At 35.9% G+C, this 72,089-nt stretch overlaps 1 long non-coding RNA gene, 1 other non-coding gene and 1 pseudogene across 3 annotated transcripts; all 3 read right to left on the bottom strand.

The window, feature by feature from the left end:
* Positions 1 to 11,062: 11,062 nt before the first annotated feature.
* On the bottom strand, positions 11,063 to 13,492 carry LOC129903442 (uncharacterized). Its single transcript, XR_008770273.1, has 3 exons — positions 13,318 to 13,492; positions 12,594 to 12,642; positions 11,063 to 11,310 (listed from the first exon to the last, which is right to left on the bottom strand). It is a non-coding gene; the product is annotated as an uncharacterized LOC129903442 (long non-coding RNA).
* A 3,353-nt stretch (positions 13,493 to 16,845) lies between these two features.
* Positions 16,846 to 16,944, bottom strand: LOC129904825 (U6 spliceosomal RNA). The gene has a single exon (XR_008770499.1). It is a non-coding gene; the product is annotated as a U6 spliceosomal RNA (small nuclear RNA).
* A 2,233-nt stretch (positions 16,945 to 19,177) lies between these two features.
* LOC129902729 (uncharacterized) lies at positions 19,178 to 27,062 on the bottom strand (annotated as a pseudogene). The gene is made up of 3 exons (XR_008770151.1): positions 26,699 to 27,062; positions 19,722 to 19,951; positions 19,178 to 19,476 (listed from the first exon to the last, which is right to left on the bottom strand). The product of XR_008770151.1 is annotated as an uncharacterized LOC129902729 (transcript).
* Between the last annotated feature and the right edge of the window lie 45,027 nt (positions 27,063 to 72,089).

The following is a 72,089-nucleotide window of genomic DNA, read 5'->3' on the forward strand; positions in this document are numbered from 1 at the left end:
GGGTGTGTCTCCAATCCTCCAGTTTAGCGTTAACTCCGCTACGAGTCTCATCGATTAGGACTATATCGTCCGCAAAAAGCATACACCATGGCACCTCACCTTGAATTTGTCGCGTCAATACATCCATCACCAAGGCAAATAAAAACGGACTAAGGGCTGATCCTTGATGTAACCCCATCACAACTGGGAAGTGCTCTGAGTCTCCTCCTACTGTCCTTACCCTGGTTTTGGCACCCTCATACATATCCTTGATCACTCTAATGTACGCCACAGGTACACCTTTAGCCTCCAAACATCTCCATAGTATTTCTCGTGGAACTTTATCGTAAGCCTTTTCTAGATCAATGAATACCATATGCAAGTCTCTCTTTCTCTCCCTATACTGCTCCACCAGTCTCCTCATAAGATGGATAGCTTCAGTAGTTGAGCGTCCCGGCATAAATCCAAACTGGTTCTCTGAAATAGACACGCCTCTCCTAACCCTCATCTCCACCACTCTTTCCCACACTTTCATAGTATGGCTTAGAAGCTTGATACCCCTATAGTTGTTGCAACTCTGTATATCCCCCTTGTTTTTGTATAGAGGGATTAGTACGCTCGACCTCCATTCTTTGGGCATCGTTGTTGTCCTAAAGATGATATTAAATAACCTAGTCAGCCACTCCAAACCTACCGAGCTTGTGCTCTTCCAAAATTCACCAGGGATCTCGTCAGGTCCGGTCGCTCTTCCCCAACGCATCCTACGCACAGCACCCTTAAGCTCTTTGACCGAAATACTCCTGCAACACTCACCAACGCGAAGCCTCCCAGTATGTTCCAAATCTCCCAACATAATCTCTTTGTCTCTTTCTTCGTTCAAGAGTTTATGGAAGTACGACTGCCATCTCTGTTTAATGAGGGTCTCTTCTACCAATACTTTTCCATGTTCGTCCTTAATGCACTTCACTTGATCCACATCGCGTGCCCTTCGCTCTTGCATCTTGGCTAGCTTGAACAATTTCCTATCCCCACCTTTTTCTTATAGTTCATCATAAAGGCGTTCAAAAGCTGCCGTTTTTGCCGTCAAAACCGCCGACTTCGCCTCCTTTCTCGCTATCTTATATAGTTCCCTATTCGTCCACTTCTCCACCTCGTCCTTGCTTTCTATCAGCTTCGCATACGCTATCTTCTTCGCTTCCACCTTCCCTTGCTCTTCTCCATTCCACCACCAGTCCCCTCGGTGCCGACCATGGCTACCTGTCGAGACTCCCAACACTTCCCTTGCTACAACTCTAATACAACTAGCCGTCCTATCCCACATAGTGTTCGCATCCCCACTACTATCTCAGGCCCCCATATCCTTCAATTTCTCCCCCATCTCCAGGGCGCTAGTCGTGGTCAAACTCCCCCATCTGATCCTAGGTCAGTCATCCCCGATCCTCTTCTTCCTCATCATCTTAATCCCTAAATCCATCACCAAGAGCTTATGTCGGTTCGTAAGGTTGTCGATCGGAATGACCTTACAGTCTTTGCACAGACCTTTATCATCCTTCCTAAGGAGTAAAAAGTCTATCTGGGTCTTATCCACCGCACTCCGGAAGGTTATCAAGTGATCCTCCTTTTTAGGGAAAGTCGAATTGGCTATCACCAACACAAAAACTCTTGCAAAATCCAACAATGAGACTCCTCCTCCATTTCTGACCCCGAAGCCGAAGCCTCCATGCACATCATCATACCCTCCCGAAGTAGACCCGATGTGCCCATTGAAATCCCCTCCCACGAAAAGCTTCTCAGTAGATGGTATGCCTCCCACTAACTCGTCCAAATCCTCCCAAAAATGCCTCTTATCCTCCTCGTTTAAGCCTGCTTGCGGCGCATAAGCGCTAATAAATGCTAAAATGGAAGGTAGTGTTTGAAATTTAAGTTAAGATTCAGATGCCCAAGAAATGGAGGGTAGTGTTTGAAGTTCCTTCCCTCTTCAGACAATAGTTTCAAAATTTTTGACTTTCTATCTTGTAAATTTACTATTCTAATTAAAACTCAAAACATGGAGAAAGCGGATTGAACAATGACAAAGTGAAAAAATTGCAATATCAAAAATAAGAATATAAGCAAAAAAGGAAAACTTAAAGATCAAAATTGGCATCTAAGCTGTCATGACCAAATTTAAGATGTATATTTAGCTACGATCTTATTTTGGTTATGTAACCATAACTATTGTTCATCTGAAAAATCCTTCGGATTTATTAGGCCATTTATTGTCTGATCGCTGCTAGGAAAAGTCCCAAAAAAATCAAAATTAAAATCAGTCTGCACTGCTGATGAAGAATTCTCACAATACTAAATGTTGGTGTTGCTTAAAATGTAGGCAAAAGTGTTGATGAGAATATGTTTGCAGCTATGTTCGTATCCAAATTTGACGTTGTAGGCTGCTCTATCGACGTGTCTTGTAAAAATGGATTGTAATGGATTCCTGGTTCCATTACTGTAATTTGGTTATAGTTATTCACATTAGAATTTGATTTTAGGACACTATTTGGAAACAACATCGATGAATTTTGATTATACAATTTGTTCAAGTAGGAAGAATTGAAGTTGTTAATATTTTTAAAGGTGGTAGGCATAGGTTGTGATGTTGTTGTTTGTGGGGTTGTTTCAAATAATATCACAAGTCAAACTTGAACTTTTTACATGTCAAACTTTCTCAGCAACTCATAAGAAAGTAGAAGCAGAAAGCTAGAAATACGATTTCATCTCTTACAAAGAGTCATTTACATGTGCAGGAATCGATCTCCTCCTAATGTTGACAAGAACACTTACTTGGGCAACGTCTAGACTTTGTATTCATTGTACAAATGCTCAGAGTTTTTAATATTTGATGTTATTGGTTTTCCAAACAGAACCACAACTTCATCCCACCAGTTCACAAACTCTCATCTGTCAGGTACTGTCTTGCCAAGACCCTTAGTAGAGTGCTTCCCGTTAGGAGGTTTGTCCATATACCACATGAAAGCCAAACAAAGACGTAATAAATACCATAACAAGGTTAAAAAAAAGGCAGAAGAAGAGAAATCGGACAACGCGCTGAATGAATGAAATAACATCAGTATGGTATGGTAATCCTACTGTATTTACTCACCTTGACTGCCTTTAGCTCATAAACCTCACCTAAAGCAACTTCACTGAGAAGCATAAATCCAAAAGGTTCTCGCGATCAGTGAAGCAATATTGTGCACTTTTACTTCTTCTTTCTTCAATATTTTTGCTCTTGAAATGCCACCTTACTTTTTTGCTTGAAAAGACTCAATTTCAGATTTGTAAAAGCCACACCAATTCTTTGTACACCATTCTCCTTTTAGCATTAGATTTTGAAGATCTAGTTGAGTCCTACAAGGAAAGCACAACTTTTATTTTATTGTTTTTCCTTATATGAGTCCTATTGTGCCGTCTTTTCTTTATTTTTGCGTTTTTGACTTATACAAGAATTTGTCCAGTTTTCTCAATTTTTCCACGTCTGCCTACTGCACCATCCAGCAAGTGAACCAGGTTCCCATAATTTGGTTCGTAGTTGTCATTATGAAAATCTTCTTGAAAGGTATCAACAGATTTCCCTTTTTTGATGATGACAAACCTTGTACCTTTTCTTTTGCACCTACACATATGTTAAATCCAACAAAAACACAAAAACCAACTTCCCCCTTTTGACATCTCAAAAAGAAGAGTAAGTGAATAAGGTATAGAATAATGTGAGTAGTTTAATTCAGAGCCATAAATGACAACACTATCACCTATTTGAGGAATCAAAGAATGCTCACAATTTGAGGATATTAGCCATCCAAACAATAGCAGAAATCAAAAGAGAACACAAAGCAACAGAGCCAAAACACACAATAAGATAGCACTACATTTAATACCATAAGGGCACCAACATAGTCCTTATAGAGCAAAAACAAACAAAAGAAAATTTTCACAATCTAACAAGGTTAGAGGCAGAGAACAGACTATGAAGGCTAGGATGGAGGAGTAGATGAAGAATGGGAGGTAGCAATAAGGAGAAACAACTTGTCCATACGAGCATTATTTTCCTATTGCTGCCTAATCAGTTGGTCCTTTAGAGCAACCACTTCGCTTTGAGGACTACCAAGATCATCCCTCAGAGTGTTCACTTCAGCTTGGAGATCATTGTTCTCATCTCGAATAGCATTGAGAGACGCCATCAGCTGGGCAACTAGACCAGCCACCCTTGGACTAGGTACAAGAGCAAGATTGGCAACTGGTAGGCAATCACACTCTATGAGAGTGGTTCTATCAATCATGTCCTTCTTGGTGGCCCTACGTCCTTCTCCCATAGGCACATTGAATGCTTGAAAGACAAAAGTGAGCAGATTCCCATAGGCCAACTGGTGAGGACCCGGTTTAGGATCAACCACCTTAGCCATGTGAGAAATCATGATAACAGGATAGTTTATGCGATTATCCATATCAAGAGCATTAGCCAATCCCATGTCCCTAAACATGGATTCATGCCTTCTCTCCCCACAAGGAACAATCGCCTTATTCACTAATTCAAACAACAACTTGTGAAAATGTGTCATTTCACCCTTCATGACTTTCCTAGGCCGGACAGTCACCCTTCCTTTTGTGAACTTGGATGTGAGTATACAATTTTCATCCTTAGTCCAAACATATTCAGTCAGCCCAACAGTAGGAATTTGCAAAATTTCTCCTAGTCGAAATGAATAAAAAACAATCTCAATTCCATGAACCTAAGAACTAACTAGATTATCCTCCAAGACCACCAAATTGGTATAGGACTCAACCACTTCAGACTCATAAACAACTAAAGCATTATCCACAAAAAGATGTCCCCATCCCTAGAAAGTTAAACGCCTAATCAACTGTTGAACCATAGGAAACTCCCTAACCTCCGGATCAATACTCCTTCCCCGAAGAATAGCTTTAGACCCAGAATACAACTCCTTTCCCATAGCAAGAAATTTTTCTAGATTTTTGTTAGGCTTGACCCTTGATGTGGTAGGTTCAAAGAGTTCATCAGAACTGGAGTCAAGGTCAATAGGAGGGGAGGAAGGATGTAAGGGAGACTTACCCCAAGTTCGTGGTCGTTTGCGACTTGATTTAGCAGCTTCCTCTACACCAATCTTCCTTTGGCTATGAGTGAACGGAATATGGGCCCCAACCCTTTTAACCGCAATATATTTCCTAGGCTTCTTGGGTGCATACCGGCAAAGTTGATTTAGTGGGACATCATCAGTCGAAGTAGAACGGGGTTGAGATTGGGCTGAGATAAAGACAGTAGGGAAATTGGTATTGTAGGATGGTTAGGGGACATATTGGAGGGTGCAATGGGGGAAAGATGGATAGATAAAAAGTTAGGGTTTTCTGGGATTAGTGGATATGGTAATGGAGTAAAGGGTTCAGTGGTGTTAGGGATAGATGAAGGGATATGGTTTTCAGAGAGAGGTAGTGATGGTGATGGGGTGAAGGGTTTCGTGGCGATATTTTGAAGGAAATAAGGTTGATGAGTTTGAAGAACAAAGGAGGATAGTGGCGTGGTTGTCAGTGATTTGGGGTAATCTTTTCCTTGAGCAAATGCCTCTGGTGATTCCCCCTGAGAGGATGTGGAGTCCTCATCATCGGAGTAATCGACGAGGGATGAGACGAGGGAATGTTCTGGGTGGATGGTCGATGGAGAAGGTGAAACTTTCATGGATGTTGGTAGGGCTTGGTAGTTGGAGAAGAAAGATGAGTGGGTGGGTGGTTTAATAGTGATGGGAACTGAGAAAGATGGGATTTATGAGTGATTTGATAGAAACTGACAAGTGATTAGAGGGTGAGGTGACGGTTAAGATCTCGAGAGTAGTGTATTGGTCAGTTATTGTACAGATAGGAGATATGAATTTCCCACCCATTTTGAATGCATAGTACAGGTAAAGGGACCAGGTTCAATTAGATATGTGAACATGTATTTATGTTGTGTCGCAGTAGTAAAGACCAGGAGGATGAGTGCATACTTGTTAAGTGGAGGACTTGGTTCTTATATGCAGTCAATTTTTTCCTCCGCTTTGTTGTAGGAAACTAAGGGTAATATCATCAGACCTGAGCTGTAGTGTTCTTCTTAAGATGAGTGTGTACTGATAAATGAGACCAAGAGCCAGTCTATTTTTCTCAAATTGGTCTCTTCCTAATGCTTTGGTAAAGATATCGACCACCTAATCTTCAGTTTTACAAAATGTCATCACTATGAGTCCCTTTTTAATATTGTCTTGAAGAAAGTGATGTCGTATATCAATGTCCTTAGTTCATTTTTGTTGAATCGGGTTCTTAGCCATGTTCATTGCACTGGTATTGTCACATCTTATTAGTATGTATCCTACAATGATTTCGAAGTCCAGGAGTTGTTGTTTTATCCATAAGAGTTGAGCACAACATGATGCAACAGCTACATACTCCGCTTTAGCAGTGGATAGTGCAACTGAATTTTATTTTCGTGTAGCCCATGACACAAAACATAGTCCAAGAAAATATGCCATACCTGATGTGCTTTTTCTATCTATAAGATAGCCTGCATAGTCTGCATCAGCAAATCCAACTAAATTGAAAGAGTCACCTGTAGGATACCAGAGAACCAGGTTCTGAGTTCCTTTAAGGTATCGTAGTATTCCTTTGACGACCTTCATGTGTGACTCTTTTGGAGATGACTAAAAACGTGCACATAGTCCAACATTAAACACTATGTCTGGTCTACTGGCTGTGAGGTATAGTAGGGAGCCAATTATGCATCTATATTTTATGTCACCGACTGGAGAACCAGTTTTATCCTTGTCAAGTTTGGTAGTGGTGGCAATAGGTGTATCATATACTTTGGCATCATGCATGTCAAATTTTTTTAGTAGTTCTTTGATGTACTTTTGTTGATGAATCAATGTTCCTAATGATGACTGATGGATTTGAAGTCCAAGAAAAAAGTTCAACTCTCCCATCATGCTCATTTCAAATTCACTACTCATAAGTTCTGTAAACTCAACACCCATACGTGCATCTGTTCCTCCAAAAATGATATCATCAACATATACTTGCATGATTAATACATGAGGGCTCTTTTTCTTGAGAAATAATATATTATCAATCTTGCCTCTTGTATAGCCATGTGTAAGAAGAAATGTGGACAACCTATCATACCATGCACATGGTGCCTGCTTGAGGCCATAAAGAGCTTTGTCCAATTTGTATACATGATTAGGATATTTATGGCTTTCAAAACCTGGTGGTTGACGAACATACCTTTTACTTGTAGATATCCGTTCAAGAAGGCACTCTTCACATCCATCTAATATAATTTGAACTTTATGTGTGATGCAAATGCAATCAACATTCTAATAGCTTCCATTCTAGCTACTAGAGAAAATGTCTCATCATAGTCAATCCCTTTCTCTTGATTGTAGCCTTGAACCACAAGCCTAGCCTTGTTTCTTGTGATAGTTCCTTGATCATCGAGTTTGTTCCTGAACACCCATCTTGTTCCTATCACTGTTCGATCTTGAGGTTTAGGAACCAGGTTCCACACCTTACTTCGTTCAAACTGATTTAACTTCTCCTGCATGGTAATGATCCAATCCGCATCTAGGAGTGCATCTTTAATGTTCTTAGATTCTATGACTGATAAATATGATAAAAAGGCACATAAGTTCCGTAGTTTGGATCTGGTTTGGATTCCTGAGTTAAGAGAAGTGAGCAGGTTCTGTAAGGAATGAGAGCTCTTGTGTTTCTAGTTGTTTGTCTGTCTGCTTTCTGCTAGGACTGAATAAGAAGGACCAGGTTCAGTAAAAACTCCATCCATAGCTGGAGAAGTATCTTCTGTAAGCTCATTTGATTCATGGTTTTGGTCTGGAGTTTCGCCACTATTATTTAAATGTTTAGTGTCTTCATAGTCAGCATCGTCAACATCTCTTAGTAGAATATCAGTCATTTCCATCTCATCACGATTACATTGCACATCTTTCTTGACTAAGCAATTAGCTTTGTCAAATATAACATGTGCACTTTCTTTAACACAATTAGTTCTTTTATTGAGAACTTTATAGGCTTTGCTTTGAGAGGAGTACCCGAGAAAAATTCCCTCATCACTTTTGACATCAAATTTTCCTAGAGCATCATTGTCATTGTTGTATACATAACATACACAGCCAAAGGCCCTGAGGTGCGCTAAGTTTGGTTTTCTACCTTATTTAATAATTCATAGGGTGTTTTATTGAGTATAGACCTAATCATACATCTATTAATCAAGTAACATGCAGTGTTTACAGTTTCTGCCTAGTACCCTTTAGGAAGACCACTAGCAATCAACATGATTCTTGCCATATCTTTCAAGGATCTATTTTTCTGTTCCACTACACTATTTTGTTGTGGTGTTCGAGGTTCAGAAAAATTGTGATCTATACCATTTTACGCACAGAACTCAAAAAAGTTGGAGTTTTTGAATTCTATTTCATTATCAGATCTGATGCTCATTAATTTATATTTTAATTTCTTTTGAACCAGTTTCACAAAAATTCAAATACATGATATGTCTCATCTTTTGAACTTAAGAACAGAGTTCATGTGAATCTAGTGTAATCATCAGCGACAACAAACACATATCTTTTACCTCCACGACTTTGAACTCTCATTGGTCCACATAAGTCCATGTGTAGCAATTCTAGGGGTTTCTTTGTGCTTATCATACCTTTTGATTTGAATGATGATCTTACATGTTTTCCTTGTGACACGCTCCACATACTTGATTTTCATTGAATCGTCCTGTTGGCAGTCCCCGTACCAGTTCTTTTGAGATCAGTTTATTTATTGTCGAAAAACTTGCATGCCCCAATCTCTTGTGCCTTAAAAATGAATTGTCATCAACTGCACTTAAGCTTTTTAGCATAGATGTTTCTGGGCCCATAATGTCAACTTTGTAAATATTTTTGTGCCTTTTTCCTATAAGAACTAGTTTCTTTGATTTTGCACTAGTCACTCTGCATGCAATAGATGTAAAGAGTACATTATTCCCTCTGTCGTACATTTATGATACGCTGAGAAGATTATGTTTTAATCCTTCAACATAGTACACATTGTCTATTGATTGAGAATGAGAAGGTCCAACTTTGCCAATTCCCATGATTTCATATTTCTTTCCATTTTCAAAAGCTACGCTTCCGCCATGGAAACCATTCAGTAAGAGAATGTTATCTTTATTTCCCGTCATGTGTCTTGTACAAGCATTATCAAAGTAACATTGCTTATGTCTTCCTTTTTTCTGCTCCTGCACAATTAATCAAAGATTAATTTTGGGCACCCAGATCCACTTGGGTCCTTAATTATGAGTGAAATGATGAATTAGTTTTTTCTTAGTCCATTTGGATTGTTGCTTATGTTTGTGAACCAGTTTCCTGATTCCTATTTCATAGAATTTCTTTTTCACATAGGTTAGATTATTTTTAATAGCTATGTTTCTCTTTTGACACATGTGCGTTTGGTGACTATTTTATCCACAATGAATACATGGTATATCATAACAATCTTTACCAGATTTTATAGGATTATTCTTGAAACCTATTCCATGTTTAGTTGAGGATTGACTTCTTTGGATATTATCAAGCATCATGGATGAATTAGTCCATCTTATATTGATCTCCAATTCCCTTTTAGTTTTCTCAAGTTCTTCAAGCAGTGCCTCATTCTTTTTAGTTAAAGATTGTAACTCGTTATTTAACCTTTTTATAGTTTTATTTAGAGCAAGGTATACATTGTTTTGTACATCTTTTCCTTTCCTAAAGGAGTTCATCCCATTAATTTTTTCTTGAAGATTATTGTTTAAGTCTTCTAGAGTCTCATTCTCCATTCTCAATGCTGAATATTCATCCAACATCTGTTTTTTTGTAGCATATGTTGCATGATATGCATCGATAAGGACACCAGATAGTGATTCTAGTTTCCTTTTGGAATAAAGATGAAAGTTTTCTTTGATTTGATGAAAGCTTACCTTGGTTTGCTTGTTGTCCTCTTCCCCTTCTTCTGAATCTGTTCCAGCCATCAGAGCCAAAATTGTGTCTTTTGACTGATAATGGTTCTCCTCATCATTTGAATCTACAATTTTCACTAGTGCTAGGAAGTCGTACTCCCTTTCTCTTTCCATTGCCAGTAATGACTGATTTTCAGATTTAGTCCTATCAGACTCTTCTCTAGAGGAATTTCTATTATTGCAAAAGCTTTCTTCATAGTCATGTCATCCTTTTGATTGGTCATTCTTTGCTTTTTAGGGATGTATTATCACTTCTTACTTCCTTGGTTCTTTCAGGGTTATTTTTTTTGTATTTCAAAGCCCACAATGGACATAATTTGATAAGGTGATTTGGACTTCCACACTTGTGACATAGTTGTTCTCTCAAGTCTTTGTTAGTGGCTCTCTGAGACTGTCTCCTCTGACTTGTTTGACTTTTTCTCAGCATTCTTTGAAACCTTTTCGTCATCAGTGCTATATTCTCCTCTTCAAAGTCTTCTTTCTTAGTGACTTTAAGAACCATGTTCTTCTTTTTTCTTTTGCCTCTATTTCTTTCTCTTGGTTTTTCTTTGTTTCATAGGTCAACAGACTTCCAATGAGTTTATCCATCATCATAGTGTCAAGATAGCGTGCCTCAGTAATTGCTTCTACTTTGCTTTCTCAAGATTCAGGAAGAATACTTAGGAGTTTCCTGATAGCTTTTTCAGTTGGAATTACTTCTCCCAAAGAATAAATTTCATTGATTATGGAAGTGAACCTGGTATGCATGTCTTGAATTGTTTCTCCATCTATCATTCTGAACAATTCATACTGTCGATTTAGATTATCGATCTTGAATTTCTTGACTTGATTGGTTCCCTCATGGGCAGTTTGCAAGGTGTCCCATATTGCCTTTGCATCCTAACTGTCACACCCCGATATCAATAGGGTGTGATGGGCACCCGACCCCGTGCTCGGAGCCGAGCGAACCCGCTAACTCATAGTACATACTCAATCTCTTTAAAATTTGCATCAAAAGAAATGAAAAAAACATAGCTACGCTTTCCGAACTTGCTATCAAAAATCTATCATCTCATGCGACATAATAACATATCGGCTGGTGACGCCGCTTACAAAGATGACACTCTATACCCACAACTCTGTCTGCAAAGTCTCTAACTTCGAATGAAACATCATAGCACATATACTCTGACTCGGCAGCACTCCAGGAACAAGTGGAGTTGCTAACCCTGCTGCAACATCTTCTATGGTAACTTCTACTTGTCTGGGTGTACCTGCGTGGCATGAAACGCAGCCCCCAAAGAAAAGGAGGTCAGTACGAGTAATGTACCGAGTATGTAAGGCATGAAAATCAGCATAATAAAGAACATAAGGTATGAACAACCATATCGTAGAATCATAGACATATAGTGAGATAAGAGAGTAACCTGTACATATGAGTGCCCTTTTAGGCCGGATGCCATGCATGCTTGTCTTATCATAAAAAAACATTTTTTGTTCATATTCATAGAAAATAGAAGTCATATCACCGAACAACGTCGGCGTGCCCACATATTTCCCGCGTCCGGGCATCCCGCGTCCAGGATGAAAATTACTCCAACTGATCAGGTGGGAATGCGTCTATAGCGCCACATATACACCTCCCCATATCCCCTATATACATATACATATACATATAGACAGCATGCACGAGAGCCCAATGAAAGTCGTGTATTTATCGGAGTGACGGAAGGTCGGTAACCTCCGATTGTATTATAGACTAACCATGGTCGCTTTGTCTCACCTTGAAGGAACAATTATTATAGGATGAGACTATCAACGAAAGATAATATTAAGAGAACGTAGAATAAGGTCACAATCTTATAAGGCGTCAAATCGTATACATATGCACATATGACCAATTTTCAAGACTCGTAGAATAATCGGAATGAGCTATGATTAACAAAACAAGATAAGAGTCATATCAAGTACCTTTCAAAAATTACCATGGATTATATCAACATAAAACTTTTGAAATCATATACACGTATTTAAGCACGAGAAAAATATCTTTTGGAAACTCAAAAAAATTGACCATCCTAGTGGCTCTACGAATAGGACTTCCTTGAAATTGTACAAAATGACATATACTTGTTTCATAAAAATCATGCCAAAAGAAAGTGTAGCTCTATATACTTATGTCAAAACATGCCAAGAGAAAGAAGAGTAAACATTACATACATGAAGCCGTTCTTATCATATCCATCATAGACATATTCTCATCCTCGACATCATCAATGTCGTTGTAAAACATATCCATCGTCATTGCCATAAAAGCTAGTAATATAGTAAACCGTTGTTTTGGAAAATCATAGACATTTTGGAAAACATTGATGGGTTATAGGAAAAAAAAATAGTCATTTCCTTGGGACCATTGACACCTAGCTTTTGAAAACAAAGAAAATATGGAAGCACTTATCAAACCATAACATCGGAATCATGCCTTGAAAGAAAAGGGTAAGCCTTACATACTTATACCAAAGACATGCCAAAAGAAGGAACGGTTAGCTTTACATACCTTGTCCGCTTCCTTAGTCACCCCACCTAACTCTTGGCCTTTCCAAAATCTATAACAAGATTAATAAATGCCAACATTAGCTATAGGTATCCAAGAACCTCATTCTAAACTAACATTTTGTCTACCGAAATTTCGACAGCACTTCTCCTGTAAATACACCATCCTCGAGAATCTAACTCGGCCAATTTACCAACAATCATACCAAATCAATATACTACTTTCTCCAAGACCTTCCAATTCCAATAAGAACAATAACAATCTAATCCCTTCTTTCAAATTCAATTACCACAACCCAATAATTTACACACTAACCACATCATACTAACAATATTAGCTTCCATATATGCAAGAACATTATAATAAATTTACAAACTTCTAAAACAAGTCTCCAACTACTACAACTTTATAAGGATCCTTAAGCTTTTCTTAGCAACATAGAATCCATAACAATAACTAAAATACTAAATAGAATCAATTCACCATAACTTGCCAAACCACCCCCATATTCGGCCACAACAACTATATGCATATTTTCATGAAGTTTCCATCCATTCCTATACCTTGCAACAACCACCACATACTACATAAAATTAATCTATTCTTTCCACACAACATCACATACACGGCCAACACCCACATACCTATTTTCATATACTTCATCCATTTCTTCACTCTACAACATATACCAACAATCCATAATAAATAGAGAAGATTGAAACTTTACCTTTTCCACTTAGTTCTTCAACTTGCTAGAATTGTGCCTTGCAAGAATGAATAGTCTTCTTGTTCCAAAAATCACTCTATGTTGATTAGGGCCTTCAACTTGCTTGGAATATTAGAAGAATTAATTTTGGAACAAGATTTCAAGGGATAAAATCCCTAGCTATGCCAATTTTCCTCTCTTATTTTTCCCCCCTCTTTTCTCCAAGTTTCTTGAAAGTTCTAGGAATGGAAAATAAGATGACTACTAAGTCATCTTTGGACTTATCTACTTCTTTTTCTCCCTTTTTTTTTCTTGAAGCTTCTAGAAAAATAAAAACCAAGATGACTAATAAGTCATCTTTTGGGCCTTTTTTTCTCTTCTTGAAGTTTCTAGCAACTAGATATATATATATAAATAGATAGTAAATGGGTAATGGGCCTTCCTAATTAATGAACTCAATTTCCAAAATTTGGGCCATTTTCTTGATTTGGGCCTCAACTCTTTTATCATTATTCCATTGTAGCCCAAACTTATGTATCTCACTTTTGTAATTCCCAAACTAATTTCCCAAAAATTCCACATAAATTTTTCCCTCGGCCTTCCTCCGTAATTTCACCTCAACGTTCTCTTTAACATTACACCGGTATTAAATAAAATAACTCATAACCTCTTTCCTTGCAAGTCAATTTTTTTTTGTTTTCCATATTTCCACCTCCAAAATTGCATAACCAACTTATGTATCAAACAAGACCAAAACGAAGCATTATCCTTCACTTGTTACAATTATCCCAAATGTCCAAATGTACAAAAATACGGGTTGTAACACTAACAAGTAGAGATTCTGTTGTATTCATCTGGACCTATTCCACAAATTAAAATTTTCTTAGCCCTAGCATTATTTTGAATTGCCTGTTTATCTTCCGTATTCCACTCCCTTTTGTTTTTTGGTACCTGCGTTGTCCCATCAATTCCAGTCTTCATAGGAATAGTAGGAGCCCATTTGGATTGGCTTAAAAAAGTAACTTTTATGTATGAAGTGCTTTTAGAAATTTGAAGTGCTGAAAGTTATTTTTATAAATAAGCAGTTGAGTGTTTGGATAAAAGTGCTTATGATGTGAATTTTAGGGTTAAAAGAATAAAAAAAGGTAGTTTGGAAATTTAGTTAAAATACAAGGGATATAAAAGTGATTTCCATGATCAAAGAAAATGACTTTAAGCACTTTGGAAAAAAAAAGTTAAGAATCCTAACTTTTCATTTTTGACTGACTTTAAGAACTTTATGGCTTAAAATCAGCATTAGGCAAACACGTCCAAAAGCTAAAAAGGGGCTTTAAATTGGTTTTGACCAACTTAAAGCCAATCCAAACGGGCTTTAGGTCTGTCAAGGATAACATTCCTTAGATCTGGACTATCTCCTATCAGGTGATCCATCATCTTGTTTTTCCACCATCTGTAATATTTTCCATTGAATAGTGGCAGCCTTGTTTGTGATTGTCCTTCTTGTGCAGTAGGTGGTGTAGCTATTGATCATTTTCAAGATTAGAATCTTTGAGTGAAAATACTTTTTCTGATACCAGTTGAATAAACCTAGACCACCTAACAATTTCAAGAACCAGGTTCTTGAATTAGTGATATGAAAGTAAAACTGTAAAAGACAAGGCACATAACTTATTGTGGAAAACTTTCTTGCTCAAGGGAAGAAAAATCACAATCTACACCTCGTAGGATTTTCCCCAAAACTTCACTAAGCTTCAAAGAGCAGTTTAGATTACAACTTAATAATCAATAAACTAACTCAAGTACCTAAACTCTAACGATTAACTATAATCGCAACTCAAACTCTTCAAGAAGTCAAACCCACTTCTTATTACAAGCCTCACTTTCTACCTTAGAAAATTATAACTTAATAATATTCCTAAGTAGAGTTCAAACACATAAAATAACTTTCAGAAAGAAAACCTAACTCTAGTTCTTCTTTCTTCAATATTTTTGCTCTTGAAACGCCACCTTGGTTTTTGCTTGAAAAGACTCTATTTCAGATTTGTAAAAGCCACACCAATCCTTTGTATGCCATTCTCCTTTATAGCATTGGGTTTTGAAGACCTAGTTGAGTCCTACAAGGAAAACACAACTTCTGTTTTATTTCTTTTTCTTATAAGTGTCATATTGTACCGTCTTTTCTTTATTTCTGCGTTTTTGACTTATACAAGGATTTGTGCAGTTTTCCAGTTTTTCCTCGTCTGCCTACTGCACCATCCAGTAAGTGAACCAGGTTCCCATAATCTGGTTCGCAGTTGTCATTATCAAAACCTTCTTGAAAGGTATCACTAGGTGGTCTAGGTTTCTTCATGGCCATACCATATCAGAAAAGTATATTATTCCCTTTCCAAACTACAAGGTAGGTAAAGACATTTCACATCAGATAGGTGTAACGCTTAGTAAATGCCTCGATATACAGATAAAAGACTAGCTAAGAATAAGCAAAATTTTTCTAATAGTATTTTGCCTTTACTAATTAGCTTTGAATTAAAATTTCACCATTCTCAATCCTCATTCATTGACCATTATGTCACATTCATAAGTGTACAATAACGAGACGACTCTCGTATGATGTATCTACAGCTACCCATAAAGAAATATTTGAAGTAGTTCTTAGACATGTTTGAGGAACATGTAAAATATGCCTCGTGAAATTAACCCCAAAGAGCTGACAAAATATTATCCTGAGGTTATACATGTTGCAGTGGATAAAAAGCAAAATTCAGTGTCCTTTAACCTTTACATTATACTATTGCTATAATTCTATCTTCTACAATTAATTTCATTATGTATGATTGTTGTTACAAAATCCTCCACCAACATTGTATGCCAACTCGGAGAGAGCTCGTATTATACCAGTATCTCTTTTGGTTCTTCGATCGTGTATATTTTCAAACATAATTCAATAAACAAAAAATTGTTGATTATGCTATTAGAACACAAAAAATTCATGTACCTATGGTACTGATTTTTGACATACAAAATTTAGATCAGCAATTCCAATGATAAGAAAAAGAGTAGCAATTGATAAAACACTCCGAGATCCACAAACATTAACAAACAGAATAGTCGATTGTCTTAACATCCTTCACATATTCAATTGGTGCTATAGTAACAATCTAAGTTGATCGGACTCTTTAAAATTGTTGTTGCACCAGTGTTGGCTGATCCAAATGCACTACTTTTAGAGGATTCGACATGCACCCTTCAACATTTTTGAAGCATAAGTAACAATTAAGCATATAAAAGAACCATTTCTTATTAAAACAACACTAGGACCTTCATTGAATTCCTTTTTTTTTTTTCGATTTTTGCCATAGTAAGGTTCCTCCTTCAACACTAGTTTCTTCAATGCAGAGAGAAAAAAAATCACGATGGAATGAACTTCAAGAACCGAGGGTCTTTCGGAAACAAACTATCTTCCTCCACGAGGCAGGAGTAAGGTCTACAGCCAAATTTAGATGTGAAAAAAAAATTGAACCATAAAAAAATCACAATGGAATATAATTCAAAGACCGAGGGTCTTTCGGAAATTAAAGAGACTCTCTTCTTCCACCATGGTAATCTTCTCTGTATCATTCCAATTTTATCGGATGTCCCTGAAGGGGCAAACTACAATGCTTCGCTGGGATTCTTATAGTGCTATAGACTTCTCTCTGTGCTCGATGTGCGAGAAACGTAAAACCAGAAGATATATTCCAATAAAATATATTTTGATCCCTAAAGTTTAAAAACTGAACATTTCTTCCTATTCTAAGAACGTTTATTTCGAAATCAACCCCTTATGTCTTCGTTCATAACTTCATATGGTAAAGTAAAGTTCCCTCCGCACTTTTGAATGTATCAAAAAAATTCTTGTATTAGTATTTGTTAACCCATAAAAGTTTAAGTTTTCCAAGAAGTATTTAATAAATTTTGGAGGTTCGAATCCCTCTCCATCCGCTAGGTCATAATTTCTCTCTAGCTTTATCTATAGATAAGAATGAATAGGATCGACTCGACTAATATGATAAATAGAATAGTAGTTTGTGTTATATTTTATTAGGACCATGTTTTCCTTTTGTTATATTCCACTCTCCTTGTATAGGTTGGGAAGGACCAGATGAATTACCTTAGGGAGCTAAGTCGAAGATTTTGATAGTCTCATAAGTGGTTGATAAATTGCAATTGTAGTTTTATTTAGGAAAGTCTCAAAGCAGTGAGACAACATATAAATAAAATAAAGGAAAAGTTACCTAATTACACTCCTTTATTTATCATATTTTTTATTACTCCCATTCATTTTAAAAAATTATAAAAATCTCTTATTTCCATCCGGATACATTAATTCAGTAATTCAGATACATTAATTATGATTCATAAATTATATTTATGCTCAATGTATCATGCTTTAAATGTTACCTGCCGATACATAAAATCCTAATTAATGTATTCCGATTACTGAATTAATGTATCCGAATTATCATATTTTTAAGAGATTTTTGTAAATTGAAAAAAGATAGAAAAAAATTGTAATTAACCTTTTACACTATATTATTTATGTAAGTTATACAATAAATAAAAAAGTGGATATATTTTTCGTGTAAAAGGTGGCTTCGATACACGTAATTTTTTTGATATTTGTGATTTCTCATCCAATGTTTGATACTTGTATTGAAATTTGATTAAATTAAAATCGTGTATTGCAGGGCTATTTTTTTATTTTTCAAAAGTTCAAACTTGAGATCTCTAATTAGGAATGAATGAATTTCAACTATCTTATCACAATTGGTAGAAATGTTAGTCTACTATTGATATGAATAGTTGAATTGTAGAAATGTTAGTCTACTATTGATATGAATAGTTGCTCGAATTTAACTTTTTTAAATATAAGTATCAGCAGCAAGACAACTGACATTACTTTTTTTGTCATAATATAACACTCACAACAAAATATAAAAAGGCACTAGAGAGATTAATTATATTTTATATGTACCTACTTCAATGAAAATAAAGAACTTATGAATTTTAAGAAGAATTTTTGGAGTAAAATCAACTAGAATATTTATGAGTTACCGTCACCACTAACACGAAATCTGAAATTTCAGTTAAATTTTTTGGATTCGTTTGAAATTTTCTCCAGATTTTCTTTTAAATATGTTTTTCATGTCAATCATTAAATAATATAAGTTAGTTAGACACACGTCAATCTCTCTACCTGATAAACCTCCTTTTGAGCCAAGGTCTAGTAATACAAGTGTTTTTACTCTATACGACACAGATAGTTTATCACTTGCTTTCTAATTTACTGTTATTAGTAACTTAAGTCATTTCTTAATACATTAGTGCAATTGTTTAGTGAGCAAAGATCATAAGAATAGATTCCAAGTCGAGTACATAAGTTAACTATTCGTTTAGACCTTGTTACAAATCCTTTACCACAATAAAAATAAATAAAAATGTTACATAGAAATTTTTTTTGTTCATACCGATGTTTACATCAAACTGCAACTGTTTATTCTGATTAAGTGATAAAATTGAAGTAAGAACACATATTAAACATAATTAAGTAAATAAAAGTACATCTTCTCTAACACTGCCATCCACTATTAAAGCTGTTAAAGCGGAAAAAAGAAGCCTCAGTAACAATGTTACTTCAACCTTATAAAAACAATAAACTTTACTTCATGGGAGTTTAATCAATTCAATCAATGGTGGAGCTTTACAAAGGAAAAACAATTCCAAGAAATAAAAGACATTCTTTACCTTAAACATTTCAAAATTCAAACCAAAACATAAAATTTCCTTGAGGCAAGAACTTGTTCAAACTGCAACCAAACTCAAGCCTCTCTTCTTTCCCTAATTTGATTTCCTCTATGACTAGAGGGATGACAAAATTGGGACATCTGGTAAAGTAGCTCCAGCATCTACTATGAACATGTTACCTGAAACATATTCTGAGGAATCGTCGATTAAATAACGCACTACTGAAGTCAAAGCAGGATTTGATGTTCCATGTGTTCTCAAAGGAATGGTTCTCAATTCAATGTTTTGAAGCCAGTTTTTTTTTTGTATAAGACCCTCTGTTATCTCAGATTTGAATAGTCCTGGTGATATTGAGTTCACTCTGATCTTGTATGCTCCCAATTCGAGGGCCATCATCTGTTAGTTACATTTAAAGAATACAAATGATAAATGAGATTGTAAATCAGAAATTGAACAAAACAATGCCTCTTATTAGTGTCCTATGTCCACATTTACCATGATTAGATCCACATTTCTGGCTCTATCATACGCGTTTGTGTGGCAACCACTCTTCGTTAGTGCAGCTGCTGCACTAACAAAGACACTACCTTGTCTTCATATATTTTCAATCCTAAGAGTATTGGAAACACAAGACACTATACCTTTGTAATGCTGTTGAGAGCTTCCTTTGAAGAGGCATAAGCAAGACACCCTGGTAATTGGCCACGATTAAGACCAGCGATAGAAGAGATATTAATAACAGATCCTCCTTGATTGGCAGCGCGCATATGTATACAAACGTATTTGGTCACCAGCCATGCCCTTCTTAGGTTCGTTTTAAAGGTATTCTCCCATTCCTCCTCTGATAAATCCAGTGGAGAATGCACACTGCCTATAACATACAACTCACAAATTAGATGTCACACAAAGCCAATTACTATAAGGTAAGAAAGCTCTTTCACATATTCTGAAACAGTAACACCTTCAATTGACAAGCTTGCACGAAGAATTTTAAAACTCGCATAACTAAAACATGTATAAGTTATGATGGAACCCATGTATTATTTTATGCAAGATAGAAAGTGGAATAACAAATACATTTAGGACTAATACATGAATAATTAATCCCTCCATAAATAATATATGCATAAAATAATACATAAATCACTCATAACTAATTTCTACATTACTAACACATGCATAACTCAAACCAGCTACCAAATATTAATCGTGGAGAATGTTCACATACACATTGGAATGTTAGGTACATCACCTTTTCATTTCCATTTTTCTACGTAGCTTTCACCTAAGCAATAATAGTAATGCCCACCAAAAGATACAAATTGGCTTATTTTTTATGTTATCTTTTGCTCGATTATGAGCCCGTTTGGATGGGCTTTAAGTTGGTCAAAACCAACTTAAAGTCCCTTTTTAGCTTTTAGACGTGTTTGCCTAACTTTAAGCCATAAAGTTCTTAAAGTCAGTCAAAAATGAAAAGTTAGAATTCCTAACTTTTTTTTCTAAGTGCTTAAAGTCATTTTCTTTGACCATGAAAATTACTTTTATATCCCTTATATTTTAACTAAATTCCCAAATTACCCTTTTTATTCTTTTAACCCTAAAATTCACATCATTTCCCTCATTTAAGCACTTTTATCCAAACACTCAACTGCTTATTTATAAAAATAACTTCCAGCACTTTAAAATTCTAAAAACACTTCATACATAAAAGTTATTTTTTTTAAGTCCATCCAAACGGGCTCTATATCTCATTTATGACCCATTTACATAATTTGTGGAAATATTTTAAACTCTTGCAATTCTTTTTTTAAAAGTTTTTTCCTTTTTCCAAGAAGTTTATGTATTCGAATGGATACCTGACATCGGTTGGAACAAAAAAAAGGAAATTATACTTCCACGAACTATTCCTTCAGGAAAAAAAATCCTAAATTTGTCCATATGATTCCTCGAGAATGACCTTAGAAAAATAACTTTTTCGCGAGTTTCATACTCAACAATTAGATATTTCATATTCCTATCACTAATACTTTGGATACGATAAAATACTGTTAAAATTGAAAAAAGAAGAAGCTGAAAGAAGGAATCTTTGTGTGTCTTATTCATAGTATGTACATTTACTTATATAGAAGTATACAACAACTGTAACAGAGACGAGGAAATGGATTACATTCGTCCTATTCAAATTTTGTACAAAATTTTATTCTATTTGCCCATAATTATATGGGCATAACCATATTTAATTGTATAAATTTAAATCCCAACTGTGGAAGATTAATATGTATTTATATGGATGGGATACTTCCACGTGTTCATCACAAAATTGAGAAGCTGAAGAGTTAAAAAACTCTTCAGCTTCCTTCTTCTTTCCTCATTTCTCTTTCACTATCTTCTTCTTTCCTCATTTGCTTCTTCTCTTCTTCTTCTCTGTTGCAGCTTTCTTCTCCAACATCCCTCCTCAAGTTGGAGGGGAGAGTCATGACCCCCAACTTGTGTAGAATCGCCCGGTGAGAAACCCCAAAAAGGGGCTTAGTGAAAAGATCGGCAAGTTGGTCTTTGGAGGGAATAAATGAGAGGGTAATCAAACCGGATTGAAATTATTGGCGCATAAAATAACAGTCTAACTCAACATGTTTGGTGCGCTCGTGGAAGACCGGATTGCGAGCTATATGGATGACAGCTTGACTATCTGAGTGGAGCGGAATTGGGAGTGAAATTGGAGCAGAAAGATCCTCAAGAAGGCGAACTAACCAAGTAAGTTTAGCAGTAACAGGACGCATGGACCTATATTCTGCTTCTGTGGAGGAAAAGAAGATCGAGATTTATTTCTTCGATTTCTAAGAGATCGGAGCTCTTCCGAAGGTAATGAAAAAGCCACTGACTGATTTACGAGAATCTTTACAAGATGCCCAGTCCGCATCGCAAAAGGCCAGCAAAGAAAATAATGGATTGGAAGATAGTAGTATGCCTTGACCCAGATCTGAGCTCAGGTATCATAAAACTCATAAGGCAGTCGAGAAATATGACAAATAGGGTCGTTGCATGTATTGACTCAGAGCAAGAACAACAAAAGATAGATCTACGCAAGTGTTGGTCAAATAATTCAACTTGCCTATCAAATAACGATAAAGAGTGGGGTTATCCAAGCGAGGACTATCATCTTCTCGAAGCTTGAAGGAGGGATCTAGTGGAGAATTAACTGCAGGCAGATGAGAGACATTGAATTCATGAAGCAGGTCCATGGTAAATTTGCGTTGATTTACAATAAAGCCATGGTCTTCTCGCAAAATTTCCATGCCAAGAAAGTGGTGAATTTCTCCAGGTTCTTAACTCTGAACTCTGTATTGAAAAAATATTTGATATTCTCGAGTTCATTCAAATCATTTGCTGTGAGGAGAATATCGTCGACATAGACTGCTAAGATGGAAATAAGTGTCCCATTATGTTTAAAAAAGAGAGATAATCGTTTAAAGAGGATGAATAGCCTTTGAAAGCTAAGGTTCCTGCAAGCCGAGCATACCACTGTAGGAAAGCTTGCTTTAAACCATATAAGGACATTTTCAGGAGACAGATATGATTAGGGCTAGGAGGTGTCAGTCCTGCAGGAAATTTCATAAAGACCTCTTCTTGGAGGTTACCATGCAAGAATGCATTGTTGACATCCAATTGTGAAACATACCACTTCTTCTTAGCTGCAATGGTAAGTAGGCACCGGATAGTGGTCATTTCCACAACAGGTGAAAAAGTCTCTCCATAATCTATACCTTCTCTTTGTATAGCCCCCCTCACGATTAGTCTAGCCTTTAGTCTTTTAATGCTATCATTGGAGAGATGCTTTATTTTGTATACCCATTTGCAAGGTAAAGCTCTTTTCCCTTTAGGCAACAAGACAACATCCCAGGTTCGATTAGTTTCCAAAGCCTGAATCTCTGAGTTCATGGCCTCTCTCCATGCTGGATGTTGAGAAGCCTGGCTATAATAGCTAGGCTCAGTAATATTAGAACGGGAATGAAATAGTTGCTGATTGTAGAGGGATAAGGAGGAGAAAGCATATCTTTTAGGCTTATAAGAGTGACCAAAATAAGCTTTTCATAGATCAGTGAACATCACACTATTGCAAATGTAATCTCTTAAATACCCAGGTTCATGAGATATTCTGCTAGACCTTCTTGGTAGATTTTTTATAGGAACAAGGGTAGAAGTATTTGGTGTAGTAGGGTCAAGGTGTGGTAATGTAGGTTGAGCTGTAGGGGTTGTTTATTGAGGAAGTGTGGATTTAGATTGTGGACTGTAATTAGAAATATTAAGTGGAGGTACTGAGGGTGTAGCTGGGTAAAAAAGATCATTAACAGGTGGAGCTGAGTGACTGTAGAAGGAGAAATCAAGATGATGATCTGAGGAAGAAAGGGAGTTCAAAAAGATAGGTGTGTGTGAGGTATCAGATGAGTTGAAAGGAAAATGTGATTCATGAAATCTGACATCCCTGGATACAAACACTTTCTTTGTATCAAAAGACAACAGTTTATAATCTTTCTGCTGTAAAGAATATCCTAGTAAAACACAAGCAGTAGCCTTTTCATCAAACTTGTTTCTTCCTTGTCCCAAGGTGGAAGCATAACACAAACACCCAAAATTCCTCAAATGATCATAGGTAGGTTTTTGTCTAAGTAGTACTTCATAAGGTGTCTGTCCCTTTAGAACACTAGATGGCAGTCTATTAATGATATGAGTAGTAGTTAAAACAGATTCTCCCCAGTAAGGCATAGACAATTTGGATTGAAACATCAACCCTCTAGCAATTTCTAAGAGGTGTCTATGTTTTCTCTCAACAGTTCCATTTTATTGAGGTGTAGCTACACAAGACAATTGATGTAAAATTCCTTGAGAAGCAAGAAATGTTGATTCTTGTGTCCTTTTCCCCAATTCTAAGGCATTGTCAGACCTGATCATTTTAACCCTTACATTGAATTATCTTTCTACCATAGATAGAAAACTCCTTAGTACAGGAAAAGCATTACTTTTAGTACTCAGTAAGAATGTCCATGTCCCTCTACTGTAATCATCTACTATGGTGAGAAAGAACCTGAAACCATTGTAAGTACTACACTTGTAAGGACCCCAAGTGTCTATATGAATGAGATCAAAAATGTGTGTGGATTTTATGTTGCTAGTAGGAAAAGGTTGTCTAGTTTATCTAGCTCTAGGACAGATGTCACAAATAAAATTAGAATTGGATTCATATGAAAGAAAACTTAAATGTTTCATTGCTGAAAATGGAAGGTGTCCCAACCTGACATGCCAAAGCTTTACATTAGGAGCAGCATTAACATGTACTGAATTAAAAACTAAAAATGATTGTGAGATGGGATCTGAAGATACATCATTTGAATTCAAAACATTTCTAGACTTGTCACTATTGGAATCCAATAAATAGAGTGCCTCTCTAACTTCACTGAAAACTTAAGGACTCCTCATTGAAAGGTCCTGCAAGAAACATCCAGTAGCAGTGAATAGGACATTATACTGAAACTGGACATAAAACTTATGAATTGAAAGTAAATTATACTTAAAATATGGCACAAGTAGTATATCAGTTATGACATGTCCTGGCAAAATGGAGATGCTGCCTATATGGGTCACACTTACCTTGAAAGAATTAGGTAAATTAATGTTCAAAGGCACAGGGAGAGGATTTAGAAATAAGAAGGAATTGGGATCAAAACACATGTGTTCTGAAGCTCCTGAATCAATTATCCAAGTATTTTATTTAAGATTAGTGAGTACAGAATTTGAGTATTTAAGAATGGTACCAACCACTGCATTTGCATTGATTCCTGCCTTTCTTGTTTGTGTCAATTTGCTTTGCTTGTATATTTACATCATTTCTGCAATTTGTTGCTTGCTAAACTGTTCCTCAAAACTTCAACCATTGATTTCAAAATCTGTCTTCCCAATGTCTTCATCTGCTTGTTGAGTCAAACTTGCATTTGCCTTAATCTGAGGCTGATAGTTCCTGGAGTTAGTGAACTCAAAATCTGCAGAGAATCCATCAGTCTGTAGCAATCATCATGCACATGCCTTGTTTTCCCACAATAAGTGCATGATAGATTTGGATCATATTTTTTCTTACCCTTAAACTTGTTCTGTGGCTTGTCATATCTCTGGTTCTGGTTTGTATTAGTATACCTCTGATATGTGTTTGTTCCTCTTATTGCTTGATGTTTGAATCTCTGTGCATTTCTTCCCTGTCCATTAGCCATGAATGCTGCAAACTCAGCAATTAGTTTGTTGTTTTGCTGTTTTGCTTGACCTATTGCCATAAATGATCCAGAATCAAAGATGTAATTTGTGTTTGCATACACTTCTCTTTGATTCTCATCCTGCAAAAGTAAGGAATATGCAACATCTATTCCAGGTAAGGGATTCATCATAAGTATATTTTCTCTTGCCTGAGCATATACATCATTTAGTCCCATTAGAAATTGAATCAACCTTTGATCTTCCAGTGATTTTGTTAATTTTGTTTTTCCATCACAAGTGCATTCACATGAGCAACAGACAATCACATTTATCCCATCTAATTCATCCCATAATCTCTTAAATTTGGTGAAGTAACCTGCAATGTCACTATTCCCTTGTATTAGACCTGTTAATTCCTTTTGCAGGTGGTAGAGTTTGGCACCATTTGATTTGCCAAATCTCTATTCTAGACCGTCCCAAAGTTCTTTTGCAGTTTTGGAACTCATCACACTATTTGCAATATCCTTAGATAGTGCATTTGATATCCAACATATGATCATATCATTGACACAACTCCATTACTCAAAATCTGCAGATTTCAGATCTGGAGCCTTTCAGGTTCCATTGATAAAACCAAGTTTCCTCTTGGCTGATAGAGATAAAAGGATGGATCTCCTCCAACCTGGATATCCTCTTCCATAAAAAACAGTGTTGATCAGAGTCATACCAGGTGAATCTGAATTGTTTAAGTAATAAGGATGACTGCTTTCATATGTGGTTCCTTTCTCACCACTTCCTGACTTGATTTCAGTTATTTCAGGCATTCTATTTTACTAGGGATTTTGAAGATGATTTTGATGTCGCGCCACTATTGCACCAGGAATAAGCCTAAGTCTTTGACACGGATCTGGATCGAGCTTAGAAGTGCTCTGATATCATGTTAACATTGAAAAAGGAAGAAGCTGAAAGAAGGAATTTTTGTGTCTTATTCATAGTATGTACATTTACTTATATAGAAGTATACAACAATTGTAACAGAGACAAGAGGAAATAGATTACATTTATCCTATTCAAATTTGTACAAAATGTTATTCTATTTGCCCATAATTATATGGACATAACCATATTTAATTGTACAAATTTAAATCCCAACTGTAAAAGATAAATATGTATTTATATGGATGGAATATTTACACGTGTTCATCACAAAATTGAGAAGCTGAAGAGTTAATCGCAAAAACTCTTCAGCTGCCTTCTTCTTTCCTCATTTCTCTTTCACTTTCTTCTTTCCTCATTTGCTTCTTCTCTTCTTCTTCTCTGTTGCAGCTTTCTTCTCCAACAAATACTGAATTCAATTCGAAAAATAAGCAACCAATCTCACCTCGAATACCGGCGTTATTAACCAAAGCGTCGATACGTCCAAAGGCGTCCCAAGCTTTCTGTACGGCGGCTTCAATGGCGGAACCATTCGCGCTAACGTCATGCTCAATCGCTACGGCTCGCAGTTCCTGACTCGACTTCTTCGATCCATTCGAGGAATTCGAGCTGATTCCGTTGATATCATCACATAGAGATTTCAATCGATCGATTCGACGAGCGGCGGCGATGATTCTACAACCAGCTTTTGATAAATCCAAGCAGAAATCTCGGCCGATTCCTGATGAAGCTCCGGTGACCATCACAACTTTTCCGGCGAGTTACCGCCATGGCTCCAGCTGGCGCACGGATTTAGCATGATTCTCCATTTTCCTTTTTTTTGGTTTGTTGTATGGAAGTGAGATCTCTTATAAGTAAGGAGTAATGAGCGTACAACTTAATATATATAAAGATAGAATGAAGGCTACATTGAAGATCAGTACATTACTTAATCTCTTTTGATCATCATGAGTGTCTTTAGATAATACTAGATATATTTTAAGAATAATATAAATAATATATCAAATTTAATTTGAAGACTACAGATTGATATGATCTTTTTTACACATAAATTCGTTGTTATTCATTACTAATTTCAACATCACAAATAATAAGAGGAATATAATATTACCTTTGAGTTGATGTTGATTTGCGAAATTTGTAAAATTTGTATTCAATGCAATTGATCCTAATGAGACAAAATCGAAAAAAAAATCGATTGGAATAAAGGGATGGATGAGGTTCTTTTCTTTTGCAAGCTGAAGAGTACCCTGAAGGGACACCAATTCATCTTTTGCATTTGTAATGTTATAGAAATTCTGTGTAGGTGGCAGAGCTATTGAAAATTTCTACTATTTATAAAATAATTTTCTGAAAATAGTATGTTTTAGTTTTAGAAACATTTAAATAACTAACTTTAGTAAAATATTCTTGTGCATATCTATTTTGGAGATTGAGAACGACGGACCATATTATTGTTTATGAACCATGATATTGTCAAGCAATTAAACTAATGCCGATCGATCGATTTTATGATATGTTTATGAACCATGAGTATTGTGATGACAATAAAGTAATGCAAAACAACGGGAGCTTTCTTTTTAAAATAAGATATAAAATTCATAGTAATAATAATTTAGCGAGTAAAAGATAATTAATTAGCTATAGAACAAGAGTTTTCACTTTTGGAATAAAGAAAGGAAAAGAAGAATTAGAGTTGTTTGTGTTTTGGCTATTGTTCTGCTTTAGAAAATTTTTTAGAAAAAAAAAATGATGATGGTGCAGCTTTATAAGGAAGACTGCCTTAAAAAAAAGAAACTTTTTAAAGAATAAATGATAATAAGTGGGATTCAATCACTTCATCTGAAGGAAAGCTTTCGATAAATGCACCATTCAATCTATTTTGATCATGAATGTTTTAAAATAATATTAGATATATTTTAAAAATTATATAAATAATATATCGAATTTAGTCTGATGACCACAAATTCATGTGATTACTTTTTTCATATAAATTTGTCATTGTTTATTATTCATGTCAACATCACAAATAACAAGAGAATCATATCACGGATTATGTCTCATTTGTTTTTCATTAAGATTAAGACGTTTGAATCTGAATGCACATCTGAATATTAAGATATGTATTAAGATTAAAATATCTGAATCTGAATGCACATCTGAATATTAAGATGTTATGTTAAGATCTGAATATTAAATAGTTAGGATTGTTTGTTTCCTAAACATTTGAATGTATAAAAATTGTCTTTATTTAGAAATAATAAATATAAAATTCAAATAAAATGCTAATTGATCTAATATTATATCAATAAAATATTCTAAAATTTTTATATGGCAATTAGTGGTGGTGATGACTAATGACGGTGATTGTATGTGCCAATTTGGGATGATTCACTGATAATGGTGGTTAGTATTGGTATAGTAGTTGGTACTAGTGATTAACGTGGTTATTGTTGGTAGCAATTGATAATTATTAGTGAAATGATACTGATAACTAATTATAATAGTGAATGATGATGGGGTTAGCGATATATAATAATGACTAATGGTGGTAATTATCGATAGTAATTAGTAAATATAATAATGGTTGGTGGTGATGATTTTTATTGGTGGTGATGATTGTTATTGGTTCTGGGTTCGAGTCACACTAGAGGGGAAGTGTGGAAACACTATAAATCCTCCAAAATGGGGGTAAAAAAAAATTAAAAAAAATAAAAATGGTGATGATAATTGATTTTTGTGATTGGCGGTAGTTGTGATTAGGCTGAGGATTGTGGTTATGGATGATAGGTGGAGGTGATTGGTGATAGTCATGGTTGGATTGAGGATGGTGGTTGATGATGGTGGTTGTGGATGATGGATGGTGGTGATTGCTAGTGGGTGAAAGTAGATAGAGTGACGGTGAACTATTATATTTGTAGAAATTTTTAAATAGACAATGATATTAAGACTTTGTTATAGAACTTATTCATTCACACCTATTCATACATATAAAAGGTTGTAAAAGAAGAAAAACAAACACACTTAATCATTAACATCTGAATGATTAAGATTCACACCTTGAAAACAAATATACTTAATAACTAACATCTGAATGATTAAAATTCAGATTTTGAAAATAAACATATTTAATGACTAATATTAAAATTTTCATTAAGTGCAAACAAATGAGACCTTGGGGTGGAGAATATATAAGAGTTAGGACATACAACCTTTTAAATAGTTGTCTTGACAGTAACATATATTACAACTACTAAAAAAATGTGAAAAAAACAAGAAAAAATATGACAGACTGCATCACTTTTTTGGTCAAATCCGACGAAAAAGCGACGCAATCACTTTCGTCGCTTTTTTTCTCAACGCTTTTAAAAAAGCGATGGACTGCGTCGCCCCTAAATCTTTTTAATTAAAAAAAATATAAAAAACAACGGATTTCGTCTTTTTATTTTTTTAAAAAAGAAATTTTTTAATATAAAGAGACGGATTATTGTTCTTCATCCGTCGCTGTTTGATCTTGGTGTTTTAAAAAATTCCAGAAAAACGATGGACTAAAGGATCCAGTCCGTCTCTTATCTGCAATATTTTGGACAACATAAACCTGCAGTTTTTGTTGTCCACCTGCAATCAAAATTCAATTCACTTCATAGCAATTCAGCCCATTCAAACACAAATAACAATAAATAAAATACGCAAAATACATAATGACAAACATAATTAAACACTTAAAACGAATAAAGTCATTATTTAGAACGATTTAAAGTGTTTCAAAGTTAACAAAAAATTTTAAAATGTTAATAACTAACATAGGAAACTTAAGGACTTTTTGCTATGTATTCATCACTATTGTCGGATTCATCCATAGTGGACCCTCTTGAATAACAGGGCAGAGGTTGACGGATGAGATTGAGCACTTGTTCTTTAATTTGCTCAACTTGTACATTCATACATTTTTGCTTCTCAACTCTTCTTTTCTCAGATTCTACCAATGCACGTGTAAGTTATACAATTTCCTAAGACATAGCAGCTATCTGAACCCCGTCAACGGCCTCGGCTTGACGCAGCGTTCCAATACCTTCTAAACCTGATTGGAGTCATCGTACATTATTTCTAGAGCCCATTTCATATATTCAGCCCTTGTGGCTGCCTCCAACCACTTTTTCTATTCAAATTTGAGTTGACTGTTCAGGCGTTAGTTGGATCGAATCTCCCATATCACATATGTGCCACTCATTATCTTGTTGTATATTAAAAAATAAAAGTTATAATCATTATATATATATATATATGTATGTATTAAAAATAAAAGTTAGAATTAAAATATATTATATATTATGTTAAATAACTTACATAGGCTCATTCAGCCCTTTCCCCACCCACTCATCCGGATTCGACGCATTAGTTTTTTTCTTTACATGAATTTTTTTAAAGACTTCATGATCATAGGAAGTGCGTTCTAATTCTTTTTTCTATAAATAAAAATACAATTAATAAAATAATATTTTGTCAAATAATTTATTTAAGAAAATTAACTTAAAATTTAGAAACCTTACCATTTCTCTTTGAATCGTATCAACACTCTTTGCACCTCCGGTGTGCAACGAGCCACCCTTTAGGCTGACTCTTGCTTTTTTTTCTTGTTCGTACAAAGCCTTGAATTCTTCAACATCCCAATAGCGGCATAATTCTTCAAATATATGAGGCAACATCCAACTCGAAGGTGCACGATCAACCCTAGATTTCTTTAGCCACCTAGACAGTTTGGCGCTCGCTTTTCTTTCAAAAGTGGTCACAATGACCATATTGTACCTTGACTCCCACGTACATAAAGTCTGAAAAAATGAATAACATTAAATAATTAGTTAAATAAAGTATAGTAAAAATATTAAACGTAACTTAAAAAATAGATTTAAACATATATATACCTTGAAATCATTAAACATCGACTGGAGGATACTGTTTGGAATCTCCCGTCAAAAGTGATAGGGCTCAATATATAGCCTCCTAACACTCTTCTGTAGAGCCCTAGCAGCCTCCTTCGAATAATGCTACCTGCAAGACACATAATAAACATGTAATTAGTTCATGAATAATTTATTAATGTAGCAAAAATAAATAAATAAAATATTAAACTTACGAAGATCCATCAGGCTCAATCATGACTCTCCCAAGTATGTCCCTCTGCCCAGGAGCTAACCTAGGCACATCATGTGCTGCTATTGGTCTATTAGCAGAAGAAGGTGAAGTTGATGTTGTAAGAATGTTAGTCTCAACACTAGAATCTCTAAGTCTTAGAGTAGATATGTGAGGTAACTGAGATATGAGAGATGGAGTAAACGAAGATGCTACTCTCTGGGGTCGAGCAATAACCTTTGTGGGTAGATGGTAGGACTGATCATATGAAGTATATCGGATCTGTGAAGAAGAAAAAGCGTCGTGTGGTGTGCGGAAATGACTATGGTAAACTAAAGGATCTATAGTCCCAAAAGGCATAACATGAATATATGTAGGACTAGCTCGGCGGCGCTGCATCTCCGGCGCTGAAAAAAAGTATGTCCTGGGATATCTTCAGGATCAACAGGTCTCCTAGACTTCTTTGTACTCCTACTAGAATGGCTAAACCCAAGATGATCCCGAGATCTATCGCCATCACCAGATGACATCTGTATGTAAAGTAACAATAAATATATAAAAAACATAAATTAAATAAATTACTAGTTATAATCTACCACTCTATTCCTCCTCGCTTGTTTCATTTTCATCATCTTTCCATTCCTCCTCCTCAGTTGTTTCATATTCATTTTCATTCCATTCCTCCTCTTCAAATGATTCATATTCCTCGTTTACTTCTTTCTCAACATTTGGCATTATAAGTTCATCATCGGAAACCTCTTCTAGTATGTGTTGAGGATGTTCTAGTGTGGTTTCCAACTCAACATCAACTTGTGGTTGAACAAGTGCAACATCATTTTGGTAAGCCACATCTAATACATTCTTAATTTTAATTCTTTCCACAGATTTTGTTTTAATAACAACCCACCAATCAATCTTATCTTTACGCAATGGATATAAAGAGTAATAGATTTGCTTAGCATTTTGGGTAATGATAAAAGGATCATAACTTCCGTATTGTCTGGTGTGCTTAACTTCAATTATATTATGTTTTTGGTCCACCCTTATGCCTCTGTGTGATGGTTCAAACCACTTACACTGAAATAATACTATTTTTTAGGCCAACCTAAATATCTTAATTCAATAATCTCTTGAATGACACCATAATATTCTACAGTTTGGCCCTTACCGTCGACATCACCTTAAACGCACACACCACTATTATTAGTTTTCTTGTGCATAGAAACTTCTTCAGTTTAAAACTTAAAACCATTCACACAATATTTATTCATTGTATGAATATGAGATTCAGGCCCGAATGCGATTTCTCTCACAAATAACGAATGTTCGACATTTGAGTATCCAACATAAACCTACAAATTGATTTCTAAATAATACAATTTACTATAAAATGAAAACATCATACCCATTGATTCAGTATAAGCTTTCACACTTATATAATTTCTAGCCATTTGGAAAACCTTGTATATATGGCTTTATTGCTCCATGTACTTACGAACGAGCTGATATTGATATGTACAATTTTGATAGTTAGTAATCACTTATTGCTATGTAATTTGATAATATAATTTAACACTTACTTAAGATATGGCTGAATTTCTGGACAATTAAGCAGAATATGGGTCACAACTGATTGTCTTTCCATAGTAGTGAAGCCTTGTCTTTCACGCCGTTTAAATTCTCGACCACTTTGATTAAAAATTGAAATCGGTGGAAACATCGGATCACTATAATCTTCATCATTGTGATTAGGCCTATTTCTCCTACATGGAACTTCATCCCCAAAGTAATAGGAATAAAAGTCACCAGTTTCTCTCACAATATGAGCTTGAACAATTGATCCTTCGATCTTTCCTCTCTGTTTAATTATTTGTTTGCAACTTCCAATTTTTCTGAATGTATATATCAATATATGTTAACTAATAATTATAATATATATAAGAAAAATAACTTAATTACTTATATACGAAAAACATTACCTCTCAAATGGATACATCCACCTTGTTTGAACTGGACCTCTAAGGCGGGATTCTTTTACAAGATGAATCAAAAGATGGTCCATCACATCAAAAATATCACATCAAAAAATCTTCTCCAGCTTTGTAGTAATAATAGGAATATTTTCCTCTATCCTATCTAAAGTACTTTCCAACAACTTTTCAGAACATAAATCTCTAAAGAAAAGACTTACCTCTGTGATTAGCTTCCATATCTTGTCAGGTAGATGGCTAAAAATGATAGGAATCAAAGTTTCCATGAATACATGACAATCATTGCTTTTCATGCCTATCAACTTTCCTTCATTCAGATGTGTCCACTTACCCAAATTCGAAGCATATCCCTCTGACATTTTCAAATTTTTAACTCACTCACATATGTCATGTTTCTCATCCAATATGAATGAATAACTGGCTTTAGACTTGACAATTTTATCATTTTGTAGTTCTTACAACCACAATTGTTTTCTCCTACAATATTCTTTTAAGTCCATTCTAGCTTTTGTGTTATCTTTTGTCTTGCCCTTAACATCCATCACTGTGTTAAACAAATTGTCAAAATAATTTTTCTCAATGTGCATCACATCAAGATTATGTTGTAGGAGATTATCTTTCCAATACGGCAACTCTCAGAATATGCTCTGTTTGTTCCAATTATGTTCAACACTATATTCAGGAAGTCTAGATGGTGGAGTTTCTGTAACTTTAGGCAATTAAGAAACTCTCTCCCAAATTTGATGTCCTATTAGTGATGGACACAGAGGGTCATTTTCAACCCTGTTTTTTTTAATACATGTTTCATCTTTCTAAACTCATGGTTCATTGGCAAGAACTGATGATGACAGTCAAACCATGAATTTTTTCTGCATGCTTTAAGATGAATGCCTTACTATTTTCCATGCAATGAGGACAAGCAAGCTTTCCAGAAGTCATCCAACCTGACAACGTCTCGTATACAGGAAAATTATTAATAGTCCACATTAAAGCAGCATGTATAATAAAATTCTGCTTAGTTGATATATCATAAGTCACTACGCCTTCAAACCACAATTGTTTAAGCTCATCTATCAATGGCTGTAGATAGACATCAATCAAACTTTTAGGGTTACGAGGAACTGAAATAACATAGCTTAGAAAGATTTACAGACTTGTCATGCATATTTCAGGAGGAAGGTTGTACGGAGTAAGAAATACAGGCCAGCAAGAATAAGGTGAGGCAGCATTAGAGAATGGTGTGAAGCCATCTGCACACAACCCCAATCTTACATTTCTTGGTTCACTAGCAAAATCAGGATAAATGTTATCAAAATGTTTCCATGCTTCTCCGTCAGATGGATGAGACAAGACACCCGGCAACCTTCTATATTCACGATGCCATCTCATATGTGGGGCAGACCTCATCGATGTATACAACCTCTTTAATCTAGAAATAAGAGGTAAATAATATATCGCCTTAATTGGGACCATCTTTTCAGTAAGAGTCCTCTTATAACAAGCTTGTCCACAAAACTTATAATTTTCTAATTTACTATTAGTCTTGTAGAACAACATGCAACCATTAACACAACAATGAATTCTATCATACAACAATCCTAACTTGGAAACCAATCTCTTTGCCTAATAGAAGTTCTTAGGTATGTTAAACTCAGGATTAACTAGTTCGCTCAAAAGATCAACCATTGAGTCCATAGCTGCATGAGGAACACTCCAATCTGATTTAATATTCATTAACCTAACTGCAACTGAAAAAGCAGAATGTAGACTCCCTTCACATAGTGGACGACTAGCCTCTTGTAATTGTTGATAGAAGCGTCTTGTTTATTCATTAGGAGTTTTATCAAAATATTATTCGGGTTCCATCCCACCTTAAACCCCGAAAGCATTATTGACAATTTCATGAACTCTATCATGTTGAAATGTATCATGTTGAACGATATCATGTTGAACCCTATCATGTTCAACCCTAATTTGACCATGTGGTGCAAGCATATTATATTCATCTATGGGCAGCAGATTATAAAATATATTATTCAATTCATCTATTTCTGCATGATCAATCCATACAAAATATCTAGGCTTAAATCCATTATCATACAAATGAACCATAACTATATCTAGATTAAAAAATTTCAAACACCTACATTCACGACAAGGACACCTAACCAATTCATTTCTCTTAAAAATATCAAGTGTCATTGCATGATCGATAAAATTTCTTACACCGTCAATAAATTCAGGTTTCAAACCACCACCAACTTCATAATGCATGTTATACATCCACAAACGATGATCCATCTACAAAATTATATATATTCAAGCTTAATTAGTTCATAAAGACTACAATTCATCGAGACTACAACTATCATTAATTCAAGTTATAATTAATTAATTCATATAATAATTAAGTTCAAGTTCTACTTAATTCAAATTATAATTAATTCAAGTTATAATTAATTAATTTATATAATAATTAATTCAAGTTATAATTAAGTTCAAGTTCTAATTAATTCAAGTTATATTAAGTTCAAGTCCTAATTAATTCAAGTTATAATTAAGTTCATATTCTAATTAATTCAAGTTATCATTAGTTTCATGTTCTAATTAATTCGAGTTATCATTAATTTCATGTTCTAATTAATTCAAGTTATTATTAATTTCATGTTCTAATTAATTCAAGTTATTATTAATTTTAATTTCTAATTAATTCAACTTATAATTAAGTTCATTTTCTAATTAATTCAAGTTATAATTAATTCAAGTAAAAATTAAGTTTCAAACCTCATGACATTCAAGTTGAAGTTCTAAATTAAAATATCTTAAAATTCAAGTATCTAAGTTATTCAAATTAGTCATAAAGTCTAAAGAGTTCAAAATTTATACAAACCTAAAAAATTCTAAGTTTAACTTCAAAAGTCCTAAAGTTCAACTTCATGACTTTAAATATCTAATTCTACTTAGCTTAATTAATTCTAAAGTCTAAAGATTTTAAAAATTATACAAACCTAAAGTTCAAAATTAGTATCTAATTTATGCTAATTATAAGTTCTAAAATAAAGTCCTATAATTCAAGTATCCAATTTCCGATATTTTTCTAAGTTTCAAACTTTAAAATTTTCTATATTCAAGTATCTAAGTTATTCTAAAGTTCAACATTAGCTTAATTAGTTCAAAAGGAAGCTTAACTTCAACAAGATTTCTAAAGTTAACAAAAAATTCAACTTCAAATTTCTAATTAAGTTCAACTTCTAAATTTAATTAACCTAAAATTCAAGTATCTAAATTATTCTAATTATAAATTCTAAAGTCCTAAAACTCAAGCCTCTAATTAAGTTCCAATATTTTTCTCTAAGTTTCAAACTTCAAAACTTCCTAAGTTACAATCCAATATACAAACAAACTACAACAAACTACATGGAATAAACTAATTAAGTAACTACTAAATCATAAATTACTAACCAATTTACAATCTAATACAAAAATCCCAAATCTAACTTAAAGCTTAAAATCAAAACTATAACTAGATTCACTAATTTTACAATCCAATATGCAAATAAACTACAACAAACTAAATGACATAAACTAATTAACTAACTAACATCACAAATTACTAAAATATTTACAATCTAATTCAACAACCCAAATCTAACTTAAGCCCTAAAATCAAAACTATAACTACATTCACTAATTTCACAATCCAATATACAAATGAACTACGACAAACTAAATGTAATCAACTAATTAACTAACTAACAAATGACAAATAAAAAAAATTATTTTTTTTATAAGGTTTAAGCCCTAACCTCTAAGATAAATAATACTCCTAAAGCAGCAGCGACGAAGGCGGGGGACAACGACGGGGGTGGGAGGCGGGGCGGCGACGGAAAGTGGTGGATTTGTAGAGAGAAGAGAGAATTTAGAGAGAGAGAGGAAACAGAAAAACAACATTTTGTTTCAGATATATTTTAATAAAAGCGACGGACAGCGTCTCTAAGTCCGTCACTTTTTTTAAAATATTTGACCGCCCTTTTCACCAAAAAGAGACGGACAAAGCGACTCAATCCGTTGCTATTTTAAATTTTTTGACCAAATCTTTTGACCAATAGCACCGGACTTAGCGACCCTGTCTGTCGCTATGTTAAAAAAATATTAATAAATAAATAATAAATACTTGCGATGGACAGAGTCGTAATATTTAATTTATAAATAATTATTTTTTAATAAAATATATAAAATATTTATATAAAAATAATATTTATTTTTAGCGAAAAAAACCGCCAAAATAAGCGACGGACTAGGCGTCACTGTCCGTCGCTCCTAGTAAAAAAAAATAATAATAAATAAAAACGACAGACAACGTCATTTTGTCCGTCACATTTTATTTACGATGATATCTATCGCTTTTTATTCTGTCGCTTTTTGGACTCTTTTTAGTAGTGACTCAAAGAATTGAGGAGGTACCTCGCTCCCAGAAATATTATGACAATTTATATACAAGTGGGGTTCTCCGCAGATCATATAAGGATGACCAAAGTATCAATATAGCTAACATTCGGCCTATCATCATTCAGATATATCATATCGTGACAAGTAATTAACAAAATATTGAAGTAAAATAAAATAAAATAAATAAATAAATAATTAGAAAGTTTTGAATAAAGTTCTCGATAATGGTCTAAAAAATTATTGCTTTTTTTACTCAATTTCAGAAAAAATAAAAGAATAAATAAAAAGAGGGGCGATGCCATCTACTTCAGGAATGGGTTGAATAGTAAGTATACGCAATCATACGAATAATAAAATCAGAATATCAAACCCACAAAAATTTATAATTAACCATCAACTAAATTAAATTAATGTTTATTATTTATTCAAAAGAGTAACAATTTAGATATATGTCTATCATAATGGATAATTCTGTGATGCCCAAGATTATAAACTTGTTCTATTAGTCTTGAATCCCACTTTCGATTTCAATTCAAAATTTATGGAATTAAGTTCAAAAATAAATAAATAAATAAATACGATAAGCAATATATTCAATTCAAGCTTCAAATGCCAACATCCATGAAGCACCCTAATCCTAGAACTAAGAAACTATAAAATTAAAGAAATAAACTTGTTTGTATAATGTGAGCTCCTACCCTCTCCTCTGCTCCCAAAATATGTCAAAAATAATTTAAAATCGTTTTTAGGATATATTTTGAGAGTACCAAAGGTTCTGGCTTAAAATTGAAATCCTACGAGAACTAGGAAATTTGGCGATGTTAGAACCCCCTTCGTCACCATCGCACCACCTGATGCAGCACATTGGGCGGTGCACCCATCCTGCATAATTAAATAGGGGAGTATGCACGGGGCTCACCGGATTCACGTGAATATATGTTTTCTTCTCGAGATCATATATAGTAGAGTTATATTTTTTTTTAAAATATTTAAATATAGATATGTGAACCCACACTCGAAGTATCATATAATGTATGTTTGGGTGCACCTTTCTAAATGAGGTTAAAATTTTGAATCTTATATTTATCTTGTTTTATTTTTCTTTCTAAAATTAGGTAATACCTCTCTAAGTGGTTATTGGTAGCACCTTTTGCGTTTTAACTAATTTTTTTTTTATTTGCTTTAATCTTTCAAAATTTTCAAGTTTGTCACATTAGAAATTACTAAAAAAATATTAGCACTATAAAAATTTGTATATAATTAAATCAAATGTGTATATTAAAACTGATAGTACTATATAAATAACATACAATCAATGGGTCCAATTGATTTCAATACCTTTGGCACGAAATATACTACATATATAAAAAAAAAAAAAACTATTCGAAATAGATAAGAATTGTTTTGGACCTACAATTTTAAAATTTAACCGATTTTTAGTGAGAAGAACTTAAATGTCAAATCAATCAAATTTATATTTTAGATCCACCTTTCATAATAGTGCATCCTTCCTCTCGGAATCTTGAATACGCCTCCGTGCATAAATCCTATGGGCCATTTTTTATGTTTTCAACTCGAAAACTTTTCCAAACTATGACTAAGTGTTGAGTGCATAGTCGCGACGTCTGCTCATTTTGGTGTATTCCTTGCTTGTTGAACTCCGATTTGACTCCAAATATCTCAAAATCCACCTAACATATCAAAATATACCAATATATATAAGCTCAAACCATTATAATTATCACTCAAAGACAATAAAAATAGCACAATGTGAGATAAATAATGGCTACTTATATGCAATTTAGGCCAAACATTACCTACATCAAGTCTTCCTCTAAAATTGTGGAGCATCAAATAAGGTCTCAAATTAGCCAAAGAAAGGGGATACAAAGACTAATAAGTGAAAACTGTGCTTAGTTACTTAATGTCAAGCTTATTAATGAGGAGGGCATACAATGTCATTTTTTTTATAATGACTATTATTGAACATTGAAAATATTTGTTGAAAGTTAACGAATATTACACACATTTGGAGAAAGACAAAACAATATGCGTAGATTTTCTGACAAACGAAAGACATAATCATGGAAAAAATTTGTTAATCTATGCCAATAGAATTGTGTTTATTTTCATGACTGGTTTAAGTCATGTAACTTATGAGAGATTTTAAAATTCCTTTTGAGCTCCAACACATCTGTTCTTAATAAGGATAAGTACATAAATAAGGACATAAACCTTTAACTTTCGAAGCAAAATGAAGAATGATGTCGATCATTCTTATTTACAAAAAATGCAGAGGAGTCCACACAAAATGCAAGATATCCACCATACAAATGAAGTGGATAGGAGAAATGGTAGTAGAAAGAATTAACGATAGTAACGTGTTCAAAAATCTTTTTGTTGTCTGGTTAGCTTTCCTTTCAGTATTTGCCAGAAATGTAAGGTAAGACTGCCTATAATAGACTCTGATGGGGCCTTTTTCCGTACCTTGCGCATAGCGAAAGTTTTAGTGCATCAGACTGTTTTATTTTTTTTTGGTTAGCTATCCTATATTAGCAAGCTGAACAACTACTTTGTTGCCTTCTCTAAATATGTGAATAAAATTAAAAATTCCTCTGTTAGAGATGAGCATAATTTGATCAATAATGTGTTGGATTTGCCAAGAAATGTCCAGTTTGTGAATGAGGCAAGGATTTGAAAGATTCAGTAGTATGGGAATGTGACAAAAGATACACTTGTCATAGTTATCCGAAAACATGCATCCTAGTCAAATTTGTTGTAATTTATACTAGTCATTTTATTTTAGATACATGCGAATCACACATGTATGTGGGAAATACAGATACATAGGGAGAGAGGCAAGCGAGAAGCGAGCGAAAGAGTCAGTGTATCTCAGATACATGCAAATTCACTTGAATACATGTATCTAGAACAAATTACACATAATTTTGACTCAATTTATCTGGATGCATATTTATTTTGAAACCAAAATTTGGCACGAAAGATAATTTTAAAAACTCACAAAAAACACGTAAATAGATCCTAAGCTAATGATATTTATGTTATTTACCCTTTTATATATACAATATAATTTTCCATCGAAGTACACCAACCTGGCTCCACCCGTGCGTTTGTATATTAGTCTATGTACCAACGAAATTGTAATGCGCAAATTGGTGAGGATCAAACAATATGAACGAAACCTTTCAATCTTCTTGGAATTACAAGAGAACAAAGAAGCTAAGATAGACTAATGTATTCCATCAAAAAAAGATCAAAAATGAATTCTTGAATAAATCATTCATTCACAGGCAATCCAATCAAAGCATCTGTAAGGCAGAGCCAAAAATTTTAATTTATAAATTTTAGATCATAATTCTTTGTGATAATTAGGTTCTTGATAGATTATTTATGCATATTATAGAAATTTTGAACACAATTAAGAATTTAAGATAAAGCTATTAAATTTTATCTAACTCACGGTTGTCATTATGGCTCCCTGTCTCTGCCTACTTCTCCAGGACAATGCTCTACAAAGTATCATCAGAGTTTGCGTTCTCTAAATTATGGACAACAATAGGCAAACCCATTAAGTATATACATGAGATGGACCTTAAAACGCAAAGACTTAAAGAGATCTTTTTCTGTATATATGAAATTAAATTCACACTAATAAAATGTAGCAAGAGATTCCATTTACCAAATATAATAGGAGTTTCTTTTTTTTCAAAACATATATGAAATTTCGCTCAAATTTTTGGTGTATGAAAATTGTATAAAATCAGTATGAAATATGTATATTACTATACAAATTTAATATAAAGTTCATGTTAGGTTTTTCTTTAAAAAATAATAATTTTGCGTATGAAAATTATCTAGTGAATGATTGTATTGCTATCTCTCCAACAAAAGGCAAGTGAAATTGTGTGATAAGAAGGTACACCTAAACTTAAAGTAAGTTCTACAGAGTGTTGGTTAGACCGTCCTTATTATATGGGGTGGAGTGCTAGTCAGTTAAGGACTCACATATTCAGAAGATGCATGTTGCGGAGATGAGAATGTTGAGGTGGATGTGTGGACATACTAGGAGTGACAAGATTAGGAATGAGGTTATTCAGGAGAAGGTGGGAGTGACTTCTATGACAGACAAGATGAGGAAAGCGAGACTGAGATAGGTTGGGCATGTGTAGAGAAGTGCGTTGACACCTCAGTGAGGAGGTGTGAGAGGTAGGCTTTAGAGGGTACGCGGAGGGGTAGGAATAAGCTGAAAAAGTATTGGGAAGAGATGATTAGATAGAACATGGTGCAACTTCATATTACCGAAGACATGACTTAGATAGGAACGAGTGGATGTCACGTATTAGGGTAGAAGGTTAGTAGGACAGAGTGTTGTCTTGCCTTATGACGGTTTACGGTATGTCATAGGACTAGTTATGTCACTATAGTTGTGTTGTTATTGTTTTTCGGTTATCACATTATTTGTTGTTGTTATTGTTTTTTCTTGTAGACTTTACATTGCTTTTCTTTTTAGCCGCTATGTTTTATCTATTGTTTTTTTCTTTTTTTACTTGGGTTTGATACACTTGAGTTGAGAGTTTTTCAGAAATAGCCTCTTTACCTCCATGAGGTAGTGGTAAGATCTTACGCTCTACCCTCCTCATATTCTACTCTGTGGAATTTCATTGGATATGGTATTGTAATCTCAACTCAATTGAAAGTAAAATCAAGGAATGAGCTTATTCAAGATTGATACTAAAAGGTTGTGATTTTGCATTAGTTATTTATTGTGGTAACACATGCTGATGTGGAATTAGAGATAATTTAATTATTAATTTGACGTGTTTATCTGTCTGATATGCTGAGCCGATAATATTCAAAATTAAACCGAACCAATTGATAAACCAATCAAACATACATTCATTTTCCATCTTCAATCCACCAAAGACCACCATAATCACCATACATTCCATCATAACGATGCGAAACTTGAAACCTATTTCATATTCGATTTCGGATCTAGAATCGCAAGGAATCAAGACTGTTTTACTGTTGATTTGGATTCTATTTTGTGATTTAAACTCAATTTTTCTTCTGTTTTGGGGCTTAAAATGTGAACACACAACAAATAGGGAAAGAAAAAAAATATGGGGAAAATTAGGTTACTAAAATAAAGCCTAAAATCAAGAAATACCTAATTTCTTAAATTGATACATTTTGAAAAATATTATATTAAGTAATACTTGAAACTCTCTATAAAACTGGTAATAAAAGTTATTTTTCAAATGTGAAGATAAAATATGGATCGACTCTATTGCCAATTGAAGAAGAATAATTTTGAGAAATGATTGTTGAAATACACACACATATATTAAGATTTTAACTAAACTTTAGCTTTATATTATCAATTATTGAGCCGCCCATATGAATAATAATAATAATAATGTTTTAAAATTATATATAGAGTAGTGGAAGAGAAAAGGAAGGAGAAAATTATATACATGATATATAAATATGCCCTTTAACTTGGATTTATTTTATATTTCTGCCCTTCAAATTTGGGTGTGTACAAATAGACACTTAAACTTGTATAAAATTGAACAAGTAGACACACATTTCCTACGTGGCACAATACACGTAGGAAACAAAATTGCCATGTAGGATGCCAGTAGGACGAATGTATCTATTTGTTCAATTTTTGGATAGGTAAAGTGCCTACTTGTGCACTAGTAAAACTAGAGGTCATAGTTACTAGCTAAAGCCAAGTTAATGATTATATTTCTGTATTCTGACAAAATTCTAAAATAGGGAATATCTGTTATTTCACACGCCAACACTACAACAAGGACATTACTACTCAAACTAATGTAAAAAAAAACTAAAAAGGTTCAAGTTTATCTTAAATTTGAAACAATATTCTCTCCTTATCTCAAATATATTTCACAAAATTGGAAATTTTAAAATTGCGTGCGAATAAAAAACAGAAAACATCCATTGTATTCATAAACCATAGTATATCGTGATTTCCAAGTGGCTAAATTGTAGGTAAATAGGACGGTTATGAAAATTTGTATGCTTATATATGTTATTATTACAACAAAAAACAAAAGGACAAATGAATGCTTATATATGTTATTATTACAACAAAAAACGAAAGGACAAATGAAAGCATCTTATTATATGATTATTTTGAACTTATTTAGTTAAAAAAACAAATTTGTAGGAGTATTAATTCAGGGTGTGTTTGCTACGGAGTAATATTTATTTTGACTAATCAAAATATTTTTTAAATTAAAGGTCTGTTTGGAAAGGTGGTAATTGAAATTGATGTAATTATTAGGATAATAATTACTAGCCTAGTAATTAAACAAAAAACGAAAGGACAAATGAAAGCATCTTATTATATGATTATTTTGAATTTATTTAGTTAAAAAAAACAAATTTGTAGGAGTATTAATTAAGGGTGTGTTTGGTACGGAATAATATTTATGTTTGACTAACCAAAATATTTATTAAATTAAGGGTCTGTTTGGAAAGCCACCTGGTAATTGGAATTAATGTAATTATTAGGGTAGTAATTATCAGTCTAGTAATTACACAACCTAATAGTTACGATGACCTGTTTGTTTGCCACAATATAATTACAGTGTAATTACAATTGTACTGTTTGGTTGCACAAGTGTAATTACAGGTTATATTAAAATTTATAAATAAAGTTAATTATCTAAATATAAAATTTATATTACACAAATAAGGGAGTTTATAAATGATATTAAATTAATGTCTTTTGAAAATATATTAATTAATAAACATACGTCATTATTAATATTATAAAAAATAATTGATTTATACTTTTTAAAAATTAGTATATTTTAATTAATTAATCATAGAAACTAAAAATACAAAATTTCTTTGAACATCATGAATATGCTTGACAAAAATATTAATATTATAAATATAATGTCATAGAATTATTAAGACATTTGATGAAAAGATGATCTATCAAGTCTAACTAAAAAATAAATTACTTGCAATGTGAAATATCAAGTCAATACGACCAAAATAAATGAAACTGAAAATATAACATAAGTTCTAAATTCAAAATAAAATTTTAAACGCAATACTACTTTTATGTCAAATTTCTTCATATCGTACGTAAATATGATTTAAAAGAAAAGAAAAACGTAAACTTGCAATTTTATTCAACAATGACTTCTACTTAATTTTAAAATTCAAATAATAGCAAAATTATGCTAATGAAAATAATAAACATAGAATAAAAAAAGTAATACGAAATGGAATCACATGAAGTAAAGGTTGAGAATGAGAAGGAAATGAAATTTAAATAATAAAAAATATATTTTTAGAAAATATTAAAATAATAAAGGCAGATCGGTGCACTAAAGCTCCCGCTATACGCGGAGTCCGGGGAAGGGCCTGACTACAAGGGTGTAACATCCCCTAAAAACATTGTATACGACGTTTCAATTTTTGCCTAAATATGATACAGCCTCTGTATTTTGGTCATAACTTTTCATAGGAATATCTAAATTAAGTGATTCAAATTTCGGAGTAACCACAAGATCATTACCTACAACTTTTATGAAGACCATATTTTAATATTCAGAGGTTAAGTAGGTCAAATAAATTAATCTTTGTAAGGTAGGATGCTGTGACGGAAATGAGTGTTTATAGAAGAAAATTCATATCTCACTGTAGATGTATCCAAATTGGTTGATTCTTGAATAATATGAAACTAGACTTCCATATCTACAATTCTTATGAAGACACCAAATCCTAATAAGGAATTTATCTTATTCAAATGTAGCTCCCAAAAAGAGTATTCTGTCAAAAATAACTCATTTCACCTACCATAGAAAGATCTAGATACATTTGACATCACTCATGACATAAATTGTCCTCCATTTAACATCATCCATGACATCAATATATTCCACTAAATTTTTAGATTTTTATTTATAATTATTTTATTTATTGTTAGGTCCTCTTTCCTACCTATAAATACCCACCTTATTTCCTCATTTTATTCATCAAGCTTTCTCAAGCAAATCTTCTCTCTATACACTTCTTTACACATTCTCAAATATAGTTTTAGTTCTTAGTAGTGAAGATATACTATTCCAGTAATTCATATATTCCGGGTAGTACACAAAACGTTCCGGCAAGGAGAGAAGCTAGGACTCAAGAGTGGTCATTAAGTCTTCCGGTACCAACTAAAGCTTCGGTTTCCAGGTATGTAAGGCTTCAATGAGAGTATTTCTTCCACTCTCATGTCTAAATTATTTTGATTATATGATAAATTATATTTATTTTCTTTAAGCTTTACTTTAAGTTATGTGGGTGTTTATCCATGGGTTCTTCCACCCATGTAGTCCAAAAACTCTTTCAATTAAATATCTTGATTTCAAGTAATATTTTCTTATGGTAATTCTTATTTTTACTTAATAGTATGAATCATGGTTAAACTAATGATTATTGGTCTATTTTGATGCAACATAATTATATATGTATGAATTGATGGTTTACAAGTAATTCCTCTATTTATCTATTTAAAGGTTCTTGAAATTCATGGTGGGTTGTTTAAAAGCATGATTTTTAATTAATGGATTTCAAAGTATTTATGTATATTTATTTACATACATATTTGCAAGTTGAAGTGATTTGAACCCACCTAGTTTTACTATGTTTTTAATAAAGTTTGACTTGAAAGCTTTGACTCCAAATAAATGTTTATGAAAGCAATATCTATGATCAAAAAGGGAGTCTTATGAAATGAAAGAATGATGAAATGATATGAATGATGGATTCTTTATGCAATAAGGACAATTCTTGCATATTTGAATTATCAAATGTTTTAATGAGCTATTCTACCGAATATGATGTTTAAATTCTCAAGTTATATGCTATGAATATTTTGAAGTATTAAACTATTCCGTGGGATTGACTTAGCACCGAATGGGGCATTGAGGTGAGATTCGGTAAGGGAATCCTAGTAGCAACCCCTTGTCTCATTAACTATGTGCCAACATAGGAGCCCTTGTAGGCTTAGGCTAATGGATCCATAAATAGCCCTTAAAGTTAAAGTTAAAGAAATGAATGAAGTTGACGGAGTTCTACCTGGCAAGTAGTCTCCCCGGCCAACGTAGGGGGGTATGTTGGATTCCATGTAATAGCTCGCATGGTCTTAAATGTCGGTTATGGTTAATTTCCCACAAAATGAATGTTTTAAAGGATATATATATGATTTATTATGCATACATTAAATTATGTTCCATATTACATAAATGTTTTAATGTTTTCTCAATGTTCATGCATCCTTACATACTTAGTACATTCAAAGTACTAACGCATACTCTTTTGCCTACATGATATCACCATGTAGGGATCAGTGCTCCTCCTCATTCTCCTCCACGTGGCTAGTTGATATTCCATTGAAGACTACTTTTGGTGAGTTCCCATGTTCCGGGAACAATACTCCTTTATCTTTCTAGTTTATGATATGTTAAGATATTTTACTATGAAATTTCTTCTATTATGATTGAGGGTGAGCTAGGGACTTGTCTTAGCCCCGTTAAATCTAATAGTTAGAGGTATTGTTGGACATATATAAGTTGAAGATTTATTATGATTTCCGCTTGTTTATTTATCATCATTACCTATGAAAGGCTAAAAGAATGCTAAGAGGCTTGTTTGAGGTACTTTCGGGTTCCTCATTCGCCATGTCACGTCTAGGCCCTAGGCTTGGGTCGTGACAAACTTGGTATCAGAGCCCGAGGTTTTGAATGATCCTTGGAAGTCCAACATACCGCGTCGAATAGGTTCTTGTTCATGGTTGTGAAGCGCGCCACAATTATGAATAAGAGACTATGAGACGTTTAGGAAAATTTTCACTTCTTTCAAATTCATGTCGTGCCTTAGAGTGTCCTAAGCTTTCCTTTAACTAACGACCCATTTTATGTTCTCTAGATAATGACTCGTGGAAGACCACCTCGAAGAGCAAGGGTTGACGATGAGGACCAAACTCCAACGATTCCTAATGCCCAACATCATGAGGACGGGGTAACCCATGCCGAGTTTCGCAGTATTATTACTTTGTTTGCCCAAGTCGTAGCTAACCAAGGGAATCTAGGTGTTCCTCCTCCCCAAATGCAAAATGCAACCTCTAGGATTCGGGATTTCCAAAGGATGAATCCACCCGAGTTCGATGGTTCTAAACTAGATGAGGACCCTATGGAAGGACTCACAAAGGGGAATGCTTAGCCGGCTCCAATGCATGCTTTAAGTGTGGCAAGCTGGGCCACCATGCTAAGGATTGTAGAGATAGTGGTGGTGGTAGGACTCAAGGACAAATTGCTCATGGTCAACAAGTCCAAGGAGGTGTCCAACGCACCAATCGCTTTTATGCCTTGCATGGGAGACAAGAGGTTGAGGATGCACCCAATGTCATTACCGGTATGTTAAAGGTCTTTTCTTTTGATGTGTATGCACTATTAGATCCGGGTGCAAATTTATCTTTTGTTACTCCATTCCTTGCTAATAGATTTGATGTTTTACCTGAAATGTTATTAGAGCCCTATTTGGTGTCTACCCCCGTTGGTGAGTCAGTTATTGCTAGAAAGGTCTATAGGGGTTGCCTTGTGTCTATCTTGCATAAACTTATTCCTTGTGATCTCATTGAGCTTGACATGATAGATTTCGATGTCATTCTTGGGATGGATTGGTTACATGCATCTTATGCTTCTATAGATTGTAGGAATCGTCGAGTCAAGTTCCAATTTCCAAATGAGCCTGTTATTGAATGGCAGGGTCGTGATTCGGTGGTTAAGGGTCAATTTATTTCTTATCTTAAGGCTCACAAAATGATTTCTAAGGGATGTATTTACCATATTGTGAGGGTTAGGGATGTCAACTCCAAAAGTCCTTCTCTTGAGTCAGTTCCTATAGTCAATGAATTCCCCGATGTCTTTCCCGATGACCTTCCTGGTGTCCCTCCCAAAAGGGAAGTTGATTTTGGTATCGATCTCCTCCCTGATACCCAACCTATCTCTATTCCTCCTTATCGTATGGCCCCGGCAGAATTAAAAGAGTTGAAGGAACAGTTAAAGGACTTGTTAGAGAAGGGGTTCATAAGACCAAGTATTTCTCCATGGGGTGCTCCCGTTCTATTTGTAAGAAAGAAGGATGGGTCACTTCGAATGTGCATAGACTACCGGCAATTAAATAAGATGACCATTAAGAACAAGTACCCACTCCCTAGAATAGATGACTTGTTTGATCAATTGCAAGGGGCAAGTCACTTCTCCAAGATCGACCTTCGGTCCGGCTATCACCAACTACGGGTAAGGGAGTGTGACATTCCCAAAACAGCCTTCCGAACAAGGTATGGTCACTATGAGTTTGTGGTGATGAGTTTTGGGTTGACGAATGCACCGGCGGTGTTTATGGACTTGATGAATAGGGTGTTCAAACCTTACCTTGATACCTTTGTAGTAGTCTTCATTGATGATATTTTAATTTACTCTCGGGGTGAGGAAGAACATAAAAATAACTTGAGAGTTGTGCTTCAAACATTGAGGGATAGACAATTATTTGCAAAATTTAGTAAGTGTGAATTTTGGTTAAAGGAGGTAGCATTTCTTGGTCACGTAGTGTCCGGTGATGGAATCAAGGTTGATCCTAAGAAAATAGAGGCAGTCAAAAATTGGCCTAGACCATTATCTCCTTCAGACATTAGGAGCTTCTTAGGTCTAGCCGGGTACTATAGAAGGTTCGTCAAAGGCTTTTCTTCCATCTCATCTCCTATGACAAAATTGACCCAAAAGAAATCCAAATTCATATGGACAGATGAGTGTGAGAAGAGTTTCCAGACCTTAAAAGATCGACTTACCTCTGCTCCTATTTTAACTCTCCCAGAAGGATTAGAGGGGTTTGTAGTTTATTGTGATGCTTCAAAGATTGGTTTAGGTTGTGTCTTAATGCAAAACGGCAAGGTCATAGCCTATGCTTCTAGGCAATTAAAGGTGCATGAGCGTAACTACCCTACCCATGACCTTGAATTGGCGGCCGTTGTTTTTGCTCTGAAGATTTGGAGGCATTACCTCTATGGGGTGCATGTGGATGTGTATACTGATCATAAGAGTCTTCAGTATGTGTTCACCCAAAAGGACCTTAACCTAAGGCAAAGGAGGTGGCTAGAACTCCTTAAGGACTATGACATGAGTGTACACTATCATCCGGGTAAAGCTAATGTGGTTGCTGATGCACTTAGTAGAGTGTCTATGGGGAGTATGGCCCATGTGGATGAAAGTAAGAGGGAGTTGGTGAAAGATGTTCACCGATTGGCTAGATTAGGGGTGAAGTTGTGTGGTACTAATGATGGGGGTATGGTTGTTCAAAATAGGTCTGAATCCTCTTTGGTGGTGGATGTTAAATCCAAGCAAGATCTTGACCCAAAGCTTATCGAGTTAAAGAAGTTGGTAAAGGAAAAGAAGATAGAGGTCTTTTCCAAGGGGGAGATGGGGTACTGTACTATCAAGGTCGGATATGTGTTCCAAATGTTGATGGCTTAAGGAGTTTGATCATGATGGAGGCTCATAATTCTACATACTCCATTCATCCCGGTTCAACGAAAATGTACCGAGACTTAAAGGAGTTGTATTGGTGGGGTGGCATGAAGAAGGACATAGCAAGGTTTGTGTCCGAATGTACGAATTGCCAACAAGTGAAGGCCGAACATCAAAGGCCGGGTGGCCTAGCCCAAGACATTGAAATCCCAACTTGGAAGTGGGAAGATGTGAATATGGATTTTGTAGTGGGTTTGCCTCATACCCGGAAGCGTCATGACTCAATTTGGGTAATTGTTGATAGAATGACTAAGTCAGCTCACTTCCTACTGGTTAAAACTTCCTATAGTGCCGAAGACTATGCCAAGTTGTATATTCGGGAGTTGGTGAGGTTGCATGGTGTGCCATTATCCATTATTTCGGATCGTGGTACCCAATTCACTTCTCACTTCTGGAGATCATTTCAAAAAGGCCTCGGTACTAAGGTAAAGTTGAGCACAACATTCCATCCTCAAACGGATGGGCAAGCCAAAAGGACGATTCAAACACTAGAGGATATGTTAAGGGCTTGTGTGTTGGAGTTTAAAGGGAATTGGGATGATCATCTACCTCTCATCGAGTTTGCCTATAATAATAGTTACCACTCAAGTATTGAGATGGCACCGTTTGAGGCTTTGTATGGGAGATGATGTAGATCACCGGTTGGTTGGTTCGAAGTAGGTGAGATGACCTTGTTGGGCCCCGATTTGGTACTTGATGCTTTAGAGAAGGTGAAGATCATTAGAGAAAGGTTGAAGACGGCTCAAAGTCGTCAAAAGTCCTATTCTGACACTAGAAGAAGGGATCTTGAGTTTAATGTGGATGATTGGGTGTATCTGAAGGTTTCACCCATGAAAGGTGTGGTTCGATTTGGTAAGAAAGGGAAATTGAGCCTTAGATATGTAGGGCCTTATAGAATCGTGAGACGTGTTGGTAAGGTTGCATATGAGTTGGAATTACCATTGGAAATGGCCATGGTTCATCCGGTGTTTCACGTGTCTATGTTGAAAAAACATGTGGGTGATCCTAGTTCCATTGTACCTATAGGAGTAGTGAATATTGAAGAAAACTTGACCTATGAAGAAGTTCCTGTGGAAATTTTGGACCGGCAAGTTAAGAGATTGAGGAACAAAGAAATTGCATCTGTTAAAGTCCTTTGGAGGAATCAACAAATAGAAAGTGCAACATGGGAAGCGGAAGCGGATATGATTAAGAGATACCCTCATCTTTTCCCCTCTACCCAAACCTAAGGTATTAAGTTGTCCTTGCTCAATTACTTGAAATCCTTACATCTCAACTTTTCTTGTCATATGCTTGCAAAATTATAAAATATATTTTAAATGATATTTTAAATTACACTGTTGCATTAATCATAGGTTGTTTGTTAACACTCTACTCTACTCAAGCTAAGTCTTTTCTCATTCGAGGACGAATGTTCCCAAGGGGGAGATAATGTAACATCCCCTAAAAACGTTGTATACGATGTTTCAATTTTTGCCTAAATATGATATAGCCTCTGTATTTTGGTCATAACTTTTCATAGGAATATCCATATTGAGTGATTCAAATTTCTGAGTAACCACAAGATCATTACCTACAACTTTTATGAAGACCATATTTTAATATTCAGAGGTTAAGTAGGTCAAATAAATTAATCTTTGTAAGGTAGGATGCTGTGACGGAAATGAGTGTTTATAGAAGAAAAATCATATCTCACTGTAGATTTATCCAAATTGGTTGATTCTTGAATAATATGAAACTAGACTTCCATATCTACAATTCTTATGAAAACACCAAATCCTAATAAGGAATTTATCTTATTCAAATGTAGCTCCCAAAAAGAGTATTCTGTCAAAAATAACTCATTTCACCTACCATAGAAAGATCTAGATACATTTGACATCACTCATGACATAAATTGTCCTCCATTTAACATCATCCATGACATCAATATATTCCACTAAATTTTTAGATTTTTATTTATAATTATTTTATTTATTGTTAGGTCCTCTTTCCCACCTATAAATACCCACCTTATTTCCTCATTTTATTCATCAAGCTTTCTCAAGCAAATCTTCTCTCTATACACTTCTTTACACATTCTCAAATATAGTTTTAGTTCTTAGTAGTGAAGATATACTATTCCAGTAATTCATATATTCCGGGTAGTACACAAAACGTTCCGGCAAGGAGAGAAGCTAGGACTCAAGAGTGGTCATTAAGTCTTCCGGTACCAACTAAAGCTTCGGTTTCCAGGTATGTAAGGCTTCAATGAGAGTATTTCTTCCACTCTCATGTCTAAATTATTTTGATTATATGATAAATTATATTTATTTTCTTTAAGCTTTACTCTAAGTTATGTGGGTGTTTATCCATGGGTTCTTCCACCCATGTAGTCCAAAAACTCTTTCAATTAAATATCTTGATTTCAAGTAATATTTTCTTATGGTAATTCTTATTTTTACTTAATAGTATGAATCATGGTTAAACTAATGATTATTGGTCTATTTTGATGCAACATAATTATATATGTATGAATTGATGGTTTACAAGTAATTCCTCTATTTATCTATTTAAAGGTTCTTGAAATTCATGGTGGGTTGTTTAAAAGCATGATTTTTAATTAATGGATTTCAAAGTATTTATGTATATTTATTTACATACATATTTGCAAGTTGAAGTGATTTGAACCCACCTAGTTTTACTATGTTTTTAATAAAGTTTGACTTGAAAGCTTTGACTCCAAATAAATGTTTATGAAAGCAATATCTATGATCAAAAAGGGAGTCTTATGAAATGAAAGAATGATGAAATGATATGAATGATGGATTCTTTATGCAATAAGGACAATTCTTGCATATTTGAATTATCAAATGTTTTAATGAGCTATTCTACCGAATATGATGTTTAAATTCTCAAGTTATATGCTATGAATATTTTGAAGTATTAAACTATTCCGTGGGATTGACTTAGCACCGAATGGGGCATTGAGGTGAGATTCGGTAAGGGAATCCTAGTAGCAACCCCTTGTCTCATTAACTATGTGCCAACATAGGAGCCCTTGTAGGCTTAGGCTAATGGATCCATAAATAGCCCTTAAAGTTAAAGTTAAAGAAATGAATGAAGTTGACGGAGTTCTACCTGGCAAGTAGTCTCCCCGGCCAACGTAGGGGGGTATGTTGGATTCCATGTAATAGCTCGCATGGTCTTAAATGTCGGTTATGGTTAATTTCCCACAAAATGAATGTTTTAAAGGATATATATATGATTTATTATGCATACATTAAATTATGTTCCATATTACATAAATGTTTTAATGTTTTCTCAATGTTCATGCATCCTTACATACTTAGTACATTCAAAGTACTAACGCATACTCTTTTGCCTACATGATATCACCATGTAGGGATCAGTGCTCCTCCTCATTCTCCTCCACGTGGCTAGTTGATATTCCATTGAAGACTACTTTTGGTGAGTTCCCATGTTCCGGGAACAATACTCCTTTATCTTTCTAGTTTATGATATGTTAAGATATTTTACTATGAAATTTCTTCTATTATGATTGAGGGTGAGCTAGGGACTTGTCTTAGCCCCGTTAAATCTAATAGTTAGAGGTATTGTTGGACATATATAAGTTGAAGATTTATTATGATTTCCGCTTGTTTATTTATCATCATTACCTATGAAAGGCTAAAAGAATGCTAAGAGGCTTGTTTGAGGTACTTTCGGGTTCCTCATTCGCCATGTCACGTCTAGGCCCTAGGCTTGGGTCGTGACAAAGGGTCTATTGTACACAGTCTTACCTTGCATTTCTACCAGAGGCTGTTTTCAAGGCTTGAACCCGTGACCTCGTGATCACATAGCAAAATACTAAAATAATAAGATTTAAAAAATATTAATAAAAAATAAATTAAAACAAAAAAATAAAAATAAAAATAAAAAAAAAGAAATCAAAAAGTAATCAGGTTGTAATTACATAGTGTAATTACACCAATTCACAGCCTTCCCAGGAAATTGTAGAGTGTAATTACATCTTGCCAATTACACTCAATTACCTGCTGACCAAGTAATTACCTGGTCAACTAAATATATTGGACAATGTAATTACATTCACTTACATCAACTTCAATTACCAGGGAAGATTTCCAAACAGACCCTAAGTAAAATGACTTTTCTCGTGAAAAGAGGAAAAACAAGTTTCATGAGTCATCTTCCAAATTCATTATATATACCTTACCCCCAATCTTCCACTTTTCATTCCATTCCATGATCTTCATGGTCGTATTTTCTAAATTATATAGAAATTCTTTTAAAATAATATTTTCTTGCTTATGTATATATCAAACACTAAAAAATAAATAGTATAACTCACTTATTTTTCAAAAAAATATTCTTCATCAAAAATAATTTCCTTCATACTAGACACAGTCTAAGTATGTAGTACAATATATAGTAGAAACAACGGTTAAAATTATACTTATCATAGTAGAATTAACTCAAAATATCTTCCTTTCATCTATTGAATTAAATTTGTCCCTTCCCCTATTCTAGATTTAAAATTGTCTCTACATTAACAAAATAATTATATAATATTTAATTAAATTTGTATTCTTCATTTGTTAGTCCACATAAAAATCTGACCCAACAGCCAACCCAACCAAAAAATCATTTTAAATTAAAGCAACTAAACAATAAATTTATAAATTTATTTTTGTATCTTCTTGTTTTCACAAACGGTTCCTATATTATTAATTTTAAGAACTTATGTTAATCTTCATTCATTTTAGCTCCTGCCCATGCTACTAAAATATCAATAGAACTTATAAATACAGACAAAATTCTTAAAAAGCCGTGCATATATTTAAAAACAATTCATTAGAAATCAACCGAGACAATGGATTTTTTAGAGAGCATCCAAACTCTCTTCAATAACAAATTAATGCTTTGTTTTTAGTAAGGAGAAAATTCCCCCTTTTCAATAACGTAACACATCCATCTTTTACGGAAACATCAAACGAAAGCAAATAAACACAACTGTTACAATCCCAGAAAATGAACAATCACCAAACAACAACAATAAAGAACAACAACAAATGCAAATGGATCATGAGGTCAGGAACAACGACATTGAGATGATAAGTATCGAAAAACATACAAGTCAAAAGCCAATGACTATACAGAAAGAGATAAAGACCCTCAATCCTCACCAAACAAACACCCCTTATCTACATATACTAATAAGTGCACCTTTCTAAATAGACTAATGGAAACGTCTAATTAAGATTCAACCGAAAACCAAGTCACAGTACAGGGTAATATAAAAGAGTTAGATCCGCTTGACGAAACTGAAAATCCATTGAAAATCGATAACTTCATCCCCCTAAGTTCTGGGCATAAAGGGTTTGTTGATCATAAGAAAGTGACTCCAGAATCTGAAAAGTATGAGGGAGGAGTTCCGCAGATAAACAACGAATTTATAAAAACTGGGCAAATGCTCTTATAATCAAAGTTTTAGGAAGAAGAGTGGGATACCAATATTTACAACAAAAACTAACAGAAAACTTGTCCCTTATAGACCTTGGATCCGACTACTATTTAGTGAAATTTAATAAAGAAGATAACTACAAAAAAGCTTTACATGGAGGACCTTGGTTTATAGGAAGCCAATTCCTAACGGTAAGGAGATGGGAGCCAAAATTTGTAGCTTCTAAAGCATCTTTAACTTACTCTTCCATTTGGGCAAGACTACCTGAGCTCTCTATCGAGTTCTACGACTAAGAAATCCTTCAAAAGATTGGAGGAAAACTGGGACAACTAATACGTATTGATGACCTGCACATTTTCGGCAGTAAGGAGCAAATATGCTAGAGTAATGTATACTTGTCCCCATCGAGGAACGACTTAAAACCTTTATCATAATCAGAAGACACTTTCAGAGGGTTACCTATGAGGGATTCAATATGTTATGCACTTCGTGTGATAGAATAGGTCACAATGATAGAAACTGCACTAAGATGACATCGGAGAACAACCAAAGCAATGCAGAAAAAATTAAATAAAACATTGAGGAAATTGTAAAAAAAACTGATGAAAGGACCATTGTGTCACACAAAAGAAGGAGGAAATCCAGCAACCAATTAGAGAGAAATCAAGCAAAGTCAGACAGCTCGGATAACAACGGAGGGAACCCAAACTCATCATCAACTACTAGCACACCTACGAAAAAAGTTTTTCTTTCCCACCAAGATCAGCTTAATCCCTACAAAGTACTAGATAATGACTTAGAGCTAGTTAATCCATCAGATAAAGGGAAAAACCTCCAATTCTATACTGGACACGGAGACCTCTACACTAAAGAGACAATGTCCAGTCATACTATGAACAACAATACTAAAAACACAGCTTTTGGGATAATAAATAGCACGCAACTTAACTTCATTAAATACCCATTTGTTACTACAAAAGACCGAAAACAAACACAGGAAAAAACCAATCATATCAATATCTCCACCTACTTAGAAACGCAGGTTATGGACATAGAAACTTCCCTCTCTGAAGAAGAGGTACTAACATCATTAAATGTTGATTACAATTCTCCCAATGGTAATAATAATCTACACCTAAAAAATAAGTTTAAACTCCTCCAAGATCCCTATAGTACACATCATATTGACAATCTAAAGATTACAAATCAAAATCACATTAATGAACTAAACCAGGCAAGGAAGAAGGATGAGGAAAATCCATCAGACCAACCTTCACTCCAATTAATAAAACAAATCAAAAAGAATCATATAAACACTGCAGATCCTAAAACAAATAACTCTCACATTTTAAAAAATTGGAAAATTAAAGGAGAAAATGACGAGACCACCAATGAACCATCACAGGAGATTCCAACACACAAGGGGGAACCTGTGGGTGAGGGAGCCAAACAATATCAACAAGACCCCTGCTCCAGAACTAACAACTCCTCTACCACAGATCTTCTCCACAACTCTACTCACCTTGAATCATGTTCCTCAATCATGGTTGAAATATGAACTAATGGAACATATGTTAAGCATAGGACTCTAGATCAATGGATAGGACATAGTCTTCCAGATAGAGGATCCCCGCTACCTGGATCAAATATTAACAGAGGGCTTGTGAATTGGGATGGACAACATAGCAAATCACCCATGGCTGACCAACTCAGCGCAACAAGAACCAATGTACCCTTTATTCCCCAACACTTGGAATTCACAAAACATAGTCAACCTACTTAATATGAATCTCCCTCTTTTCCCAAGCCATCAATTACCACCAGTTCCAACTCAAATGTATCAATAGAGCCCCAACATAGAAGTGAACTACCAAACAAATTCACAAAACTTCCTCATGATGCCAAACCCAAGAAACTACTATGCCAAAAATAATGCCCAGGGTTATGCACATGTGTCGATTCCTATGCAGAACCAGATGGTCACAACAAAAGGAACAAGCATGTGTGCCACCCCCTCAAGATAAATAAAATCTAGTGGCATCACCAACACTGAACCAACCAGCGATGGAAGAGGAGGAATAAGAGGTAAGATTCAGAATAAAAAATATAGTCCAGTATGGGATGCTAAGATCAGAAAAAACAATAATATTCAAGGAAAAAAGGAAAAAGGTTCATCTTATGCTGATGGAATTGAGAAAATGGTCAATCACTATAAGGACCTTAACACCTCCTTAGGGGATTTACAAATATGCAATGGTAATGGTTCTAACATTATTTGCTAACTACATATGGAAGAACGAAGAAAGTTTGAACCATTAGAGCTCTCAGAAGGGAGGGAGCTCAGTTTTTCTGAACTCTAATATGACAATCATCGCATGAAACTATAGGGGAACAGGAAACGAAGATTTTAGAAGAGTTTTTAGATCAATGTTCGACTACAATAAGTCAAGTTTAGTTTCTTTGCTTGATACAAAACAGAACTACCATCATGGCATCATGAAGGACTTCAGATTCAACAATTGGTTCAAGTTCCTGCTCAAGGAAATTCTGGTGAAATTGTAATTATGTGGAACAGCGAGGAGATCACTGTGGATCAAATTAGTTCTACAGACCAAGAGATTCATGCAATGATAAAGGTACACACTCAACTTAACACATGGCTCCTAACAATTATTTATGCTAGCAATTTACTTAGCGAAAGACTTATATTATGGAATAACCTTAAAACTGTAGCTAGCAATTTTAAGGGACCATGATTAGTAGCTGGTGATTTTAACGAAGTAACAAAAGCTAATAAAAAATTTAGTGGTTTTCCTGTTAATACTACTAGACTAAATCAGTTTACACATTTCTCGGATAAATGCGGATTGCTAGACTTAGGATTCAAGGGACAAAGATTCACTTGGTCTAACAAAGGGAAAAAATGTAAAACTTTAATTATGGAAAGACTTGATAGATTCTTAGCCAATTCAGAATTGATTAAACTCTATCAAGATACAAGTGTGAGACATCTCATTAGAACTCATTTCGATCATTGTGTAATTAAGGTTGAGTTATATAAACATATTCCCAGAAATAATAATATCTTTAGAGTAGAATCAATGTGGACCTTTCATCCAACCTTTATAAATATTGTGCATGATTCATGGAGAAACTAAACAAATATTACTAATGCGATAGAGAACTTGTCACGCCCCGGGAGGATACCCTAGATGTGACTGGCACTTGAAAGCCATTTCTGACCTTCAAGCAAACCACCTAACTAAATCATTCCGTCATTCAGTCATATATGCTCGGAGGAAGGCTCAATTATAATATGCTAATTACAATAAGGGGGCTGAAGGTCAAACATGTTTAACTCAACAAAACAATATAATGAGACTCCTCAAAATAACAATTCAACCTTCCCACATTCCAGTCTATGAAGCCTCTATCAAAGTCTAAGAGGTGCCAATGACAAGTCCATGGCTACCAATAATCAAAATAAAGGAAACGACAACAAAACTATACAAGAAGGCTCAACATCCTCCGGAAACTAGGAGGACTCACCAACTAGCTAAGAGTGTATGTGGATCTTCAACGGAGCGCCGGTTGATGATCTCTAGTACCTGTCTCTGCATCATGAAATGATGCAGGCCAAATGGCGTCAGTACATAGAATGTACGAGTATGTAAAATGGCCGAATACAACGAACATCAAGAAAGAATCAAATCAACTCGGAATCTCAACTCAAGAGAAATAACAACTCAATCAAGTGTCCTAAGTCTAAACAAGAATATGATTTAGACGGGACCAGTCACATACCATTCAACTCAATCTGACTCAGAGTATTATCAAGACCTATTTGGGAGTTTCTCTTATCCGACAACCATCACTTATGAGCCAGTGAAAGTACAACAAACCGACGTTGTTGCCACATCCATTCATATTTTGCCAGGGTATGAACGAATCAACCAATCATGGATCCAATCCAACCAAGTCCTATAATGTCAGGACAAACATCTCGGAGAAGCATCCGACTTTAATGGTTCAATCCCCCTACGTTTGGCGACGTAGTTATTGGGTTCGAGTATGGACTATACTCTTGCCCAATTCGGTGCTCGATACTCCTCCCAAGACTCAATGCTCATAAAACTCCATCCAATCAACTCAATCAAATCATATCGACAAGTCTCATTACAACCTTGTCAACTCATCAACTCTATCACGATTAAATCTCCTCCAATCATACTATCCGATCAATCTCAATCATATCTTTCAAACGAAAATCAAATGCACGTTTATAGCAACATATAGGCATAACCAATCATTTCCTCCATCTATTTGAGAAATCTTTGAGACTCATCAAAACTTCAAGACCTTAAATCGACACTTTATAATAGGCAATATTTTTAAGAAGATAGCATCTTTTATCATAATCTACATAATTAAGAAGATCAAAAAAATATATTTAACAACTCATCTTCATTAACTCATACTCACATAAAGGCCCATTTTAAGAACTTCTTAGCTCAACAACATCAACACCTATAGAATCAAATAAATAGGGGACAAAGCTCATACAAACATAAACCATACCAAGAAACTCCATTTTCATGAACATCTAACCTCAAAGCAAGAGTAGGGCACATGGGTGGACTCAACCCAAGTTTTGGATAGCCTTACATACCTTAGTGAAGACTTGAAGAAAACTTTGGTGTTGGGTCTTCAATGGAGAACTCGAATCTTGAAGCTCTTGGAACTCTTCTTGTTAGAAATGGAGAAGAAGAAGAAGAAGAGAGAGAGAGAGAGATTTCTAGGGCTTTTAGAGAGAGAGTGAGGGATTGAAAAATGATCCCAAAATGTGCTAAGGCTGATACATATATAATTTGGGATAATTCCCAAATTGCCCCTTCTCAAAAGTTCTAAAAAAATATGCTAAAACACTCTTGGCGCGATAGTGGCGCATCGCGCCATAGCAGCGCCAGCCCGATTATGCCTAAAACCTGCACACCTCGTAGTGGTGCGCTGCGCCAAAGACCAAACTACTGAGGCATGTTTCTGGCGCGATAGTGGTGTGTCGCGCCCTTATAGCGCCAAGGCCAAAGTTTCTGGGTTCTGGAAATTTAGCCTGAAAAACCTGCACAACTTTTAGTGGCGCGTCGCGCCAAGGACCAAACTACTGAGGCATGTTTCTGGCGCGATAGTGGCGCGTTGCGCCCTTATAGCGCCAAGGCCATTTCCCCAGCAATTACAACCCAGGCCAAAAATGAAATTCCTGCCGTGCTAGTTCGTCTTAGGATCGCAATATATTTTGACTCCAAACTACAAAATGTACATTCTTGGTTGCATTGGAAAAAAGACTCGACGACCTTTAATTCAATAGGTCGTGGGCCACCCAGATTGTCATCTTTCAAAAGATAGGATCGTTAGAAGTCGACCCTTTATACGAATTCATCTTAAAATTTAGCCACGACAGATCTTTTGGACTTAGCTCGATCCTAGAGGTCCTCTGTGATCCCACATCACCTCCAACACTCTTCAATTACTCGGGGACTCATCTTAACTCAAGCACATACTTCAAAATAATTGAGTTAGACTCTACACGAATACAAGAAGGGTCCGAATCTTAGGAATTTTTTTTTGAGGGGTGTTACATTATCTCCCCCTTGGGATCATTCGTCCTCGAATGACAAGTAACCAAGAATGGATTCGGGGTACAAATCACAATCGGAATTCAGTCAATCAACCAATCAATTTCTCAAACAAATTACTAATTAACCTCATAATACGCAAACAAATTCAAGTCAAGGAAATGGACATTACCTTCAACATTCTCGTCGGTAGGCACAAATAGATGTGGATATTTAGATTTTATAGATTCCTCCGCTTCCCATGTGGCCTCCTCAACAAGTTGGTTTCTCCACAGGACTTTGACTGAGGCTATCTCTTTGTTCCTCAATTTGCGGATTTGGCGATCAAGAATTTGGATCGGAACTTCCTCATAAGATAAGCTATCCTTAACTCCAATGCTATCAATGGGTACTACTAACGAGGGATCGCCTAAGCACTTCTTCAACATCGAAACGTGGAATACTGGATGAATAGAAGCTAGCTCTGAGGGTAACTTCAACTCATAGGCAACACTCCCAATCTATCTCGAAACCTGGTAAGGACCGATATATCGAGGACTGAGCTTCCCCTTCCTTCCAAACCTCATGACACCCTTCATGGGTGACACTTTCAAATACACCCAATCATCCACCTCGAACTCTAAGTCTCTCCTCCTCACATCGGTGTAAGATTTTTGGTGACTTTGGGATGTCTTTAGCCTCTCTCAAATAACTTGTACCTTCTCCATGGCTTGATGAACAAAATCGGGCCCAATCAATTCGGCTTCACCAACTTCAAACCACCCAATGGGCGATCTACACCTCCTCCCATACAAGGCTTCATAAGGAGCCATTTGAATGCTTGCATGATAACTATTATTATATGCAAACTCTATGAGGGGTAAGTGATCGTCCTAATTTCCTTTTAAGTCGAGCACACATGCCCTCAACATATCTTCCAATGTCTAGATGGTGCACTCTGCTTGGCCATCTGTTTAGGGGTGGAAAGCCGTACTCAAGTTCACCTTCGAACCCAGTCCCTTCTGAAAGGATTTCCAAAATTGGGAAGTGAATTGAGCTCATCTGTCTGAGATGATAGACAAAGGAACCCCATGCAGTCTGACTATCTCTTGAATGTACAACTTTGCATAATCTTCTACGGTGTTAGTAGTCTTGACCGCCAAGAAGTGAGCTGATTTCGTCATTCTATCCACAATTATCCAAATCGAATCGTGTTGCTTTTGGGATTTTGGCAAACCAGTGATAAAGTCCATGTTGATCATCTCCCACTTCCATTCTAGAATTTCTATGTTTTGGGCTAAACCACATGGCCTTTGGTGCTCAACCTTCACCTGCTGGCAATTCGGGCACTTGGAAACAAATTCTGCAATATCCTTCTTCATCCCACTCCACCAATAGATTTCCCTCAAGTATTGATACATTTTTGTGAAGCCTGGATGAATAGAGTATCTGGAACTATATGTTTCAGCCATAATCCTTTCTCGAACATCATCGACATTAGGTACACACATCTATTTTGGTACCTCAACACACCATCTCCCCCTTTGGTGAAAACCATCACCCCTTGTTTGTGAACAACTTCCTTCAACTGAAGGAGGACGTGATCTCGATCTTGTTTCTCCTTTACCTCTGCCACAAGTGAGGATGTAGACCCATCCTGAATAGTAACTCCGCCTTCATTGTTCTCTTCCAGCTGAACTCCCAATCGGGCTAATCTGTGTACCTCCTTCTCCAATTCCCTCTTTCCTTCCTCCACGTGGGCAGTGCTATCCATAGACAACCTGCTAAGAGCATCAGCAACAACATTAGCTTTACCTGGATGGTAGAGGATGCTCATATCATAGTCCTTGAGTAGCTCAAGCCATCTCCTTTGCCTCAAGTTGAGTTCCTTCTGGCTAAAGACGTATTATAAGCTCTTGTGATCGGTGAACACATCGACGTGCACTCCATACAAGTAGTGGCGCCAAATTTTAAGCGCAAATACCACAACTGCCAGCTCAAGGTCATGAGTTGGGTAATTCCTCTCATGAACCTTAAGCTGTCTTGAGGCATAGGCTATCACCTTCCCCCTTTGCATCAACACATAATCTAAACCAATTCTGGATGCACCATAGTAGACCACAAAGCCCTCTGTCCCATCGGGCAAGGTCAGGACAAGAGCAGTGGTTAGCTTGGTCTTTAGTTTCTGGAAGCTCTCCTCGCAAGCATCGGACCATTGGAACTTAGCCTTCTTTTGGGTCAGCTTAGTCAATGGTGATGATATGGATGAGAATCCCTCTACAAACCTTCGATAATAGCCAGCCAAACCCAGGAAGCTCCTTATCTCTGTTGGGGATGTGGATCTGGGCCAATTCTTCAATGCCTCAATTTTTTGAGCATCAACCTGAATACCATCTCCAGATATGATGTGGCCTAAGAAATCCACTAACGCAAGACAAAATTCATATTTGGAGAACTTTGCATACAATACCTGCTCTCTCAAAGTTTGTAAGACGATTCTAAGATGATGGGCGTGCTTCTTTTCATTCTTGGAGTAGACCAGAATATCATCTATGAATATAATTACAAACATATCAAGATATGGTTTAAACACTTGGTTCATGAGATCCATAAAAGCTGCGGGGGCATAAGTCAACCCAAAGGACATGACCAAAAATTCAAAGTGGCCATAACGAGTCTGAAAAGCGGTCTTCGGAATATCACACTCCCTCACCTTCAACTGATGGTAACCGGATCTCAAGTCTATCTTTGAAAAACAAATGGCACCCTGAAGTTGGTCGAATAAGTCATCTATTCTGGGGAGAGGGTACTTATTCTTTATGGTGACCTTGTTCAGCTGCTTGTAATCGATGCACATTCTAAGGGACCCATCTTTCTTTCGCACAAATAAGACTGGAGCACCCCATGGTGAGACACTCGGCCTAATGAATCCCTTATCTAGGAAGTCTTTCAACTTCTTCTTCAACTCTTTCAACTCAGCTGGGGCCATTCTATATGCAGGAATTGAGATAGGCTAGGTATCAGGAAGAACATCAATCCCAAAGTCGATCTCCCTATCAGGAGGGACTCCAGGCATATCTTCAGGAAAGACATCTGGAAACTCGTTGACAATCGGAACTAACTCAAGGGATGGAGACTCAACCTCATCATCTTTCACTCAGACAATGTGATAAACACACCCTTTTGAAATTAGTTTCCTGGCCCTAAGGTAGGAAATAAACTTACCCTTAGGCATAACAGGACTACCATTCCACTTTACGACTACCTCATTCGGGAATTTGAACGTGACAATCTGAGTTCTACAATCAATAGAGGCATAACAAACGTAAAGCTAGTCCATGCCAAGAATCACATCAAAATCAACCATGTCTAACTCAACCAAGTCAGCCAAGGTATCTCTGTGATGGATTGACACAGTGCAACCTCTATAGACTCTCTCAGCTAAGACAGAATCACCGACAGGAGTAGCTACACTGAAAGGGTCAAGAAGATATTCAGGAACTTTATTGAATTTACTAGCCACATAAGGAGTTACAAAAGATAGTGTGGTACCCGGATCCATCAATATATAACAATCAAAAGAAGAGACTCGTATCATACCAGTTACAATGTTTGTAGAGTTTTCTTGATCTTGGCGACTACCCATGGCATATAGTCGGTTTGTACCTCCACTCTCACTTGAAATAGTGCCCCTTTGATTACTTCCACTGGGTGGTGCGGTGGTAGAATAACGAGCTCTGTTCCCCCATACTGGGCACTCCTTCTAAAAATGGTCTATTTGGCCGCATTTATAACAACCAACCCTTCCCGCTCTGCACTCTCCCAAGTGGAGCTTACCACACTTGACGCATGGTGGCTTCCCTTGCAAACCTTGACCCACGCTAGCTTGGGATTAAGAACCCTGGGGTCTGAAATTCTGATGACCTTGTCCTTGCCGATCATGCCTGTTCTGCGGCATCGGTGCACTGGCGGTAGATGAGGCATAGTTGGGAGGCCTCTTCTGGAAGAAGGACCTGTTGCCCTTTCTTTGCCTCTGTTCAGTCTCATGCCCCGCTGATCTTGCCTTCTTGCTCAGATGCTCCTCTCTGTCCTTTCTCTTCTCATCTTCCACCTGTTGGGCGTACACCATTAACCTTGAGATATCCATATCGGAGATTAACAATGCCACTTTGCACTCCTTCTTCACATGTCTCCCCAATCCGGAGATGAACTTCCTCATCTTCGACCTCATATCTGAGATCATTTCTGGAGCATACCTGGATAACTGGATGAACTTTAGGCCATACTCCTTAACTGTCATGCCTTCCTGTTTCAGATTTACAAACTCCTCCACCTTTGCTTCCCTCAATTCTCGGAGAAAGAAGTGGTCAAGAAAGGCTCCCTCAAATTCATCCCACCTAGCAGGTTCAGCATCCTCACCCCTACCTTATTCCCATTGGTTATACCAAATGTTTTCCATATCTTTGAGTTGATAAGATACCAACTCAACCCCTTCAATTTCCGTAGCATGCATAGCTTTCAGAATTTTCCACATCTCATTAATAAAATTTTAGGGGTCTTCATCAACCTTAGAACCCGTGAATATCGGCGGATTTATTCTCAGAAAGTCTCTAATTCTAGTGGCAGCAGATGGCTCTTGGGAACTAGAGCTAAGAGTGGGCGAGCTCTGATTACCGTTTCGGGCAGACACTAATTGAGTGAGCATTGTAATTGCCCCTCTAAATTCTGCCTCTGATGTGGGTGCAGATGGAGTAACAGGCACTTGGGGCGCCTCCGTATACCTCGCAGGTCGGCCTCTAGCCCTTGCCGGGCGTACCTCGGACTGGGGCATCTCTGTATTATCGGCATTCCTCTAGCTAGCAGTACGTTTAGGAGGTATTATCTGTAATGTATAAACACACGAATTAGAAAGGAGTTTTATAGAGCTTAACTCTATCGCACAAATTTCCAGAGTATGAAAGAAGTGAAATAATTCCTAATGTCTTATAGCCTCTTGATTATAAGTGTGGTGCACAACACACCCATAAGCAAGACTCTACTAGACGACTTCATAGACTCCCTAGGACACTTAAACTCTGGGCTCTGATACCATGTTTGTCATGCCCCGGGAGGGTACCCTAGACGTGACCGGCACTTGAAAGCCATTTCTGACCTTCAAGCGAACCACCTAACTCAATCATTCCATTATTCAGTCATATATGCTCGGAGGAAGGCTTAATTATAACATGCTAATTATAATATGGGGGCCGAAAGCCAAACATGTTTAACTCAACAAAACAATATAATGAGACTCCTCAAAATAATAATTCAACCTCCCCACACTCTAGTCTATGAAGCCTCTATCAAAGTCTAAGAGGTGTCAATGACAAGTCCATGGCTACCAACAATAAAAATAAAGGAAACGACAACAAAACTGTACAAGAAGGCTCAACATCCTCCGGAAACTAGGAGGACTCACCAACTAGCTGGGAGTGTATGTGGATCTTCAACGGAGCGCTGGTTGATGATCTCTAGTACCTGTCTCTGCATCATGAAATGATGCAGGCCAAATAGCGTCAGTACATAGAATGTACGAGTATGTAAAATGGCCGAATACAACGAACATCAAGAAAGAATCAAATCAACTCAGAATCTCAAATCAAGAGAAATAACAACTCAATCAAGTGTCCTAAGTCTAAACAAGAATATGATTTAGACGGGACCAATCACGTACCATTCAACTCAATCTGACTCAAAGTACTATCAAGACATATTTGGGAGTTTCTCTTACCCAACAACCATCACTTATGAGCTAGTGAAAGTACAACAAACCGACGTTGTTGTCGCGTCCATTCATACTGTCACGACCCAAAAACTGAGGTCATGATGGCACACATCTCAAAACCCAATCTGATGTGTAACCCTAAAAATAAAACTCATACAAGACTCCCAAAGGGGAAAGTGATGCCACGATTTAAATAAAAAGAAAAAAAAATAAAGAAATTATCCCAAAACCTGGTGTCATAAGTATAAAGAGCATCTAATACAAGGTTCGAATCTGAAGATACAACATAAGTCTCTGAATGATACAAAAGACTGAAAAATAAAGATAGACTAGTGACGATCCGAATTCTAGGACCTCACCACTAATCTGAGAATACACAATCCGCTAGAATATTAACTGCCACGTGGGGTACCCCGACTAGTATCTGCATCAAAAAGGGACACAGAAGTAGGGGTGAGTACAATTCACATGTACTCAGTAGGTTTTAGCTGACTGAGTATAAGGAATTAATCAAACCTATGAAATAAACTAAGGAACGCTTCCACCTGCATACAGAAAAGTCCCACTTCGGCATCGGTGCTGCCAGTTTATATATATATTGGCGCGAGTAAAGTAAACCCATAATAACAGCTCATAATCACAATTAATCAGATAATTCAAGCAGCACAGATATCAATGCAATGCAATGCAATATGATGATGCAATGATGTGGTGGTACGGTGGAATCAAGACTATCGCACAGCCTGTCGTATACACCTGCCGAGCTGTGCTACCAAGCAGGACCCATGGGGGTCTCGCAGACCATATACCTCAATCACAATATCTCATTATCCTTGCCACCTCCTCGTGGTCAAGGGATCACAATGCATCCACTACCCTGCCGGAAAACTGCCTCGGTCAGGGACTCAAGATACAAAGGTTAGGATCACAATGCATCCACTACCCTGCCGGAAAACTGCCTCGGTCAGGGACTCAAGATACAAAGGTTGGGATCAAAATGTATCCACTACCCTGCCGGAAAACTGCCTCGGTCAGGGACTCAAGATACAAAGGTTGGGATCACAATGCATCCACTACCCTGCCGGAAAACTGCCTCGGTCAGGGACTCAAGATACAAAGGTTTAAAGGTGTTTCATTTTCTTTCTCAAAAAGAATTTCCATATTTCTCAACTTCCCATGTTTCATGATATGATGAATGAGGATGAATGCATCAAAACACATATGCATGGAAGTAATAATCAACTCACATGTGGTATAAGGTTCAAAGTTCTCAAAACTTAACCTACACATGCTATTCACCCTCAATAAATAGTAACGGGGAGAACACACTTTCATTTAAATATTCACCCCTTTCTCAACAATATTTCAATACTCAAGTATGCTTAAAACCCCCAACTCAATCTCTCAGGCGGCATCACAAGTCAAATAATATACTCAAGCCTCTCTCTTAGGCAAATCATAATTCACATGCTCTCAAAGCAAATAAGATAACAAATAAGGCCCCCACACGGGCTATGTAATACAAATAAACCCCGTCACGGCAACACATTAATAAATAAGCCTCCACACGGACATCACAATATATATAACATTCTCAACTCATACTACAACCCCATCCCAAAGTCTATAACATATGAATGACTAATTACCCCATCTCAATCTCAAAGAAAGATAGCCAAACCTACCTCAATTGCCGAAGCCGCACTCGAATACCTCCACCGGACAAGCAACTCTCGAATTCAGCGCCCGGAATGACAACCCACTATCAACAATGAAACATACACGTCACAAGGAGTCCAATGACACCCATATTGATAGGTTTCGGAACCGGGGGTAAAATGGTCCAAAAATTAACTATTTTCGAAAAGGGTCAAATCTGGAAATTTATTGAACAATCCCATTCTATTGGTAATAAGGAACTCATGATTGAAAAACCCATAAAAATAGAGCTCAAAACGAGTTGGAAATCACAATTTTCCTTAAATTCGGATTAGGGAAGAAACAAAGATTTTTGGGGTTTGAAACTAAAATTTAAGAGTTAAAATCGTCAAAAACTTAATGAAAAAGGAAGGTTTTAGGTCAAAAATCACTTACCCAACACTTTGCCTCAAAAATCTCTTCTCAAATCACCTCAAGGAGTTCAAGAACTCAAACAAATGATGAAAAATATTGAAATGGGAAGAAAGGGGCATTTTCTGCCCAAAAAGTTACTGTTCACGCGTGTTACTGTTCACGCGTGTTTTGTACAAATTTTCGAAAATCACCCTCAAGGTCATTACATTATCCACCACTAAAAAGGATGTTCGTCCTCGAACATAAGATAAAATAAAGTACCTGGGGTCTCAAAAAGCTGAGGGTACCGAGCCTGCATATCAGACTCTAACTCCCAAGTCACCTCCTCAGCAGGCCGATGCTGCCACTGCACCTTGACCGAAACGACCTCCTTGGTCCTGAGTCTACGAAGCCGCCTATCTAGAATAACTGTCGGCTCCTCCTCATAAGTCAAATCCGGACTCAACTCTACCGCATCATAAGAAATCACATGAGACTCATCCGGTATGTACTTGCGAAGCATGGAAACATGAAACACCGGATGGACAGCTGACAATTTAGGGGGTAAGGCCAACTTATACGCCATTCCACCTACTCTCCTTAGGATTTCAAACGGGCCAACAAACCTTGGGCTAAGCTTGCCCTTCTTTCCGAACCTCATCACACCCTTCATGGGCGATATTTTAAGCCACACGCAATCACCCACCATGAACTCTAAGGGACGAACCCTCCTATCAGCATAACTCTTCTGACGACTCTGAGCTGTCAATAGTCGACCCTGAATCAAACGTACCCGCTCCACAGCATCCCTAAGTAAGTTAGTATCCAATGCATCAACCGCAACAGAATCAAACCATCCAATGGGTGATCGACACCTACGACCATACAATGCCTCAAATGGTGCCATTTGAATGCTGGAGTGATAACTGTTATTATAGGCAAACTCTGCTAAGGGCAAGTGTTGGTCCCATCGGGCACCAAAATTAATCACACAGGCCCTAAGCATATCCTCCAACACCTAAATAGTCCGCTCGGACTGACCATCGGTTTGGGGATGAAATGCTGAACTCATCTCTAGCCGCATACCCAAACCACGCTGTAATGCCTTCCAAAAGTGAGAGGTGAACACTGAACCCCGATCTGATACAATAGAGATAGGCACCCCATGCAGCCTAACAATCTCACGAAGATAGATCCTAGCTAACTGATCCGCATTGTAGCTAGTCTTCACCGGAAGGAAATGGGCTGATTTGGTCAATCGATCCACAATCACCCAGACAGAGTCATACTTACCCAATGCCATGGGTAATCCAGACACGAAGTCCATAGTGATACGCTCCCATTTCCACTCAGGAATGGGCATCCTTTGCATAGGACCACCCGGTTTCTGATGCTCATACTTCACTTGTTGGCAATTTAAACACTTAGCCACAAAATCAATAATGTCTCTCTTCATGCCACACCACCAATAGTGTTGTTTCAAGTCATGAAACATCTTTGCCACTCCCGGGTGAATCGAATATTTGGAACAATGAGCCTCCTCCAATATCATACGTACCCATTCACTAACCTTGGGCACACAAATGCGACCATTAATCCTCAAAACTCCTTCCGAATCAAGAGAGGCTGATTTTGCTTCACCACTTAACACTTTGTCTCGAATGACCCTCAACTTTTCATCTTCAAACTGGTGTGTACGAATCTGGTCCATCAAAGTAGACCTAGCCTCAACAAAGGCCAAAATACCATGATGTGTAGAAATATCAAGTCGGACCAACTGTCTAGCCAATGACTGAACCTCCAATGCCAAAGGCCTCTCCACAGCCTTAAGAAAGGCCAAACTACCCATGCTAGATGCTTTGCGACTCAGGGCATCCGCTACCACATTAGCTTTGCCCGGATGATAAAGTATGGTAATGTCATAGTCTTTCAATAACTCTAACCACCTACGCTGCCGCATGTTCAGATTCGGCTGAGAAAAGATATACTTAAGGCTACGGTGGTCAGTATAGACCTCGCAATGCACTCCATAGAGATAATGCCTCCACAACTTCAGAACAAACACCACCGCTGCTAACTCTAAGTCGTGGGTAGGATAGTTCTTCTCATGTACCTTCAACTGTCGAGAAGCATAAGCTATAACTCTACCTTTTTGCATCAATACACCACCCAAGCCGACTCCCGAAGCATCACAAAACACAATAAATGTCACGCCCTCCTCGGGTAAGTCTAGAATAGGTGCTGAAGACAATAATTCCTTGAGCTTTTGAAAGCTCGCCTCACACTCATCAGTCCATTGAAATGCCACGGTCTTTTGAGTTAGCCTAGTCAATGGGGCTGCAATAGAAGAGAATCCTTGAACAAACCGACGATAGTAGCCTGCCAACCCAATAAAACTCCGAATCTCGGTAACCGAAGTAGGCCTAACCCAATCACGAACCGCTGCAACTTTGGCTGGATCAACCATAATACCATCCTTGGTCACTATATGACCCAAGAATCTCACGGACTCAAGCCAAAACTCACATTTGGAGAATTTTGCATACAATTTCTCCTCTCTCAATCTCTAAAGGACTGTCCTCAGGTGCCTAACATGATCCGCCTCATTCTTGGAATAAACCAAGATGTCATCAATAAACACGATCACAAACGAGTCCAAATAAGGTCGAAATACCCGGTTCATCAACTCCATAAAAGCAGCCGGGGCATTAGTCAACCCGAAGGACATAAACA

This window comes from Solanum dulcamara, chromosome 9, assembly GCF_947179165.1.
Source record: "Solanum dulcamara chromosome 9, daSolDulc1.2, whole genome shotgun sequence".
Classification (NCBI taxonomy): domain Eukaryota; kingdom Viridiplantae; phylum Streptophyta; class Magnoliopsida; order Solanales; family Solanaceae; genus Solanum; species Solanum dulcamara.